This window comes from Helianthus annuus, chromosome 5 (genome assembly GCF_002127325.2).
Source record: "Helianthus annuus cultivar XRQ/B chromosome 5, HanXRQr2.0-SUNRISE, whole genome shotgun sequence".
NCBI classification, from domain to species: domain Eukaryota; kingdom Viridiplantae; phylum Streptophyta; class Magnoliopsida; order Asterales; family Asteraceae; genus Helianthus; species Helianthus annuus.
In genome coordinates, this window is record NC_035437.2 from 159,108,270 (window position 1) to 159,180,358 (window position 72,089).

General features: G+C 36.6%; 1 protein-coding gene and 2 long non-coding RNA genes across 18 annotated transcripts; 2 read left to right on the forward strand and 1 right to left on the reverse strand.

Annotated features, from left to right (window-relative positions):
* The first annotated feature begins 10,508 nt into the window (after positions 1 to 10,508).
* LOC110941682 lies at positions 10,509 to 11,536 on the forward strand. Its single transcript, XR_002594319.2, has 3 exons — positions 10,509 to 10,625; positions 10,700 to 10,946; positions 11,034 to 11,536. It is a non-coding gene; the product is annotated as an uncharacterized LOC110941682 (long non-coding RNA).
* Positions 11,537 to 12,403: 867 nt separating this feature from the next.
* On the forward strand, positions 12,404 to 15,068 carry LOC110943854 (extensin-like). The gene is made up of 4 exons (XM_035990036.1): positions 12,404 to 12,409; positions 13,323 to 13,952; positions 14,103 to 14,484; positions 14,971 to 15,068. The coding sequence occupies exons 1-4, from the start codon at positions 12,404 to 12,406 to the stop codon at positions 15,066 to 15,068; spliced, it is 1,116 nt and encodes a 371-aa protein (XP_035845929.1).
* Positions 15,069 to 30,027: 14,959 nt separating this feature from the next.
* Positions 30,028 to 36,167, reverse strand: LOC110941684. 16 transcript variants are annotated; one of them, XR_002594322.2, is made up of 13 exons: positions 35,864 to 36,163; positions 35,547 to 35,674; positions 35,338 to 35,473; positions 35,018 to 35,147; positions 34,850 to 34,958; positions 34,579 to 34,620; positions 33,671 to 33,816; positions 33,363 to 33,473; positions 32,597 to 32,764; positions 32,261 to 32,413; positions 32,004 to 32,087; positions 30,532 to 30,684; positions 30,028 to 30,457 (listed from the first exon to the last, which is right to left on the reverse strand). It is a non-coding gene; the product is annotated as an uncharacterized LOC110941684 (long non-coding RNA). The 16 variants fall into 16 exon arrangements; XR_004893442.1 differs by adding an exon at positions 33,874 to 34,084 and having other exon boundaries at positions 33,706 to 33,802; positions 35,338 to 36,167; XR_004893433.1 differs by having other exon boundaries at positions 35,338 to 35,674; positions 35,864 to 36,164.
* Positions 36,168 to 72,089: the final 35,922 nt, after the last annotated feature.

Genomic DNA, 72,089 nt, shown 5'->3' on the forward strand with positions numbered 1-72,089 from the left:
TAGGTTCTTTGAATTATACCAGAGGTAGAAGACGAGGTGATCTTGAATCAAAGTTTCCAGGGGCACAGGTAATGAATTCGACGACTTGGGGAGTGTAACACCTCGAAAATTCCTGTCCATTAGAATAAAGACACGTGTCATGTACGACAGACGTGTCAGAGAAACTGGATTAAATAAACAGATATGTGGTAGGATTTCTAATAAAAAGGGCGTCATGTTATTTAAAATACCTCTGAACGACCCAAGGGCGACACGTTATTAAATCACCTCTGAGCGACCCGAACTTTTATAAATCCCAAGATCCTTAAATCAATTAATGATCATCTCATATGATAACCGGTTGCTCTCAGATAAATAAAGTTACATCTTTATCAAGGACTTCGGAAATATAGGTTGTTACTACTCCTAATCTAAATAAAATTCTTGTAAATAAGAATTGTTATAGCTTGGCCAAGTAATTGAGAGTCCAAGACTCATTTTTGGAATCTCCGTCGATCTTATAAGTCCCATTATGATTTAAGTTTGAATGAGGAACATGTAAGAGGAAGTAGGGCATGCAATGGCTGGTCAAGGTGGCCCACATCTGGAAAAGAAAGTCTGATTCGGAATAATTGGATTGCATGGTCAAGACTTAAAAGTTTTCAAACTTTTGTCTTCTGGCCATCGCTTACGGCCGCAAGGCCCCTGGCTTACGGTCCGTAAGCAGGGCACCTGGTCATGTTCCGCAAGGATTGGTTACGGACCGCAAAGCCTTAGGCTTACGGTCCGTAAGGAAGGCACCTGAACCATGTTTCAATAAGGTCGGTTACGGACCGCAACCCCTGTAGCTTACGGTCCGCAAGAGGTCCTTACGGACCGTAAGGCCTCAAGCTTACGGTCCGTAAGACCGTCGCTGGCAGTGAGTTTTGGACAGCTGCCTGTCCAATGCATTTAATCGACTTAAAACGTAACATTTCGATTCTATGGGCTTGCTAGGCAGTAAATAGCTCCTTAGGGACACTTGGGATCATCCCTTTACTACCCTAGACTTGCTTGTCAAGATCTTGGAGCTCCTAGTTCACTATATAAAGGGTTCAAGTGTGATCATTTGACACTTGCTCATTTGGAACTTTGGCTAAAGACTTTCTGGAGCTCCTCTGGTCACCAACACATTTTCTTAGGCTCTCTAATCCATCTTAGGACTCTTGTAAGTGTCCTTAACCTTCTTTAATCCTTTCTAGCTTAGTTAATTAAGTAAAAGTCAAACCGTCGTAATTAAGGTTTGACTTCGTGATTAAGCATAATGTGCTCTGTCAAATCACGAATTAAAGATACCTTTAGGAAGGTAATTAAGTGGGTAACAAACCCTTAAAAGGGTGTTTCCAGATTTCCACTCTAAGCATGTCAATTGTCGAGTCAAAGCTAATCATAAAAAGTCAACAGAATGCTTAATTTCAAATTAACGCATAATTAGCAATGTAGGTTGTATGTAACCTGTTTGAACATTAATATAACTTGGTAATAAGTATAAGAACATGTTCCAACATGTTCAACTCGACAATTTTCTGTTTAGACCCGGTTCGGAACCGAAAGTCGCATAGTTTGACTTTCACTTTGACTTTCAGTTCTGACCCGTTTTAGTTAAGATTAAGATTGCCTTAGAGCTTCTTTTGGACCTAATAACATGTTAGTATATCCTCCTGTGATTATACAACGTGGTTCATTAGATATCTTGTTCGTATGCATATTTCCGTTAAATGCCCATATGTTGACCGTTATGCCCAAATGTCCAAAAATCATGATTTTTGAAAATGTAAAAGGGTAGACAACTTAGTTACTGAAATATAAACTTGTCCCCAAAATTTGACATCAGTTCGAGGTCTAGATTAAGAGTTATGCTCATTAGCGTAATTAGAAGTTTTCTTAGTAAAATAATTAGCGTAATTAACGCATAACCTATTTAAACCCGAATTTTATATCAAAACTTTATACCCACTATTATATAATAATATTTTGGGAATTTTAAAGATTTTTATTTATTTTTAGGATGAGCATAACTAGAGGTTTTAAGCTTAATTCGGCTTATGCCGATTTTGCCCTTTCGGCCATAAAATGAGTTTTACAAAACCTTTTGACCTCAAACCTTTTTCTACTGATTTATTATGTTAAATATGATATGTTGAGCCTTCTGGAAATATAAAAATATCAGCTTTTCTTTTAAAACCCGGAAATGGCTCCAAATCGCCTTTTTTAGGCATTTTTACGACATGGTATATGTCGAAACTAGTTTTTACATAAAAGATCTAATACCTACTGATATATTTAATAAAAATATATATTATAACAGTAGACTAAAGTTAAAAACTCAGTTTTCCCATTTTTACCCTTTTAGCCTATGTAAAATTACCAAAATGCCCTTATGAGGCGTAATTGGCGTTTAAAAACGTTTGGGGCATAATTGGACATACCTTACTGATATTGCAACATATTTGGTGCATATAATCTCAGGAAACTTGCATATGATTTATATGGTTACTCGTTACGCACTTTCGCGTTCGGATCGGCTTGTGTGACTAGTTCACGCATATTAGCCGAAACGGGTCAAACCGTATCATCTTAGTCTCTAAATTCAGAATGTGTTTAGTTTACCCATATTATACAAGTATCCAAGCTTGTAGGGTCTAAATCACATTCCTCCCCGGTTTTCGCATTCCTCGCGATTAAACCATATTTATTATTCGAAACTAACCGGTCTAGGCCTAGGCTATATTAAAGACCCGTTAGGATTCTAATAGGTTGTATTAAACCTTCGTTCCAGAATAGGAGCCCAGTAAAAGACACTTGCATTTTTGAATTTGTGGTTATACTTGCTCAGGTAAATACTTTTAACTTATTTTCCCTATACGGGCTTGGGGGTACGGTATATAAAATACCGCTTGGTCGGGCAATTGACCCCAACTCATTAGTAGTTGGGTATTATCAATGTGACCCGTTTGAAAACTTGGTGTTGTTTGTTTTTATGCCTTTGGGAGCTTAATGACCATGTCCCGGATATCCTTGGCATCATTTTTGGCCACGACCTTGACACCCGGGTGTAGGCGTACACCCGGTATTATGTCCATTACACTACGTGAAAAATGGCCTACGGCCACACTTTTTCCAAAACCGACATGCCACACATTTGAATAAATGTGTGGCTAAAAGTCATTTACAATATTTTAAAACACTTTTAGTCACACATTATATTATTAATGTGGCTATCGTATAGCAGGTCAAAACTTTTAGCCACATTTTTTGAAAAAAAATGTGACATTTACTAGCTAGTCTAGCCACAACTCGGAAAGTGTGGCCAAATGCGACCTAACGCCACGGTATTTTTATATATTTTTTAATTTATGTGACGAAAACACATCTTTGTTAGACTTTTAGTCACACTTTCTATAAAAAATGTGACAATCACTGGTCATAGTAGAAAGGTGTGGCCAAATGTTAATAACTGTCACAATTGATTTTTAATGATGTGGCTAAAAGATATTACATATCGCTACTTACGAATTTGTGTGACGAAATACTAGTGCTTTTTAGCCACCTATAAACTGTGACGTGTAGCTAAAAGTTATGAATGACTGTAAACGTGACTATAAGTACTCTGTGATCACACTTTCATTACTTTGTGTGACAAGTCTTCAGTTACCCGCAAAACTCAACAAAAAAATTTCAATTCCCTACTAATCTCTCCATCAAGCTCCATCCTTTTCACTGAGCTTACTCATCCCTCCGCTCCAGTGCCTATGTTTGCAACCAATAACTATCCCCTACATAATAGTCCTAATTTTGAAATAAAAAACCCTAGGTTTACAGAGGAAGACGATGTGGAAGTTTTGTATTTCTTTGAGACTAGTGATTCAGGATAATTTCACTTGCTAAGAATCTGAATACGGACACGATCCATTATGTAGATCTTACAATGATAAATCCTATAAAGAGAACGACATTGCATTACCAGCTGCTCTTTTGAGGTACACAGTTATTGTATAGGTACGTAATTAGGCATTTGTGTTTACGTCAATTTGTTTAAATTTTGTAGAATTGTCAGTAATTCATGTTGTATTCTTTTGTATAATTTGTTGCTGGGGTGCGGTCTATATAGCAGGTCTATTGATACATCTTGCCTCATATCATATTTTTGAGGATTCTGTCATGTATTAACAAATATATGGGTGAGGTAGTTAGAATATGGTAGATTGCGTTTAATTTTTGTTATAGTGTCGTACACCGATTTGATTTGATTTGGTAGATTCCAGTTCGGTTTCTGTTCAATTTAATTTTCGCATCTAGATCATACTGAATCAGAATCTGAATCTGTTATAGGATTCGCAATGGTTTCTCGATGACGGCTGGTGCTGAAATTGTTTGCAGTGAGGTGGTTCGTAAGGTGGAGACTATGGACAAGTGTGGTTCTGGTGTGAATGCAGTGGTGGTGTTGCTACTGTTGATTATAATGTCGGTGGCAATGGTAATTGTAATGGCAATGGCGATTCCGACTATGTGTATGTGAACAGGAGTGTCGTGGTGAGTTTGTGATGCAGGTGGTGTTAATGTTGATGGTGAAGTTGAGCAGTTTAAGAAAGAAGGGGCGACTGTTGATCCGTTGGTGTTGGAGACTAATGGTGTTGTTCACAGGGCTATGAGTATAACAATAAGTGTTACAGAGGTAAGTGCGGTTAAAGACGATGTAAATGTTGAGAATGGATTCGTTGTTGATCCTCATGCGGCCCTGGTGAGTAATGGTATTGCTAAGAAACAAGTTGGTTAAGTATTTTTTTTTAAATCGTTTATCCATCTTACCTTCTTTGATTATTTCTTCGTAACTATGAATTTCTTCTGGGATCCTTACACAATCCATTGCAGATCCGACTATAATCTTTGAATACCGTATTCTTTTGTGATGTTTTGATCTTCTGATTTTGCCTTCTTTGTTTAGAATTTAATTTTCTGATAGCGTAGTTGTATAATACCCCAATTTTTGCTGCAACTTAGAGTGCTAGCTGGAGCATCGTTGGACTAAAGGTAAGTTTTGGTTACCCCAGTTCTTTTAGCAAACTGAAGATTTTCGTGTTAATTTTCTTACAGTTATATTTTATTCGGACGTGAATGGTACAATTACTTTGAAGTTTGAAAATTAGGGCTCGATTTGGACCATTGTTGATATGATTTTATTTGTTTAAGTCTGCTGCAAATTTTGTAGTCTATATATATACACATATCATGTTGTTCATTGATGATGTTTCTTGATCAGTTGACTGGCACTTAGAACTATATGTTTGTGATTACTGATTAACTAAAAGTGACTAGTTATAGAAATCTTAAACTGGATGTATAGGTTGCGGTTCGGTTGAGGTTTGGAACTGAATTGCCATGTGCACACCACTAGTCTGTATGATTGTTCAACTGCCATGTTTAAGTCCCTTTTTGTGAACATATCAAATTTTATAACTCTGTTTGGCGTGTTATACAAACATTGGTTGTGGCTGCATCTGTTTATTTTGTTTGGCAGGAACAGAATAACAGAATTTTTAAAGGTAAACAAAAGTATGCTCAGGTCCTTTGCCAACAGATTCAGGATATTGTTCGGTATAGATTGTTGGGTCTCTCTTTTAAATGGTCGCGCCATGTTACTTTCGTTACTCATGTTTGGAATTTCAAGGTTTGTGATGTGAAGTGATTCTTGTGTATTTGGTCATTTGATGGAAGTGCAAATTATAACTTTTATTTCAGAGGTCCGGAGTTTGGGTATGTCTGATAGAGCTGCAAATTATAACTTTTATTTCATTTCAGGTGGAAGCCTTTATTCCAAAAGCCTTAGTGGCATAGTAGGTCAAGATGGTCGAGGCATAAAGTTTAAACTATCTTGGAGACAAAAAGGAAGCTATAAGGTGGAAATAAGGTTTTTAATGAAGAGATTAAGAGGATATCAGGTATTCAGAAGGATATATGGTTATATAGTGTGGTTGTGGCTAAAGGAAGATAGAAGATTTACAAGAGAACCCAAGTTATAAGACTATGGGGTATGGGGCGTGGGTTGGGTACAAACGCCCAAGTCACCACCCCGGGTGGGCTTGGGTTTCGGCGTGGCCCCTTCGGCAGGGTTTCAGCCCGGGCGTTGGGCGGGCTTAGCGGTCTTCCGTGGCCGGCTCTCATTGGCTGGGTTGGCTAGGCTATAGATGTAGGATTTAAATTTTAAAAAACAACCGTTTGGACTTGTTTGAAGCCCCCTCCCCCCCCCCCCCCCCCGCCCTGTTTGAAATCTACCTAACGCTTTAATTAGGGGTTTTTTTTATATGTCCAATTATGTTTTTTTTTAGATTTGTAATCCTTTTTTTGTAGGATTTTGTAACTTTTAGAAAAGTTTAATAATAATTTTAGGCTTTTTTTTTAATTTTGTGTGTATTTTTATAATAATTTAAGGCTTTTTTTCAATTTTTTTTATAATAATTGACACGTGGCCAACCCACGCGGGCCAGCCACGCCCCGCCATACCGACCCAACCCACACGTGACCAGCGGTGCCCCTCGAAGTCTATGTGTCAACCCATGCCCCAAACCCCCGTCCCACCATACCCCACGGTCTATGATGTGTATGTACACCTAAAGCTCATCGAGATGCACTTAAAGCAAGCAGCAACAACTTAGCATTCCTAACTGTCTAGCAACAGTTTAGCATTCCTAATTGTCTAATATGTGTTTCCAGTTTAGCATTCTTTTTCTTTATCAATCTTTATTAAGTTGTTTAAAGATATAAATGATTACTAATTACTAACTAGTATACAATTGACGAATATTTATCTTATTTTTTTTTTTTTTTTGAACGGCAAATGACGAGATTTCAAATACACAATTGACGAAATTTTATCTTATTAAAAAGATGAGATGTCAAATACACAATTGACAAATATTTGTTATTTCGTCAATGTTTTTATCAATTATTGGTGGGTAAAAATGTCTACATGGATCTACTTTCACAGCAGGTTTATTTGTCTTTTTGTGTTTTTTAGAAATTTGAGAAATATGATTAGAACACACTAAAGTAACAGAACTTTTACATTTGATATTATGAAACTAGTATTGAGCACCCTCACGTTGCGGCGGGGGCAAACACCAATGTCACACTTCTGCCAGCGACCAACAACCCTGAAGTTGCGGCGTGTTAATGCGAATAAATTAAACAGAAACGTAAAGCATATAAAAAATAACTACATCGATCTAGGACCTGCGCGTTACGATGAACCTGTCAAACGGGAAAGCAAATAATTTGTACTTACATGAATCTATGTTATTGCAATTTTTTAATTAGTTATACAAATTACAAACCAAATTTAATTTCTAAACGAATTTACTTGTGTAATTTTTTTTAAACCAGGCATTAATTCCCAGACCCATACCCAGTTCTAACACTCAGTTATGCCGGAACCCGATCATACCCTACACGGGAACATATAGTATGGGCCATGATGGAGCACAATGGATATTAGTAGATCATACATGTCTTAATGGATTATCTTGGGCCTTAACGGATTACGGTGGACAGTTGTAGATCATACATGTCTTAATGGACTATCATGGGCCTTAATGGGTTACAATGGACAATAGTAGATCATACATGTCTTAATGGACTATGTTGGGCCTTAATGGATTACCTTAGTGGATCACAATGAACAATATTAGGTCATACATGTCCTAATGGACCATGTTGGGCCTAATGGATCACAATGGACAATAGTAAATTATACATGTCTTAATGAACCATGTTGGGCCTTAATGGATCACGATGGACAATAGTAGATCACACATGTCTTAATGGATCATCTTGGGCCTTGACGAATTACAATAGACAACGGTAGATCATATATGTCTTAATGGGATAATTTGTGTCTTAATAGATCACAATGAACAATAATAGAGCATATATGTCTTAATGGACCATATTGGGCCTTAATGAATCTGAATTCATCTAAATCTGAATTGGGTTTAATAGATGTGGTTGCTAGATGGTGGTAACAACTGATGCAGGTGATCAGTGGTGGTCCACAGTGGAGGTTGGTTGGGGGTTAAGGGCGGAAGGGGATGGTGGCAGGGTGGTGACGATGGTAGTGGGGTTAAAGGGTTTTTTTTATTGAATAGTTTAGTGGGTTTCTTAAAGATGGGCATTGTGGGGGTGTGGGTGGCGGAGGTGGGTGTCGGTGGTGGATGTGGGTGGAGGTAGTGAAGTGGGTGCCGGTGGTGGAGGAAGGTGAAGCTGGGTGGCGGAAGTGGGTGATGGCGGTGTGTGGTTCACGGATTTGGTGGAGGAGGGTGAAGATGGTAGCGGTGGAAGGTGGTGATGGCTGCCATTGTTGGAGGTGGAGGAGTAACCGGTGGTTGTGGTTTTAGAGAGAGATAGAGAGAGAGAGAGAGAGAGAGAGAGTGAGATATAAAAGAGACAGAAAGGGCTGTAAGTGTGTATTTATATATTAAATATATTTTAAAAAGGGTAAAATGTCATCAGGAAATATTTAAATTGAAAATCCCCAAAATACATCTGGTTAAAAAAGAAGTTTTTGGACGGAGTTAGGGTATGTGATCAAAATGGCAACAAAAGGTTAAAGTCAGAGACCCAGAGGCGAAAAAAAAATTATTTAAATTAAAATGAAAAATTTAGACAAACTCAACGACTAAAATGGCAATTTACTTTTAAAATTTTTCCTCCTAAAATTTTCACCCCTAAAAATTTCCCTCTAACCCAATCTGGCTCCCAATTTGAACTCCCCCAAAAATTTTCTAAAAAACAACAGCAAAACATATCAAAACCCTAGCTTCCAGTTTCAGACCAGTGGTTTCCAACTCTTCGACCACCATCGTTCCCCCGCCCCCCGGTTGCCTCTCTCACCTTTGTCAGATTATACAATGAAGTCCCTAAATACGACAAAGGAAGAATAATAGGAGTCCGTGACCGAGTCAATGAGATCTTCTTCGGTAAATCATACAACCCATGAACGTTGCTCATTTGCTGTTGTTTTCAAGAATTACTCCAATTAACCTGATTTTGCAACGATTGCAGTGAGTACAATTAGATCATTAACTTGAATTTCTTTTGTATTGTTGTATTAGAGGGTTTGTAGAAACTACGGTCAGAAGATGGCTGTTGAATATTTAGAGCTCTTAATGCTGCAAAATTAGATAAGGTCATAATTTATATGATATTTAATTAATTTGTGTTTAAATCTTGTGTTATAGTTTGAACGTTAACAAACTTTTTTTTGTATATTGATGTTTGTGGTTGAAAGCTAGATTTGCATGATGAACACCACCTTGATAACCTTGTGGTCTAGAACAGGTAACCTTATGAGTCTAGAGTAGGTGATGGCTTCAATAATGTAATGGGGAAATTGAAACTTGTATTGAATTTTCTGCAGCTAACCTTGTGCAGGTATGGTATTTGTTTAACTTTAGTTAATGATATGAAGTTCTCAAGTTTAATGTTAATTTTTGCTGCATCTAGATTATTAGAATATTCAAGGTTATGCTTTTTTGTGATGAATTAACTCAAACATGCTATTTTACTATGTAAAGGTTCTATTAATTGCCGTATGTTGGGTGTTAATACTATTTACTTCATGTATAAGTATAATATACTACTAAAGCAAGTTTATTTAATATAGGGGTGTAAACGAGCCGAGCCGAGCCCAGCCCGGGCTCAACTAGGCTCGAGCTTGAGCTCGCGCACGGCTTGTAGGTAATTTTTCAAGCTCAGTCTTGGCTCGGGCTTGCCTCGTTTATTATTTTATTAACTACTTTATATTATATATAACTATTGATATTTATTATTTAAGTATGTATTTAATATATTAATAAAACATTATATGATCGTTTAGGCTCGGTTCAGCTAGAGCTCGATAAGTGAAGCTCAAGCTGGTTTACTAAACGGGCTTGTTTCTAGGCTTGTGCTCGGGCTTGTTTAAGCTCGGCTCATTTGCACCTTTAATCTAATCTTATAAAAATAAATATTAAAATCACCATTTTGTTTACATGGTGATCTGGATGTTGATAAACGGATACCAAACTGCCACAAGTCTAAGTAGCTTCTAGAATCAACTATGCAAGTTTCTGTGTAGACTTTTCCATGTGCTTGCATATATCATTGAGATAGCGTGTGATCAATTTGATTCTGTGATGTATCACATGCTTTGATAACTGCCAATGAATCCAATTGATAGTTATATTTTTTTTTTTACATTTTAAGTGTGTTTTTTTAAATACCATTACATGATGAGTGTTGGAGATAATTTTTGAGCCCACGCCTAATTGCATTTGTAGTTTTAAGTAACAATTTTCATTACTTGTTTCAGTGACTTCCCTTGACCAATTGTACAGTTCTAGTATGAAGTTTCTCCAGGCAAGTTTTCCTTTCCTCTACTTGACTAAATGTATAGTTCTGGAAAGTATGTTACAACATGAGGAGGATATCTTAACATTCTATGTTATTTTAATATTCAGGAGCTGGCCCAAATGCACACCAGGACTCTTCTACTAGTTGTACAGTTCTGGGATGAGCTTTGTAAAAAGAAGCACCCAAATGTGGCATAGTCTTAGAGGGCTAATATGATCCGCGTAAGTTGTTTTGTTAATAAAATGTGTGACCCGCGTAATCTGATTAACTGCTTGGTTGTATTATTGTTAATCAGATGCACCTGCAAAATATATATGTGCCACAACAAGCCTCGACTCCCAGCTAATGGGACATGAGAAAGCACACGGCTTCGCCCATCAATGTTGTGGAGTGGTGTTAGGCCTTCTAGATCTGGTTTACACAATTCCAAAGCTGTCACCACATGTACACTAATTCTTGGCATGCTTACAAGTGTTGTATTAGGTTTATATTTTGCTCTACGTTCTGGTTCTTCAACATCCCTCCATCTTATTCGAGAACAGGTTAAACTTGTACATTGATCATATAAATTACATATTTTTCCAAATTGGATTCATGAAACTAAAATCTTAGTTCACCTTTCACAACAGGTGAACGATTACCATTTCTAGAATCGGAGGAACTAGAATCGGGCAAAGGCAAGAAAGAAGTGGAAGCAAAACATGTGAGTTATTCGTACACGTTTTTCCATATGATATTTGCAATAGCAAGCATGTATTCGGACATGCTTTTATTGGGATGGAGCAGTTCAGAATGCTTGGATCTCATTGATACCGGGTGGTTGGTCATTGATTGAATTGTTCACAATTTGCATCTGGTGGCTACTCGTTGATTTTGCAACCAAATCATGGAGCATTCCACAAAGGCAAAACAACTGGATATATATTTGCAGCACTTTTAAGTCTACAAGCAGTGAGTATATGGATTTGAAGACAATGACCAAGAATTAGTTCTTAGTTTATGTGTAGAGGCATTCCCTTTGCAACTTTTATAGTTAGGTTTTGAGAAGTTTGTCTTTCATATGTATTTAAATTGAAAACTTATGTATGGATTTTGGTTTATTATTGTTAATATAATTTGGTTTTTAGGTTTTCTCATGGTTACTTTTGTTTTAGTTTTATAAAATTTTGAAAATAAAATGGCTAATTATATGAAAATGGCCACATAAAACCATAATAAATATGTGTGACCAAATGTTAGACAATAGCCACACTTAAATTATAAATTTTCATCTGGCAATACATAATTGTTAGCCACACTTTCGAATTAGTTTGTTTTTTATGTGGCAGAAGCATAACAATTGTCATGGAAAAACAAATCATGTGTGACCAAATGTTAGATAATAAACACACTTAAAATTATAAAATTTCATGTGGCTATACATAACCATTAGCCACACTTTCGTGACATTGTTCTTTTTTGTGTGATGACATTATAGCAAAAGTCACAGGGTGAACAAATATATGTGACCAAAGGTTAGACAATAGCCACACCATAGCCACCTTGTTTCTTATTTGTGTGATAGAATGATAGAAATTGCCATAAGAAAAAGAAATATGTGTTACTAAAGGTTAGACAATAGCCACACTTAAAAATACAATATTTCGTGTGGCTATAAATAATCATTAGCCACACCATAGTCACTTTGTTTTTGGTTTGTGTGTTTGTATAACAGAAACAACCACACTTATAGTAAGTTCACGTGTCTATATAACAGAAACAACCACACTTACAATAATTCATGTGGCCGTTGCTACCCTTTAGCCACACTTAATGGGAAAAATGCTTAATTACAACAACACTTTTTGCCACACTTTTTTTTAATTAATGTGGCTAAAACAAATATTTTGGTAATTTATGTGACTATATAGCAGTAACGGTCACACTTAAAGTAAATACATGTGGCCGTTGCTATCCTTTAGCCACACTTAATAGAGGAAATGCTAGATTTTAACAAATAATGTTGGTACCTTTTAGCCACACTTTTAAGCTCTACGGCCACTAAAAAGTATGTGTAGCCGTATGATACCTACGATGACTCGAGCTTTGGTCACACTTGACCTGAAAAAAATATGTGAGGCGAAAGGCATATAGTCACACTTTTTTTATGTGACTGTATCCCTATTTTGGCGTAGTGTTATTAAAGTATAAACGTTGGCTTCCCGCCGCGGACTTATACTAAGTGGTGTGTCAATTAACCTTAAACCCGACACGACTCGGGCGACTGAACGCACAACAAACATGTAAATCTTTTACAAGTTTAACTTTGATTAATTATTCCCAAGTTATAAAATGTTTTGTGCCTTGTGCATTTAAAACCAAATTTTTCAAATGTTTTCAAAATGAGTCAGTTAAATTGTATTTACCAGTGCAAACTGACGTATTTTCCCCCAAAAAGATTAAGTGCAGGTGCTATACGCAATAGGCTGGTTTCTCCTTAGCATCGTAGAGTCTCGCAAGCTTTGGGATGCATATATCTGTTGAACAATTTCTTTTTCTTTATTTTCGATCCGCCTGTGGATCTATTTCGACTGGTTGTGATACTTGATATTACACTTAATAGTTGAAATAAATCTATTTTCATTTGCTTCCGCTGTGCATTATAATTTGTGTTGTTTGACAAATGATGATATCAACTACGTCACGATACTCCCCCACCGGGCCCACCGGTGACACGTGGAAATTTGGGGTGTGACAGGTTGGTATCAGAGCCAACACTGAGTGAATTAAACACCAGCCTTTTTGTGTTTAATCTCAGTGCACAAATTGCACATTCTTCGAGTTCGAGTCTAGACATTGAACATAGGACAAACTCTGTTTTGTTTTATTTTGAGTCTCTTATAATTATATTGTTGTTGTTATCGAAATATTGTATGCAGGTCATCATGCCACCAAGATTCCTTCGTGGTAGAGGCAAAGGACCCGTGACAGGTCATGATCACGAAGCCGGGCCTTCGCACCGGCGTACTCCATCTATCACTATGAGCACAAGCCCGCAAGAGCCATGGAGGCTCTATGTCGAACCTGGAAGGCGATCTGTATCCCTTAGCTCTTCACCTTCTTACCAACACTCTTTTGGGCCCCAATCAGAGAATGAGCCCAACGACCAACCACCAGTCTTTATACCTTTACAGAGATCCAACTCTCATCATTCTTTTGGCGACCCAACACCCGTTTTCCAAAGCCGATTTAACCCGGCTAACCTTCTGCCAGAACCCATGGGTTTTAACCCACTTGGACCGGAAGACCACTTTTCAGGGGAAAACGACATGGATGAGGATACTGACCCCGTGGAGCCTGCATCAGGAACGCCGAATCATCCCATTGAGATCTCAGATGGGTCATCATTCCATGGATCGCCATACCGCGGACCGGACAGTTTTATGGAAAAGTTCAACCAGTATGATTGGTACTTCACCCCGTCTGAGCACTCGTCGTCCCACCAGCACCAGCAGCAGCAGCAGTATCAACAGCAACAGGACCCTTCGGAGGGTCAACGATTTGTGGCAGTCACACCGCCGCCACCACCGCCAGAAGAGCAGCAACCGCCTCCGGAGCCGCCGAGGCGGAGAAGGTCAAATGCACGGATGTCCGTGCGAGGTGGAGTTCGAATCAGTACTCCCCAACCATCAAGTGGCAGCCACTACCCGCCACTTCAGGAAGAAGAGGACCCGCAGATGGGTGGTCCAACAAGCCCTATACCAGATGTCAACTCAGTACCTGTGGTACCACCTTTGGGTTTCGATAACCCGATTCCTGCGTATGCTAGGTCAGCGGCATACAACCCCTTCGAGCAGCCAGCGCACACCCATTACAACTACAACTACAACTACGGTTATGCGGAGGTAGATCCGTATCAAGTAGCTCGGGATTACAATGCCCTTCACCCTGAAGGACCATACGGAGGGCCATGGACTACTGGTTACCCGACTTATGGGTACCAGCATCAGCCACCTCCTCCACCGGTGTATCAGCCGCCACAGCCACAGATTCAGCAGGAAGTCCTTGAGAGGCTGAGCCAAGTTGATGATGTGGGCCCAAGTGTGGAGGAACGGACTATTTTGTACTTGGAGGCCCAAGACCGCGTAACAAAAGGGCCTTCACTAAAATGGCTCTAACTTGGGCTACGGGGGTCCGTTTGGGACGTGTGACCAGGCGATTCGAACGTGAGAACGAGCTCCATCTTGCTGCAAACGCCTACGACGGTTTGGGTCATCGTCCGGGCCAAAAAACGCTTATTTCTATTACTTATTTGCATTTTTATGTTTTTTGAACTATTTTGGGCTTTTTGTTTTAGGCCGTGTGTTTGGCCCGTTATCTTTTTTAGGCCCGTTTCGAATTTCAGTCTTTATTTATATGTTGCTAAAGCTAATGAGAAGATCAGAATTGAATTTTGAGAAAACTGTTTTTTTCACTTCAAATTCCGTGGCCTTTGGGGTTACAATTTGGGGGTTGGGGAAGAACTACACGGGTATTCGTAGAATCAACGTGTAATCTTCATTTTTTTCGTTTCACGCGCTGCATCAGTTGAACAGGAGGTTCGTGAAGACCGCAGAGAGCGGCAAGGTTTCTTCAAAGGGCTGTCAGACTTGCTTAAAGGGAAGTCAAAGAGGAGGGGTCATTGAAAACCCTTGTTATTTATTTGTGTTGTAATTCAGTCCCTGCGTGGACTTGTTATTCCAGTATTCAGCTCCTGCGTGAGCTTGTGGTTTGTATTCTGCTCCTGCGTGAGCAAGTTTGGTTAGTTAACCCCTGCGTGGGTTTGTCCTTGTTTCCCGCCCCTGTGTGGGCATTTTCATTTATTTTTAGTAGAAGTCCCGTTTGGGCAATTATTGTACTGATTTAAAACAATTTGCGGGATGTTTTAATTAAGTTTTCATTTTATTACATGCATAAATTATGAAGATAAATGAAATATTTAAAAGGATCTGCCATTGTAATTATTGGTAAAAATCTAAAGTGAACCAAGACCTAGCTTTATAATTTATAAAACAAGGCCAAGATGGTAGTTCCATAATTAGGTTAAGATCCATAATTAACATCTCAATTTAGGATTATTCTGCGTTAATTATTAAAGAATCTTGGAGGTAAAACCTAGCCTTTGTGTTATTTCAAACCTGGCCAAGATGGTATAACCCACATAATAGATTCCAATTATTAACATCTGTTAGTATGTTAATGCTCTTGGCAAACTGTGAATCAGTAAAGTCACACAGGCCATCTCTCATAAAGGGTTAATTTTAAATTCCCTTAATTATTTAACCACTTCTATGAAGTGAAGTGCCTGTGGGCAATAATTTAATGTCCTCCGTGACTAAGGACAGTGGTAGCTTATGACTCCCTGTTAATAGATGGTAACGAACTATGATTCAACCTAAAACACCTAGATACTGTAAAATCTTGGTTATTAAATATCTTAACTGTCCTTGTGACTAGGCCTTATGTGCTAATAATAAGAGTATTATAGGATAATAACAACATCCTAATGTTTTAATAAATTAACCTAAAATGGCAATTTAAAACCTTGGTTAATAAAATATAAAATACTATAAAGAGCCTTTAAGTGAAAACCTTGCCTATCTATTATATGTAGCGTTTGAAGCTACATGGCCAGATCAGAAGAAGCCAATAGCCATCCGGTTGAGAAGCGTGATGATGCAAAGTTCCTAGTGACTAGTGCCGAGTTAAAAGCAATTGTGAATGATGCGGTTGCGAAAGCCTTAGCGCGACAGTACAGCGAGTACAGTGAAACCCACAGTAGAACTCTATCTACACCGCATGCTAAACCAAAGAATCATTCTGAGATTCGCAACAAACCGCCACCTACTCCTCCCAAACCTAAGAAGGATGATGATCGTCATTCCTCAAATGAAGACAGTGTTCACCCCAAGAAGCTTGTGGTTGATGAAGCCCCACGTGCTAAGGGTTGCACGTATAAATATTTTGTGTCATGTAAACCTCGGGAGTTTACTGGGGAGAAAGGGGCAGTTGACTGTATGACATGGCTTGATGAGATTGAGACAGTGGTAGATATCAGTGGTTGTGCTGAAAGGGATATGGTTAAGTTTGCATCCCAGTCTTTCAAAGGTGAGGCTCTAGCCTGGTGGGGAGCATTGATCCAGGCTTCTGGAAAGGCTGCCCTGTATAGCATGTCTTGGGAGCAGTTTGTTGCTCTTATCAAGGAAAACTACTGCCCTCAGCATGAGGTTGAGCGTATAGAGTCCGAATTCCTATCTTTGGTTATGAAGAACCTAGATTGCCAGGCATACCTCACCAGTTTCAACACCTTATCCAGATTAGTTCCTTACCTAGTGACCCCTGAACCTAAAAGGATCGCGCGCTTTATTGGGGGTTTGGCCCCAGAAATCAAGGCCAGTGTGAAGGCCTCGCGACCTGTTACATTCCGATCTGTCACCGACTTATCTCTGTCTCTCACTCAGGATGCAGCGAGACAGAGAGCGTTAAGAAGTGCGGAATCTGACAAGAGGAAACGTGAAGATGATAATTCACGTCGATCGAGTAAGAAACAGAGGGGAAACCGTGATGGTAAGAAAGGGTCTGAGGCCAGGAGAAGCGAGCAACAGTCGGGCGATAGGCCCAAGTGCAAGATTTGTAGGAAGCACCATTTTGGAAGGTGCAGGTTCGAGCAGAAATCCCAGCCCAAGATGTGTGGGATATGTAAGTCTTCCGAGCACAGAACTCTTGAGTGCAAGAGGTTGAAGGATGCAACTTGCTACAGTTGCAACGAAAAGGGGCACATAAAGACCAACTGCCCAAAGAATGCCAAGAAGACGGAGGATGGAAAGAAGACCAACACCAGGGTCTTTCAAATGAATGTTCAAGAGGCCATCCAGAACGATAACGTCATAACTGGTACGTTTCTCATTAATGACGTTTTCGCAAGAGTATTATTTGATTCTGGGGCAGATAAATCTTTTGTGGATAGTAAATTCTGTGAGCTGTTAGGATTGCCTGTTAAATCCCTTAGTGCAAAGTATGAGGTAGAGTTAGCAGATGGTACCTTAGAAACCGTCTCGACTGTGTTAGATGGATGTACTATATCCATTAGGAACCACTCTTTTCCTCTATCCCTGCTACCTTTTAAGTTAGCCGGTTTTGATGTAGTATTGGGCATGGATTGGTTATCGCATAACCAAGCCCAGATTGTATGCAATAGAAGTCAAGTAATAATCAAGACTCCATCTGGTGAACCTCTCACCATTCAGGGAGATACGCGTCATGGATTGCCTAAAATGATGTCTATGCTCAAAGCGTCCCAATGTTTGAAGAATGGTTGTGTCATTTATATGGCATAGGTAACCATTGATGAGCAAAAGCCCAAAATTGAAGACATTCCCGTTATATCAGAATACCCTGAAGTCTTTCCAGAAGAACTGCCTGGTTTGCCACCAGACAGGCAAGTGGAATTCAAAATCGATATCGTTCCTGGAACTGCACCTATTGCTAGAGCGCCTTATAGGCTAGCGCCAACGGAGATGAAGGAATTGAGAACGCAGCTAGACGATTTGCTAGCCAAAGGTTTCATTAGGCCTAGTTCGTCTCCTTGGGGAGCACCGATTCTATTTGTCAAGAAGAAAGATGGTTCGATGCGCTTATGTGTCGATTACCGAGAGCTTAACAAGGTTACCATTAAGAATAGGTATCCTCTACCCAGGATCGACGATCTATTCGATCAACTTCAAGGGGCAAGCTATTTCTCCAAGATAGATCTGAGATCGGGATATCATCAGTTGAAGGTTAAGGATGAAGACGTGCACAAGACTGCGTTTAGGACTCGTTATGGTCACTACGAGTTCCTAGTGATGCCTTTCGGGCTCACAAACGCACCTGCCGCATTCATGGATCTCATGAATCACGTCTGCAAACCTTATTTGGACAAGTTTGTCATCGTCTTTATCGATGACATTCTCATTTATTCCAAGAATCAAGCTGATCACGAGAAGCACCTCCGTTGTATTCTGAAACTGCTTCAACAAGAAAAGCTATATGCAAAGTTTTCCAAATGTGAGTTTTGGTTAAGAGAAGTCCAATTTCTTGGACATGTGGTCAGTGAGCGTGGTATTCAAGTGGATCCCGCTAAAGTTGAAGCTGTCATGAATTGGCAGGAGCCGAAGACACCTACGAAAATCCGCAGTTTCCTAGGTTTAGCTGGATACTACAGGAGATTCATCGAGAATTTCTCAAGAATTGCAGCACCCCTAACTTTGCTGACTCGCAAGAATAGCAAGTTCAATTGGGGACCTAAGCAGCAAGAGTCATTCGACACTTTGAAGCAGAAATTGAGTAACGCTCCCGTGTTGACCTTAGCTGATGGGATTGATGAATTTGTAGTCTACTGTGATGCATCACACACGGGGATGGGTTGTGTGTTAATGTAGAAAGGCAAGGTCGTTGCCCACACTTCACGACAATTAAAGGTGCATGAGAAGAATTACACCACTCATGATTTGGAATTGGGTGCCGTTGTATTTGCACTAAAGTTGTGGAGGCACTATTTGTATGGCACTAAATGTGTGATCTATTCTGATCATAAAAGCCTTCAGCACCTGTTCAACCAGAAAGAATTGAACATGAGGCAGCAACGATGGATGGAAACTCTAAATGACTATGATTGTGAAATAAGATACCATCCAGGCAAGGCCAATGTAGTCGCAGATGCCCTGAGCAGGAAGGAAAGGGTAAAACCAATCAGGATCAATGCCAAAAGCATTGAAGTCAGGAACAGTCTAAATGAAAGGTTGTTAGCCGCGCAGAATGAGGCAATATTAGAAGCTAACTACCCTAATGAGAAGCTAGGAGTGACTGAAGAACAGTTATCCTATGGCAAGGACGGAATCCTGAGGCTAAATGGAAGAATATGGGTTCCTGTTTTTGGAGGTCTTCGTGACGTCATCCTTAAGGAAGCCCACAGTTCCAAATATTCCGTCCATCCTGGAGCGGATAAGATGTACCAGGATGTAAAGGCAAATTACTGGTGGATAGGCTTGAAAAAGTCTATAGCCACCCATGTGGCTAAATGTCTGACATGCGCTCAAGTTAAAGCTGAACATCAGAAACCGTCAGGTTTGCTACAACAGCCTGAGATTCCCACCTGGAAGTGGGAAATGGTAACGATGGATTTTATCACCAAGTTGCCTAAGACGCCGAAAGGAAATGACACTATTTGGGTAATAGTTGATCGACTGACTAAGTCAGCACATTTCCTACCCATTAAAGAGACTTACAGCTCTGACATGCTAGCTCAACTGTACGTGGATAAGATAGTATCCCTGCATGGCGTACCAGTATCCATTATCTCCGATCGGGATACCAGATACACATCTCATTTCTGGGAGAGTTTCCAAAAGTCCCTGGGTACGCAATTGAATTTTAGTACAGCTTATCATCCTCAGACGGATGGGCAAAGTGAGCGTACTATTCAAACCTTGGAGGACATGCTTCGGGCATGCGTGATTGACCTAGGAGGAAGTTGGGATAGGCACCTACCTCTGATCGAATTTTCCTACAATAATAGCTACCACACCAGCATTAAGGCTGCGCCTTTTGAGGCATTATATGGTAGAAAGTGCAGAACACCCATTTGTTGGGCAGAGGTAGGAGACGTCCAGCTATCAGGACCAGAATTAGTCCTGGAAACAACGGACAAGATTACCCAGATTACTGAACACCTAAAAGTTGCCCGTGATAGGCAAAAGAGCTATGCTGATGGTAAGCGAAAATCCCTCAAGTTTGAGGTTGGCGATAAAGTTTTGCTCAAAGTATCACCATGGAAAGGGGTAATGAGATTTGGCAAGAAAGGTAAGTTAAGCCCGAGGTATATCGGACCATTCGAGATCATCGAATGTGTAGGATCGGTGGCTTACAAGTTGAACATACCAGAGGAGCTTAGTGGTATTCATAACGTGTTCCACATCTGCAATCTGAAGAAATGTCTAGCTGATGAATCGCTAGTCATACCGCATACGGATGTGCATATAGACGAAAGCTTAAAGTTTATAGAAAAACCTGTGTCGATTGAGGACCGACAGGTAAAGAAGCTTCGAAGGAAGTATGTACCCATTGTCAAGGTCAGATGGGAGGGCCGCAGAGGTCCTGATTATACGTGGGAGTTAGAGTCCACGATGCAAGAAAAATACCCTCAATTGTTTCAGTAAATCTTGAGGTCGAGATTTCTTTTAAGGGGGTGAGGATGTAACACCTCGAAAATTCCTGTCCATTAGAATAAAGACACGTGTCATGTACGACAGACGTGTCAGAGAAACTGGATTAAATAAACAGATATGTGGTAGGATTTCTAATAAAAAGGGCGTCATGTTATTTAAAATACCTCTGAACGACCCAAGGGCGACACGTTATTAAATCACCTCTGAGCGACCCGAACTTTTATAAATCCCAAGATCCTTAAATCAATTAATGATCATCTCATATGATAACCGGTTGCTCTCAGATAAATAAAGTTACATCTTTATCAAGGACTTCGGAAATATAGGTTGTTACTACTCCTAATCTAAATAAAATTCTTGTAAATAAGAATTGTTATAGCTTGGCCAAGTAATTGAGAGTCCAAGACTCATTTTTGGAATCTCCTTCGATCTTATAAGTCCCATTATGATTTAAGTTTGAATGAGGAACATGTAAGAGGAAGTAGGGCATGCAATGGCTGGTCAAGGTGGCCCACATCTGCAAAAGAAAGTCTGATTCGGAATAATTGGATTGCATGGTCAAGACTTAAAAGTTTTCAAACTTTTGTCTTCTGGCCATCGCTTACGGCCGCAAGGCCCCTGGCTTACGGTCCGTAAGCAGGGCACCTGGTCATGTTCCGCAAGGATTGGTTACGGACCGCAAAGCCTTAGGCTTACGGTCCGTAAGGAAGGCACCTGAACCATGTTTCAGTAAGGTCGGTTACGGACCGCAACCCCTGTAGCTTACGGTCCGCAAGAGGTCCTTACGGACCGTAAGGCCTCAAGCTTACGGTCCGTAAGACCGTCGCTGGCAGTGAGTTTTGGACAGCTGCCTGTCCAATGCATTTAACCGACTTAAAACGTAACATTTCGATTCTATGGGCTTGCTAGGCAGTAAATAGCTCCTTAGGGACACTTGGGATCATCCCTTTACTACCCTAGATTTGCTTGTCAAGATCTTGGAGCTCCTAGTTCACTATATAAAGGGTTCAAGTGTGATCATTTGACACTTGCTCATTTGGAACTTTGGCTAAAGACTTTCTGGAGCTCCTCTGGTCACCAACACATTTTCTTAGGCTCTCTAATCCATCTTAGGACTCTTGTAAGTGTCCTTAACCTTCTTTAATCCTTTCTAGCTTAGTTAATTAAGTAAAAGTCAAACCGTCGTAATTAAGGTTTGACTTCGTGATTAAGCATAATGTGCTCTGTCAAATCACGAATTAAAGATACCTTTAGGAAGGTAATTAAGTGGGTAACAAACCCTTAAAAGGGTGTTTCCAGATTTCCACTCTAAGCATGTCAATTGTCGAGTCAAAGCTAATCATAAAAAGTCAACAGAATGCTTAATTTCAAATTAACGCATAATTAGCAATGTAGGTTGTATGTAACCTGTTTGAACATTAATATAACTTGGTAATAAGTATAAGAACATGTTCCAACATGTTCAACTCGACAATTTTCTGTTTAGACCCGGTTCGGAACCGAAAGTCGCATAGTTTGACTTTCACTTTGACTTTCAGTTCTGACCCGTTTTAGTTAAGATTAAGATTGCCTTAGAGCTTCTTTTGGACCTAATAACATGTTAGTATATCCTCCTGTGATTATACAACGTGGTTCATTAGATATCTTGTTCGTATGCATATTTCCGTTAAATGCCCATATGTTGACCGTTATGCCCAAATGTCCAAAAATCATGATTTTTGAAAATGTAAAAGGGTAGACAACTTAGTTACTGAAATATAAACTTGTCCCCAAAATTTGACATCAGTTCGAGGTCTAGATTAAGAGTTATGCTCATTAGCGTAATTAGAAGTTTTCTTAGTAAATAATTAGCGTAATTAACGCATAACCTATTTAAACCCGAATTTTATATCAAAACTTTATACCCACTATTATATAATAATATTTTGGGAATTTTAAAGATTTTTATTTATTTTTAGGATGAGCATAACTAGAGGTTTTAAGCTTAATTCGGCTTATGCCGATTTTGCCCTTTCGGCCATAAAATGAGTTTTACAAAACCTTTTGACCTCAAACCTTTTTCTACTGATTTATTATGTTAAATATGATATGTTGAGCCTTCTGGAAATATAAAAATATCAGCTTTTCTTTTAAAACCCGGAAATGGCTCCAAATCGCCTTTTTTAGGCATTTTTACGACATGGTATATGTCGAAACTAGTTTTTACATAAAAGATCTAATACCTACTGATATATTTAATAAAAATATATATTATAACAGTAGACTAAAGTTAAAAACTCAGTTTTCCCATTTTTACCCTTTTAGCCTATGTAAAATTACCAAAATGCCCTTATGAGGCGTAATTGGCGTTTAAAAACGTTTGGGGCATAATTGGACATACCTTACTGATATTGCAACATATTTGGTGCATATAATCTCAGGAAACTTGCATATGATTTATATGGTTACTCGTTACGCACTTTCGCGTTCGGATCGGCTTATGTGACTAGTTCACGCATATTAGCCGAAACGGGTCAAACCGTATCATCTTAGTCTCTAAATTCAGAATGTGTTTAGTTTACCCATATTATACAAGTATCCAAGCTTGTAGGGTCTAAATCACATTCCTCCCCGGTTTTCGCATTCCTCGCGATTAAACCATATTTATTATTCGAAACTAACCGGTCTAGGCCTAGGCTATATTAAAGACCCGTTAGGATTCTAATAGGTTGTATTAAACCTTCGTTCCAGAATAGGAGCCCAGTAAAAGACACTTGCATTTTTGAATTTGTGGTTATACTTGCTCAGGTAAATACTTTTAACTTATTTTCCCTATACGGGCTTGGGGGTACGGTATATAAAATACCGCTTGGTCGGGCAATTGACCCCAACTCATTAGTAGTTGGGTATTATCAATGTGACCCGTTTGAAAACTTGGTGTTGTTTGTTTTTATGCCTTTGGGAGCTTAATGACCATGTCCCGGATATCCTTGGCATCATTTAGCCACGACCTTGACACCCGGGTGTAGGCGTACACCCGGTATTATGTCCATTATTAAAGTATAAACGTTGGCTTCCCGCCGCGGACTTATACTAAGTGGTGTGTCAATTAACCTTAAACCCGACACGAGTCGGGCGACTGAACGCACAACAAACATGTAAATCTTTTACAAGTTTAACTTTGATTAATTATTCCCAAGTTATAAAATGTTTTGTGCCTTGTGCATTTAAAACCAAATTTTTCAAATGTTTTCAAAATGAGTCAGTTAAATTGTATTTACCAGTGCAAACTGACGTATTTTCCCCCAAAAAGATTAAGTGCAGGTGCTATACGCAATAGGCTGGTTTCTCCTTAGCATCGTAGAGTCTCGCAAGCTTTGGGATGCATATATCTGTTGAACAATTTCTTTTTCTTTATTTTCGATCCGCCTGTGGATCTATTTCGACTGGTTGTGATACTTGATATTACACTTAATAGTTGGAATAAATCTATTTTCATTTGCTTCCGCTGTGCATTATAATTTGTGTTGTTTGACAAATGATGATATCAACTACGTCACGATACTCCCCCACCGGGCCCACCGGTGACACGTGGAAATTTGGGGTGTGACAGGGAGGAATTAGGGCAAGAACGGCTTGGGGGATTAGGAGTTCCGATTGATTTTGCTTTGCAATTAGGAGATTATGTGTTTGTGTTGAACTCGCAAGTGATTTAGGGTTTTTATTCAGTTTACAGGGATGATAAGGGTGAGTCCACGTAGGCAGTCCAACTCACAAGTCCCTTGACACGAAAGATTAAAAAACAAACTGAGTTAGTGATTATTTAACGAAGGGGTGACACTGCCACCAAAATGTTAAGTAGAGGGTGATATGAGCCAAAATGAAAGTTGGGAGTGGCATTGGCCAATTTTAATTAGTTTGGGGTGATAAAATCTATTTCCCCAATTAACAACAACATTCCTGTTTGTCATTCCACTTTCGGTTTACCTTTTTGTTCCCTTTTCAATTGACTGTTGGGTTGGTCCTTGAGTTGATTGTTGAGTTAACTGGTGGGTTGGTCATTGTGAAGCTTGTTTAGTTGATTGTTTTGTTTTTTGCCCCCCCCCTTCTGTTTAGGAGCAGGTTCACCTGCATTCATTAGTAATTCACAAAGTGTATAGATAGTTAGCCTAATATCACCAATAACACAAGTTAAACACAAACCTAAGACTAAGAAATGTTCACGTGCAATCATTTCCCTATTTCACTACCCTTTCTCTTGTTTTGACCTCTTGCCCACAAATACCAAAAGGCATTATCACCCCATGCTTTGTAAGTTTTCCTAGGTTTTTTTTATCATCATGAATTTTTGGCCAATACCTTTCACTAGGCAATGGAAGGATTGTGAACTCATCAATATATTATTATGCATTCTCATGTAAAAATCCAGCCAGAACACATACATGTTTACATGGATATCCCCTTAAATCCTATGTCCTACATGTGTAGGTTCTTTTATCCAAATCCACAGAGACATCATCAAAATCTCTAACTTGGAAAACATGATATGATAAGGGATATACCACACATATATAAGCCCTACTTTTTGAAAATTCAAGCTTATCATGGATTTTAGGGCATATGATGACATCTTTGGTAGCCATTTCTGTTCTTTTTGTAACTAGCCTACTCATGACTTGAATCCTGATATCGTCTAACATGTGTATAATATGTTTTGACCTTGCATTGATGATATAACCATTAAAAGTTTCTGCCATGTTGTTTATTATTCCATACATTTTGTGTGAGGGTTCAAATAGCACATTTAAAAACATTTGGGATCCTGCTTTAGTAAGGCCAATACTGCATAGTTCTGATTGCTCTCATCTCATCAATGGCTTGCATGTAGTCAGCTTCAAAATATGCCCTAGCTGCTTTCCAAAACAACTCCTTCAACTCTTCATCTTTGAATGTTTTATGCCAGTTTGCATAGATGTGACTTGCACAGTTTCTATGCTCTGCTTTAGGCCACACCAACGCAACATCATTCAATAGACCCTTCTACAATCAAACATTAGTTTAATAATGAATAAATAAATTTCTAATTTAGTATAACTCCTTTTTGCTGGTCAGATATGAATGTCAATGATTCCCCCCACCATCAATTATTCCCAAAAGCTCATCCATGAACCATTCCTAACTATCATTATTTTCCCCTTCAACGACTGCCCATGCCAATGGATACATATGCTCATTAGCATCCCTTCCCTAGATTTATAACACTTCATTTCCATTGCATAATCTACTAGCTCAAAGACGAAATGTGGTCAATATTTATGAGCAACAACTTCCAATCACCTCCAATATACTTAGATGGATCAAAACCCACTTCAATAGTCCCACCATACCAAAGCATAACTTCGATTCCTTCCATCAGATTTAATCACCGTATAATATTAAAATGCTATAAACCCTAAGCTAAAACGTACCTCTGTTTTGTAAAGATTATGGCTTGGATCGGATCCATGTCTTGGATTGAGAGAGGTTAGGGCTTGATCGGATGTAAGTGAACGATTGTGTGGTTTGTTTGAAACAATGAGGGGTCTTATTAAGTGTAAGGTTATAATTGCTCCGATCCACGTCATCTTGCCACGTTGGATACAATCGACGCGTATGATAGAAAAACTAATGAAGTTATTGGTTGGTTAACTCTAGTGAGTGACAAAACACACAAAGTGTTAAGTTGGGAGTGGTGGGGGTTAACTTGATAATTGGGAGTGGCAGCGGCCAATACCCAGTAGTTGGGTGTGGTAAATCCAATAACCCAAAATAAAAATAGGAAGAACATTGCGTGTCTGGGCATAGCATAAAAGGCAGTCTTGTGTAGAGAGATCACTGTAGCATTGGTTGAGTGCATAGATTTCATTGGGCCTGCTATCGACAATCGTCGTTAAGTGAAGTTTGCAATACATTGCTAATTATTTTCATTGTGCGAACAAAGTTTGGGATGAATACCTCAAGGTTTGGAAGTCTCCTTTAGGCTTTATAATCCCCTTTGATTTAGATGCTAATAGTGGAAGTATTATCAAAGTGATGAAAAACAAAGTTGTATGTTTTGATTTCCTCATCTTCTTGTTGTTAGTTGAAACAAAACTGTTAGATAAAGTTGTTAGTTGTATACAAGTGTTAGATAAAAGTACTTGTTCATGAAAAGTGTGTATTAATCTACAAAGTATTTTAATAATCTGGTCTTAAAATTTTAAGTGTGTAAAATGACATATAATGGTTTATATCTTTACTATTTATTTTTGTTACTAGAGTGTATTACTTGACGAACTCATTCTAATGTAATCATATACAGAACCAAAAAAAAGCAACATAAAACAAAACAAAACACCATAAAAAGGAAAAAAAAATAAAGTAAACATACAACATTAGACTATCCACATCAAGGATGTTTGTAGGTGATTCTTGGCCTATGTGGAGGGCATTTGTGAGACGGATGGATTAGTGGGTGTTGTAGAGGATGACATGAAGGGTGTTCATTCTTAAGGATTCTTAGGGAAGAATGGTGAAGAATGGGGGAATGATGGGTCCTTTCTTTTTTTTATTTAGTTTAAATTTAATAAAATAATTATAATAAGGTTGTCTGTGGGAAGGATATATATGTTATTGTTGTAGGTAAAAAGTGTTTGTGGGAAGAACAAGTGAAAAGCTGATGTAGCATGCTGATTAGGTTGTTTGTAGAAAGGATAGCCTTTCACTGATGCGGATAGTCTTAGATCTGAACTTTATGGATAGATTTACAACAACAAAAAGCGATTAAATAAACAAATTACACGGTATTTGATCTATTTACGCCAAGTATTTTAAGAAAATACATAAAAAAAAATTTTAAAAAAAAATACTTTAATAAAATATTTAAATTAATTTTTTCAATTATTTTTTTAAAATTAAAAAAATATTTTAAATTTATATACATAAAGATATCTTTAAAATACATAAAAAATACTATACGTATATAAATTTAAAATACTTTACGTATAGAAATTTAAAAAATATTTTTTTAAATTAAAAAAATATTTTTAGTATTTTTTAAAAATATTTTGAAGTATTTTCCTAAAATATTTGGAAGAGTCTGCCTGAGGCATTGGAAGAGTCTGCTGAGGCATTGGATGAAGGCATTGGATGAGTCTGCCTGAGGCATTGGATGAGTCTGCCTGAGGCATTGGAGGAGTCTACCTAATCATTGAGACACATGTCACTTCCATATTTAAAGACGCATGAGGGGTCTTGAAAGAGGCATCCCGTTCATTTGAATCCGTGATGCCCCTCTCCAAAGACTAATGAGGTGGCTATTTTGGTAAATCAAACTTTTTCTTGGCTATTTTGGTAATTTTCTCCAAAAGAAACACATATATGCTTATTAATTCAGAGGACACGTAGTATTGTAATGGGAACAAACGCCGTTAACTTTGCAGTTAAGTTACTATTCCTAACATTCAAATATTAATAGACTATGTTATAACCCCGTGTATTACACGGGGTTAAACAAATAAATTTTTTATACTAAATAATAAAACAATATATCTTTAAAAACCTCATTTATTGTACGGGTTGAATAAATATAATTTCATATATTAAATAATAAAAAGTTATATATAAGAACCATATTGTACGGATTGAATAAATGTAATTTTATATACCAAATAAAAAAGTTATATCTTTAAAACCACGTGTATTACACAGGTTGAATAAATGTAATATTGTTTACCAAATAATAAGATAATATATCTTTAAAAACCTCATCTTTAAAATCACGTGTATTACACGGGTTGAATAAATTTAATATTGTTTACCAAATAATAAAATAATACATCTTTAAAAACCTCATTTATTACACGGTTTGAATAAATGTAATCTTATATACCAAATAATAATAAAAAATACATCTTTAAAAATATGCGCATTACACGGTTTGAATAAATGTAATTTTCTATATTAAATAACAAAAAATATATATACCCTTAAAAAACCCCGTGTATTGTACGAATTAAATAAATCTAATTTTATATATCAAATAATAAAAAAGTTATATCTTAAAAAACCTCATGTATTACATGGGTTGAGTAAATGTAATTTTGTATGGTGAAAATAAAAATATTTAATATATTAATACAAAGTTTGGTTTTCATGACAAAAATAAATTATTCTGTTGTTGTAAAATTTGTTAACGAAGTCCCAATAAATTTAACCCTTTATTTAAAACTCCGTAAATGTATAAATGATAAATAATATTAGTTAATCTTATTTTAAGTTTCGTAAAATATATTTGATACCAAACTAAACAAAACGTTCAAATATAACTAATTCAAATAAATAATAGAGTTAATTACATAGTTAGTCCCTGTGGTTTGCACAAAATAACATACTTAGGTACTAATAGTTTAAAATCACTTTCTAGGGTATTAACTTTCATTTTGTAACGTTCGGAGGTATTAACTTCTAGGGTATTAACATAGTTAGTCTATGTGGTTTGCACAAAATAACATATTTAGGTACTAATAGAATGTGATTTTAAACCTACAAATAACGCTAATAACTCCAAACGTTACAAAATGAAAAGTTAATACCCTAGAATGTGATTTTAAACTATTAGTACCTAAGTATGTTACTTTGTGCAAACCACAAAGACTATGTAATTAAGTCTAAATAATATTATAAATGAGAAGAAGATTAAACTAAAATAATAATTATCAATAAGATATCAAACTAATAATATTTAGTAAGAGGGTTATCTATAATATAAGATATTAAACTAAATAATATTTAGTAGGAGGATTATCTATAATTAATTAGAAGAGATTAAACTAAAATAATAATTATCTATAACAGATCGCCTAATATGATGAAAAGTGTCCCTAAAGTGGTTTCTTTTATTATATAGTAAGTATAGATATAGATTTTTTAATATTTTTATAATTATAATATATAATTTATAATTATAATTATAATCATAATAAGTAAAAAATTAAAATAATAATATAAAAATAAAGCTAAAAACCTAAAGGAAAAAGAGTGCGGGAGTCGAAAACTAAGCATGGGACTCGAGCCTGTGTCACCTACGTTGAAGAAAGGAAGCACAACTGGAGAGTGGAAGTGCATTTGTGTTTAACTTTCAACCTTTTATTTTTAAACTAGTGCTAATACCCGCGAATTTCGCGGTGTTGAGAAATGATATTTTTTTATTTTTAGAAAAAAAATTACGATTATACTGATCATAAAGAAACTGTATGCATGAACTTATTATGGAAATCTGAAGTTCAAGATTAAAATACAACGAAGCATCGTACTTTAAATCTAACAAAACCGAAAAATAAGTAAATGAAGGAATGGTTAAAAATATGCAGTTTAAAGCCACTATAAATGCAACAACTTCATATGACATGTTAATAAATATTTAATTTCTGCAAAAGAATAAAATACTCCATTTTCTACAATATGATAAAGAGAAACTTACAAAGACCAATTTGATGTACTATATACAACCTTTAATCATTTTATACCCAATTGATGTAGGATATACAACCTTAGAACCATTATAACTTCAAACCCACTGAATGTCGTACATACAACTCTAGAACATATTGCTATGAGGCGCATGAGTCACAAACACAAAACTGTGAGGCACATTCTTAGTAGATATAGAGTTTATGATACTCACTATATACAGATTTAGAATCATGAAATGTATAAAGCCAGGGTCTCTCCTAAGGCCAATGTATAATCCTCCAATCCCTTCGCTTCGTATAGCCTGTTATAAGAATCCAACCATGAAAGTATAATCATCCAATCCCTTCGCTTCGTATAACCTTCATCAAATCATCTCAACATTAAATCTTATATAATAAAGAAAAGATAAATTGATCATTTGCTTTTTACAAACCTTCAAAAGTTGCTAGTGGCAGCCTTGTCCTACTCATAAGTAGACGCCTTTCATTCTCGTGGTCAAGTCCACAGCTGAGACATCGATGGTTGTCACACGAAAGGCCATTTGGCTCAATTTGCCATTAAGGGGTAACAAAACTTTGTCGATAACCTACCAAGAACATGAATAAAATATGTTTTAGAAAATTGGTTTTTCTAAATTGACAGATACTAAAATTGATTATCTTACAACATAAACTTTTTTAGATCAGTTTAAACTTCAAAGAACTGAAAAGAAGATAGTATCAAGTGGCAAGTGGCAACTGAAGTTTCAAATGCCTAGAATCCCAAAAATAGATCCATATAGAATATTGTTGCCATGGGATCCCATTGCATAGATTAAAGGCTTTGGATGATTCCAAAAAAAATAGTCCTACGAACAATAAATATAAAAGGATCATATTTGTGGTTCAAAAAGTAAACTTTGTGAAAATGTAGATATCATACCACTGTAACTTCAATTAAAGTGGCTTTTTTCGGTTGTACATCAATAACTTATATATTGGTTTATTTATAGCTATTTTTGGGTAGTGGAGAGACATATAAAAAATTATATGAGCATCTTGCAACTCAGTGCTCTTTTCGCTTTCTAAAACCAAGTTTGTGGCACTCTTAGATTTAAATAGACCGAATTTAAACTATTTAACCCATTTAACCCGCTACATGTATAAGTAACCATACTCTTACCAATATTGTGTATATTACTTTTAACAGTGCTTGATGCACTCATATCTATAAGTAACTATTGGTTTTCATGGGGAATTTCTCTTTTTCTTTGCAATATTAATAATACAGGAATATGACACTAATAAAATTGCAACTTGCTAAAATTTCTTCGAGTTTACGAAATTCTAGACTACCCGTCTTTGGCAAAACTAATCCTCTAAATTACAAAAAAAAAAAAAAAAAAAAAAACCTTTGTTTTCTTAAAGAAGTAAAATAATTTCTTTATAGTTTTGACTAAACTTATCAACATTTTATTTTTACTTTAGTAGAAAGTCAAACTGCTTTGAATATGTTAACTGGTTTGTTTTTATTCAAATTTAACATATAAATGTTAATTATAATTTCTAAATATTTAAAGAATTCACATTTAATCTAACCAGTTAACATCATCACCCAAATTTGACCAACTCAAAATTGAGTACTCATAAAAAAGTTATAACATTAAAGATAGTGGGACATTACTCATTAGGTATTATATTCTAAACACTTTTCTACCATTCTCAAGGATAAACTTTAATTTTAAGCCTGTCATGCATATTTGTTTCTAAAATGGATAGGCTCCTTTATTAAATTACATTTAGTAGCTTCAATTCATACACACAGATACATATGATTACTTTTATTATTATGGAGTATATAATATTCTATATATATATATATATATATATATTAAAAAGCTATGTGGATATAGTATTAGAAACTTACATGAGCCTTCGTCTATCCAATCGTCCAAGCAAATGAATATTCTCCGGATATGCTCTCTTTGTGCGTTGGGACAGTTCACATTAACTCCATGATCATTAAAATCATTGAAATGAAAAAAGAGTTTCGTTACTTACATAAAGATTAAATTACCATGAACCGAATAAATGAATACGAAAAAATCTCAACTCGTTAAAGAATCATGATTATGATAAAGATTCATGAAACTGAAAAGGGTATGCAATTATGCTATTGAGTACCTTTTGCACGTGATCAAACACAATCACATCTTCATATAATCTGAGATAGTAGATTTCTATGCTCTACACATCTTGTGGTGCATCTTTATACATTACTTTTTTCTTCTCTACATAGAGAACCGTGTAATATGATAAGTAACCAATCCACTCCACCTGTTTATGATTGAAAACTTTAAATTAACAAACATACCCATATTATAGTTAAAATAAGATTTTTAAGATACATTGAACCCCCCACCTGTCTATCCAATCCGACCCGTACCCAATTTTTTTTGCAACATTAAGTTAAGTCTAGAAAAGTAGACACATTTAGGATAATAAACGTATAAAAGTCACCTGTAACATGGTTTCTTGCAACCAATGCACAATTGTATTGGCACCCTCATCCTATATTTAGCCATCTTCTGAAACATCGTTAGTTTCCCGCCAACTCTCACATCAACTTCATATTGTTTCTTCAAAAATTCTTATTTTCCATTGTTCTTGTTCCAAAGTGCCAACAAACTGTAAAACATATGTCATCTAAAATAGAACTGGTGAAATGAAACGGGTCAACGGGTAAATAATCAACAGTCAATTTGTTTGTAGTGTATTTGAATGCCAACAAAAACTTAGCTATTGCATTTAAATAAAATTATTTTACCATTCTAACTACACCATCTTTGATAAAAGACCCAACACAATGTTTTTTTAGAAGCAACTCACTTGTTACAGTCTATCTATAAAGAAAAGCTTCATAAATTAAAAAATGTCCATGTGTAACAGACATGACCTTCGCATCCACCATACTAAAACGCGTACAAATCTAAGCCTTTTTAGTTTTCAAACCCAACAATGAACCAAGACATACAAAATATCAATTATAGCCTAAAAATTGTTGTGGATGCTAAAGTCACTTTTCAAAGCCATAGCAACGTAGGCCTGATATGTAGACATATAAAGAAAGACAAATTGTACACTATGGCTGCACACTAACATGATGTCTTGTGAATGTGAATGCATAGTTATTCACAAAAACACCTCTTTTTTTTTTTGCCAATAGGCACAAAAACTCGTCTTTCTTTGAACATAAACACGTGGAAAGATGAATAATAAGTGATACCATATAAAAACTGCCAGAAAGAGGGAAACCATCCATAATGGCAATGAAAGAGAGAAATGGCGCGTCAACAACATGTACGGACAGCTACAGTCTAACGCCACTCATCACAGCCTGCAAATAGGGACAATTATTCTGGATTCTAAAGTTACTTTTCAAAGCTTAGTATCATCGGCACAAATATCTAAACATATAAGCTGATGTAAAAGCAGCTCAAAACTCTGTTGGATAACAAAAAACAAATTAGCTTTCAACTATTTTCAAACAATGTTTACAAAACCGTGCAAAACCAACATATGTTAACATTATACCTAACAAAAAAGGTGTGGCGGGGCGTGTGGTATACCAGGTCCAAACAGGCACGACCCAAACTGGTTATGTTCTTAAAAGAGACCGACAACCATACCCCATGGACCTCGGGTCTGGCTAGCAATGCGTCCACCCTAATTCAAAAGACCTAATCAAAAATCAAAATAGCTTAATTACTCAATAATTCTCGAAAAAAAAAACCTACCCGATTCAGGATCAAATTTACACCAAAGTTTATCTCTAAAATTCACAATTAACTACCCAAATCCGAACCCAAACTCGCTCTTCTTTCCCTGTTTCACCATCTTTAGCATTTAAATGTTATTTAGCAATCCCGGGCACTATGAGCACTGAATCAAGATTCGGATCAAGGTACAGTTTAAGCTCCTTGAGGATCCGTAACCATACCACTTCAGCTAGAACCATATCATCCAACAACACCGTCATCATATATTCAAAGTTTTTAATAATCTAATCGGCCAAAATCAGAAATTTAAATCGCCAAAGTGTTAGGTTTTGTGTAAGTGAGGGGGATGAATATTAGTTGGGTTATAACCCGTTTTGACCTATATAAAAAAGACCAGTTTCAACTTTCAAATATTCATCAAAAATAACCTACTTGTTAACTTTTTGGCTTAAAATGACACAGGTCAAATCGCTTTATTTAGCCATCCCATGTTCCCTGAACCGTGGACGGACTCGGATTCAGTAATTCCCAACACTATAAGTATATATGATATTTAATTGCTTTTAAACTATTTTCACGTATATAAAATAAAATTTTCAAGTAGCTCTGTATGTCAAGGCGTCCAATTATTTCGCCATTAGTAGAAAATTGTTTTATGTCCAGATTTAAATAATAGAAATAGTATCACCTAAACAATAAATAAAACTGCAGTTGACTTCTCACCTGAAGGAAGAGCTTTCTATCATGACAGTAACTTCAAACACCCTACAAAAAGATTAGAGCACATGAGTCGAAAAAAACCTGCATGTACACATTTTTATTCTACATATTTAAAATAAAAAAAAAGTATGATCAAATTCAAGAACAATACATGAACCTTTTAAGTTACTAATTTGTTGAACCTTCAAATTTAAAACAGACATTTTATCAAACACTTGGCGTGCACCTATAAATTCGACTATAAAACACCAATTAACAAACTTACAAAACCCACCTTCACACAACATTATAATCCCCATGAGATACTTTCGCATTCCACTTGTATATTTGTCCAACTTGATTATTTATTGAATCACCAGCTTCCATTCTTTAAAGTCAGTGTCCTGAAACAATATCATTGCAATTTACAAAGAGTACTAAAACTTATGAAAATATTAAGTACCTTAAATGTCCTCTTGCATTCGGCATCTAACATCTTAGGATGATTCACCCACTGATAAACAAACTAACAATGTTCAATGACAGTAAACAAAACTGAATCACCAAAAACGAAGGATTTCATCGGATGCGACCTGGAATCACATAAACAATAAAATCAATTACGTTCTCACATATTGTATTTAAAATAAAGCAAAGCCCTAGATATGCATATCAGCTATGTAAACACATTAAACTGACGAAAGAAAAGCAATTATGCAATCAGGGTGAGAAGCAATCTATTAAAGTTCTCAAAAATAAAAATTTAAATAATCTGCAACCAACCTTCACTTTTCTTTCCCCTCTTGTAGCATGATCCACCATACCTTTTCCGGCTTGTATAGCAATCATCTTTGCCAGAGCCAATTTCCATTTTCACCAATGTAGTTTATAAAGGCCCTAGACCGAATACATAGACATACTATATGTATAGAAATTAGAAATTAGTGTAAATATGATGGGGAAAGAGCTAACATGAATTAGATAACTGCTACCTTTAAATAAAAATCGTAACCCTAGAACGATTTTTGTTTCTAAAATCCATAATCGTAGATCTGATAACCTAAATCGTGGATCTGAAACCTTAGTCTCGCCGAAACTCACAAGAAAAACCAAAATTAACCTAATCAATAAAACATTAACAATGTCAAAACGCAGTGGCGTTCATAACAACATGCTTCCAGATTGAATTGGCTCTAAAATCGCAATAATTAACAAAATTAAACTTAATTTTAGAGAGAAGTTGACCTTAATTTTATCCAAAGAATTCCTTACCCAACGTTATTTCGATCGAAACCGTAGAATTTCTTACCGAGATGAGATCGAAGAACCCTGAATTCCAATCCATTGCCGTCGTTCTGAGTTCTGACCATCTCCTTTAACAAACCCTAAAATTTCTTCCCCCAATTGTGAGCTTGAATGAGCAAAAGACAGATGAAAAAAAAAACAAAAACTTGATTCATTTGCATCTAGAACTGAATTATATAAAAAGAAGATGAATAACTTGATTTAGTTTTTTTTCGTGGTGTTCCTTCGTAGGGAGGCGGCTAGGGTTTCTTCATGGAGGCAGAATATGAGGGAGGTGGAAGCGTGGTTAATAAGCTGAAAGATATGAGAAGTGAAGGGAAATATGGACCGAAGATTGAGGACCCGAATTCGTTGCTGGATCCCGTGTCGGGTTATTCAAGGGAATGAGGAGAATGAACATTTTGGCGGGAAAAATGAGATTTAGAGACCCTAGGAGGGTGACATGTGTCCCCTAATTAAGGCTTTTATTAGGTTGTATAGATTGGGTTTATTGGATTTTATCATTTCTAATTATTGGATATTAGCCAATGTCACTCCAGTTATTATTTTGACTCTCACCACTCTCAACTTAATTTTATGTGTTGTGTCACTTCAGTCGAGTGGTTTTTCGCTCCCCTTTTGTTTTTTAGGAACAGATTCACCCGTAGTTATTAGTAATTCATAAAGTGTTAGCCTAATATCACTAATAACACACGTCAAACACCAAGAAATGTTCACCTACGGAGTAACACAAACACACAAAGTATTAAGTTTGGAGTGATAGAGTCAAAAGTGATAGTTGAGAGTGGCAGCAGCCAAAACCCAATAATTGAGAGTGATAGAATCCAATAACCCTTTAAATTGTAACAACACATGCCAAAAAACTATAGACATGGTTACTATTCATGGAAACCAAATTCAAATAAAAATAATGGATTTTAAGAATCCCAACTATTAGTTGTTGGACGGCAACGGTTCCAACTTTAAAAATAACCAGTGGTAGTCCCATATTTTCACATATTGTAAACCAATGGACCTTTGCTAATAGAAAGAAAATTAAGGTTTTGTTAGTAAAAGTCCATTGTATATAATATGTGAAAAGGTAGGATCATCACTGGTTATTTTTAAAGTTGAGACCGTTGTCGCCAATGGCTAATAGTTGAGATTATTAAAATCAATTATTTCATTGAAATATACATAATATTAGTTTAGAAACTCGTTTATTATACGGGTTGAATAAAAGAAATATTAAATAGTTAATAAAATTTATAAATAATAAAACGATATTTTGACAAAAGATAAGATTGAAATTATTATTTTTCAATTAAGAAACGGAACACGAATGAGTGAATAAAAAAGGAAAAAGAAAAAAAAAGTAGTTTTGGACCATTGAATTGTAACAAATGATACAACATGTTATTATTAGTTATGTATATTAGGTTAGAATATGGTTTATTCCAAATGTTGAATAAATATGATTTTGTATATTTAGTAATAAAAAAATACATGTTTGTAAAAATCCGTGTGATCCACTAGTTGAATAAACTCATGTATTACATAGGTTGAATAAAATTTAATGTAATCTATTAACACATACAGTCGTCAAGATATGTTTTAAAAAATAAATTTTAACGTGATAGTTATAAATTCTGTTAAGTAAATTTGGTATTAATTTTTTTGGAATATTGGATTTTAATAATCCCAATTATTCGTTGTTGGCAAACAACAGTCCCAACTTCAAAAATAACCACTTGCAGTTCCAACTATTAACATATTGGCATTCAATAGACCCTGATTAACAGAACCCTAACGTCGTTAGTCTCTGCTCGTCGGAAAAACGTTTTTGGCCGGAAAACTCAACATTTTCGTCCCAAACCTCTTTGTAGCCTTATTACGGACCTTTAAGAACTCTTTTCTAGTAAAAGCCCCAATTATTGAAGTCGTCAGAAAACTCCCTTTTTTCGCCCGAAAACTTATTTTAGCCGGGAAACTTAATTTTTTGGTTGGAAAACTTAACATCTTCATCTCAAACCTCTTTGTAACCTTAGATCGGACCTTTAGAAACCTTTTTCTGGCCAAAACGGTTTTCCGGCTACCGGATATTAACGACGTTAGGGTTTTATTATTCAAGGTCCATTGGTGGCCAATATGTCAATAGTTCGGACTATTAGTGGTTATTTTTTAAGTTGGTACTGTTGGCGGTCAACGACAAATAGTTGGAATTATTAAAATCCAATATTCCTAATCTTTTTATATAACTGATAAAGGTTGATTTAATTAAAGTGTTAATAGACCTCTAAATATCATTTTAACATGGTAAAATTAACTTAAATTACATTAAATATATAAATACATATAAACAATTAAGAACTAAAACTTTAAATTTCTTTTAAAACTGCCTAGTTTTTATTATATAACATATTGCATTTTTTAGTTATTAGATTTTAATAATCCTAAGTTTCACATGTTGGCTGATAATCCCAACTTTAAAAATTCCCTCTAACGATCTCAACTTCTAAGAATTTGGCCCCTATTGATCTTTTTTCTAACATAGTTACACTTAAATCAATTAAAGAGTCTACGGATGCACTTGAATCTATTGAGGAGGTCAAATTCTTATATGTTAAAAAAGGATCAATGGGGGCCAATTTTTTACAAGTTATGATCGTTGGAGATAATTTTTAAAGTTGAGATTTTTATCAGCCCATAGGTTTCACTTATGATTATTAAAATCCAATAACCTCATTTTTTATTATTTGAATAAAATTATCCAGAATATAAATTATTTTTCCAAATTGATAAGTAAAGTTAGAAACTATAAATATCCATACTTAATTTCATATAAATTCAATTGTTTAACGATATAATTACTATACATAATTAAAATATAAGTATTCACAATTCTTCTATATATTAAAAAGGTAATGTTTTGAACAGTAGTAATAATAATAATAATAATAATAATAATAATAATAATAATAATAATAATAATAATAATATAAGTATATTTAAAGGTAATGTTTTGAACAATAAGTAGAAAATGTTATAATAATAAATATAGTGTTTTAATTATTTCTATTATCTTCTTTACTTTTTAAGTTAGATAAATTTATGTCAACTGGTCTTGGTATCGAAAATACCAATACGGTTATCGGTACATGAAGGTAAAAACCGACACCAGCCTGGTACAGAAAACATCTATATATTAAAAAGGTAATGTTTTGAACAGTAGTAGTAATAATAATAATAATAATAATAATAATAATAATAATAATAATAATAATAATAATAATATAAGTATATTTAAAGGTAATGTTTTGAACAATAAGTAGAAAATGTTATAATAATAAATATAGTGTTTTAATTATTTCTATTATCTTCTTTACTTTTTAAGTTAGATAAATTTATGTCAACTGGTCTTGGTATCGAAAATACCAATACGGTTATCGGTACATGAAGGTAAAAACCGACACCAGCCTGGTACAGAAAACACCAAAAGTCGAAATCGAATTGATTTTGAAAATTTTTTAGTTCGGAAAATTCGGTACTGCTACCCGGTACCATTTGCTCATCCCTGATCACGGGTGTCGTACGAACAACAACGGTATCGTGCAATTTTTTTTATTTGTTGATTTTCTTCAACTTTTAATGATTTTTTTTTAGTGTCAGTGGTAGAGATGAGCTCGGTGCTAACCAATATTTAATCGGTACTGGTACCGAAAATACCAGTTACGGTACCGGTATATGAAGGTAAAAAACGGTAGCAAACCGATATCAGGAACGCAAAAAGTCGTACCGAATTGGTACTTAAGGTCTTTCGGTTCAGGAAATTCGGTACCGGTACCCAGTATCATTTGCTCATCTCTGACCACAGGTTTCATATGAACAACATTATTACCATACAACTTTTTTTGTTGATTTTCTTTTGGTTATCTTTTAGTGTTTTTTCCTATATTTTCTTTTTATTCTTGTGAAGGGTTTCCGTGCGCAACGCGCTTGTAGTGATTTCAAAACACATGTAAACACAGACTAGACAACAAAAGACGTTCGCCGCAACACGGCGTTAGTAAAAAACTAGTTAACTTTATATTAAATATCTATAATATATTATTTTAATAGTAATATTATTTAATATCATTTTTAATAGAAGAAAGAGGCAGAAAAAGAAAGAGCCAGAAAAAATATAGTGATAAGATCTAGAATCATAACACATGTCCACAATTATTTTTATTTATTAGGTATAACAATAAATATTAATTAATATATGACACTACATCAAACAAATAATATTTGGATATCAACATGACAACAAAAATATTATTTTAGATGACAAATCATATTATTTTGTGAAAAATATTGTAATGATTAATTTAGTCAAATTTTATAACCCTATTTATAAATCATTTATGTATTTTTTTAGGAATAATGGAATTTAATAATCCCAACTTTCACTAGTTGGCCGGCAACGGACCCAACTTCAAAAATAACCACTGGCAGTCCCACCTTTTGACATTTTGTAAAACATTGGACCTTTGCTAACACTGTTATAACTTTGATGACGTGGCAAAAAAATTTAACTGAGATGATTACATGGCAAGTTGACTGATTATGTGGGCCTGAAATTAATAATGTGGCATTTACAATTAATTAACACTATCTAAATAATATCTATAATCAATACTTAAAACACTTCCCTACTCTCACTATCATTCAGACCACATAAAATTCAAGCCCTAATTTCATCCTCTCTCTCTCTCTCGCTACGAAGAACAAACCCTAATCTCTCTCACTATCGATCAAACAAACGAAGAAGTGATCATCATCAATGGCAGAAATCATCAAGATCAACATATGGACTGGTGAGACACTCGAAGTTGCAACTCCGAATATGAGGTATGTTGGTGGTAAATCCATACTTTTAAGCTTAGATATCGACAAGTTGTCGTTTTTTGAGCTAGTAGACTATGCAATGGAGTATGGTTCATACGATTCCAAGGATTTTCATCTTTATGCAATGGAGTATGGTAGATTGAGCAAGTTAGCTAGTGACAAAGATGTCATGGACATGGCATTGTTTGTAACGGATGATGAAATAGTTGATGTTTATGTTCAAATGGGGCCAATAACAAGTCATCAGGCACAGTCCAGTAGCCAGCCCACTAATTCTGAGGCCCAGCCCAATAACCAGCCCATTATAAAGCCTAGTTCTTCTAGGTTAAGCATGAGGCCTAGTAAACCTATAAGTGCTTATAGGAAGTCTACTGCAAGCAGACTTGGATCTCCAGTTGCATCTCCAATTGCATCACCAAGCAAGAGTGTTAGGTTTGCTGAACCTCCTGTAACACTTGAACCAATTGAAACAGAACCACCTGCTTCAACACATGGTGTAACAGCTGAGGAAAGTTTGGATGAAGAGGGAAGGTCAGAAGATTCTGATTCTGATGATGTGAACTATGAACCTGATTTGGTTGATGATGGGACTGACAAAGATGATGAAGAGTGGTTAGGGTCAATTGCTGCAATAAAAAAGGCGAATAAAGAAAAAGTTGTGTCCAAACAGAAGCTGGTTGCTGAATGTTTAAAACAAAATGATGATGTAGCAGGTAAGTTGAATGATGCAGAGTGTTCTCATGTAGAAACATACATTAGTTATGAAGATTCCAATGCTGATGTTCCAACACCAGGAGAAAGTGAAGAAGATGACATAAGAGGTAAGAAGCATAGAAAAAATGTTCCTGTTGTTAATGAGCCGACAAATTGGAGTACTTTTAAATGGGTAGTTGGGATAAGGTTCCCTACTACGGATGCCTTCAAAGATGCTGTGAGAAGGTATGTTGTGTCAAATGGTAGAAACTTGGTCATTTCTATTAGTAACAAGAAGAGAGGTGGTAGATTAGGTGTCAGTTGTGTGACTGGGTGCCCATTCAAACTGTTCTGTTCATTTCATGAGGGCAAGGGTTGTTACATGGTTAAAATGGTAAACGATAAGCATAACTACCAAAGGAATATGTTAAAAACAGGCAATTGATTGCTCACTTTATAGCAAATGAGTTCCTGCAAGTTTTCAAGTCCAATCCTCAGTGGTCAGCTAAACAGATCCAATTGGCAGTTAAAGAGAAGTACAAGGTGTTGATTGGTAAATGGTTGGCATATAAGGCTAAAACTTCTGCACATAATAAGCTTCATGGTTCAATGAGGGAACATTACAGCAAGCTTAGGTCATATTTAAGGGTAGCAAACCCTACTTCAACCTTTGAAATGTTAACTGCCCCACCAGGATTTCTTAACCAGGATCCAGACTCAGAATTAGAGACTTTTTTAGGATATTTGTGTGTTTTGATGCATTGAAAAAGGGGTTCTTGGCAGGTTGTATGAAGTTTTTATGCCTGGACGGTTGTTTCCTTAAAACTTTTCTAGGGGGTATGTCGTTGGCTGCTATAGGAAGAGATGCAAATGACCAAATGTATCCTCTAGCCTGGGCTGCAATTGAGGGTGAAAACAACGATAGCTGGAAATAGTTTATGGAGGAACTGAGGAGATGTCTAGAAGTGCATGATGGTGGAAAGGGTTGGGCCTTTGTTTCTGACCAACAGAAAGTATGTATAGCAGTTATACTTTACTACAATTATTAGAATCCATTATTACTATACTTGCATAATTGGTTGGTCTTGTTTGTCATAACAGGGAATACTGAATGCAGTTGCTTTGGTGTGGGGTAATGCTGAGCACAGAAACTGTGCAAGACATATTTATGCTAACTGGCACAAGAAATTCAAAGGTGATGAGTTCAAGGAGATTTTTTGGCAAGCATGTAGATCTTATAATGAGGCTGACTTTCTTGAAGCTATAAAGGAAATGAACAACCTGGATCCTGAAGCAGTTGATGCATTTATGAAGCAAAATCCTAAAGGCTTTGTGAGGTGCTATCTTCAAAATGATACCAAGTGTTGTGTGATAGTCAACAACATGGCTTAGACCTTTAATGGTACCATAGTTCAGTCTAGGGCAAAGCACATTATCCATATGTTAGAGGATATAAGGGTTTCAATAATGACAATGATAACTACAAACCATTCTGAGATGGCTGCCTTTGATGGGGTTGTCTGTCCTAGGATACAAGAGAAACTTGATAAAGAGAAGGTTAGATCAAGTCAAGCATCACAGAATCCCACACAATCAAGCCAACCGTCTCAGCAATCAACTGGTTCAAAAAGGGTATGCAGGGGAAGGCTGCAGGGAAAGGATGCTTAGTTGCTGAAGATATGCTATTTTGCACAGTTTGATCAGTGAATCTTATATGTTTATGATGTTCATGCTTTTGTATGTATTAACTTTGTAACTATCTTGATGTGTCCCTTTTGAACAACTTCTACTAGATGCATCATGTATCTTGTGAACATCTAACTTATGGGATCATTCAGTGGCTTTAATGTTAATAGCTGTTATGTTGCAGCATTACCATCTGCCTTTGGTCCAGTTTTGGTCATTTTTTTGTGTGTCAACATGTATGGTCAGTGATGAGTTTGGTCAAATTTTGTTAGTTTTGGTCATTTGCAGGTGTTGCTTGTAGTGTGTATATGCAGTGGGATGTTTTGGTCATTCTTTAGTGTTGGTTTAAATATGGTCAACATGTAGTGTATTTGCACATTTGTAATGTTGGTTTGAATGTGTTCCGAACAACCACAAAATACATAGGCGACTAACACTTTGCATACAATGGCAACAACCAATATAAGTAGCATTACAAAATCATTAGGCAACAGCCACATAATACAAACACTGCATACATTTCTAGGGATTCCCATTTCCTATCACAAAATACTAACAATTGCCAAATGTTTATCTAAGAATTATCCAACTTCCTATCACAACAATGGCCAAACAGTGCAGATTCTTCCAAGTTGACTTTTTATTTGCAAGTTGTTGTTTCAACATCTTGTTCTCTTCCTGCAATTTGAGATTCTCAATCTCCAATTCTTGTTCATTTCTTCCATGTTCATACGGAATGCCTTGATGTCAGATTTCCACATGAAAAATTTGCAGTCTTGTTTCTATCAGAAGATAAATAACCAAGTTAAACGTGAAATTAGAACCAAAAAACCCTAAGTTAACATGCTAACTTACCGGCCATAAAGCGCAACCATAAAATGCTTCCCCACTTCGAGCACTTCTTCGTCCAGCAACCCTAGATATGGCTAGGATATCGTGATTGCAGTACACATTTCCTTCTATATCGACTTTGAACTTTTTAGGGTTTTTCTTGGTACCAGAGGTTGAAGACGATGAGCAGCTGAGTTCCATCTTATGTTTGTTTTAGGTTTTAGGGTTTAATTGGATTATATATGATGGCAGGAAAGATATAAAATAAATAAATGTTATTATAAATGCCACATATTCAAGTTCAGGCCCACATTCAGCCATGTAATCATCCCAATTAAAAATTTATGCCACGTCATCAACGTTATAACGATGTTAGCAAAGGTCCAATGTTTTACAAAATGTCAAAAGGTGGGACTATCAGTGGTTATTTTTTAAGTTGGATCCGTTGCCGGCCAATTAGTGAAAGTTGGGATTATTAAATTCCATTATTCCTTTTGTTTATTTAACAACATGGTGTATTTATAGGAAATCATTCATAAAACCTTTTTCATAAAAATAATCTTTTTAAACTAAAACATATGTAATTTTGTTCACTACCTACCTTTACAAGTAAGTAGTGGCACCAACAAAGCAAAGAACAGCTCAGGATTGACTTACTAAATTAGAATCGACTAAAACTCAAAATCAAATTGCTTTTAATTTAATTGAGCTTCGTCAAACTAGGGAATTTACATAAAAATAATATAATATATAAGGGTGGAGATACAATAGAAAGTTTATTTGGCTAGGAAGTGATTTTGACCATTCATTAAGTTAATCAAGGGCTGAGATTAAATCAGGGAAATTGAAAGGAAGAAAAGAAGCGCGTGAGTTTGTTCAAGGGCATTCTAGTCAATCCAAGTCAATAGTTTCTCTCTCCTCCAATTCCCCCCCATTTTTTAAACGTTAATAACTCTTTCATACGACATTATTTTTTTATAAAAATTGCACCAAAAAACAAGCGTTTTTTTATCTTTAAAACGAGTATAGTATTGCTATATTTTAAAAAAAAATTTAAAACCCAGTTGCGTAAAACGTAATAGAAAAATCACCAGTTACGTAAAACGCAATGAAAAAAAACCTAAAAAATGACATTTTTCTAAAACGCAATGCACCAAAAACACAAAGAAATGACTTATTTGTAAAACGCAATGGCCAGAAAACACAAAGAAATGTCTTATTTGTAAAACGCAATGGTCAGAAAACACATAAAAATGTGTTTTACCTAAAACGCAATGCACCAAAAACACAAAGAAATGTCTTATTTGTAAAACGCAATGGCCAGAAAACACTTAAAAATGACTCATTCTAAAACGCAATGGACTGAAAACACCTAAAAAATGTGTTTTACCTAAAACGGAATGACTAAAAACACTTAAAAATGTGTTTTTTTCTAAAACGCAATAGCCAGAAACCACATAAAACTCTCTTATTTCTAAAACGCAATGGACACATAAAACTGTCTGTCACTGTGAACTGTCTGAATTGTAAAACGCAATGACTAAATCAAAAACCCAGATCGTGAAAATAAAATTAAAGAATTTCTTACATGGATCGAAGCCGATTTCTTCATCAATTGACGAAATTTGAATGATAGAAACACTTATCAACGCTCGAATCGAACGAATCGACTGATTATCTCCAAAATCACCGGAAAAAACGAGATTTTTTTATGAAATTAAACTGGGTTTTGTTCAAAAAAAGCTGAAGAACACGTTGATCGGGTTTTGAATCATTGATTGGTGATGAAAATCGCACTATAATGTAGTGATTATTGAGATAGAAAGTGAAGAAATAGTTGAAGATGGTGGGTTTTGAAAATTGTGGGTTTTGAAGTTACTGGGTTTTGAAAAAGGAAGAAGAAGGAGTTGGATTGACTAAAATACCCTTTCTCTTTATTTTAAAATTTGCCACATGTCATAATCCTATGGTTTCCTATCCTTCCTAGCGAAAATTAACTTCCTATTTGATCTTTTCCCTAATATATAATTTCATAAAAAGAAAACACTATTACATTTAACTATAATGATAACAAATAGCATAGGGAGAGGTTTATTTGAGAAAAAAAATTAATTGAAAAGAAAAAATAACAAATGATACGATTGTAAAATGTGAAGCAGTTTTTCTTTAATCTCATTTATTGCTATCTTTACGTAATTAATTACTCATAAAAACTATCATTCTTTATATTAATTTTTTTTGCCTACACACATAAAAAGTTACCCTACACCTTTAGAAATTTATCTTACACAATTCGTAATTTATCCTACACATCTAGTAAGTTGTCCTACACTCTAAATTATTTTTTTATTTTTTGAAAAAATTTTATTTTGAAAATAAGTTAAAAATTTAATGTAGTTAGTTATTAAAGAGGAAGACTAGAAATTAATAATCTATGTAAGTTTACATATATACTATTATATTAAAATTAAATGTAAATATTAAATGAAGTAAAATGAAACATTTTTATGGTTGAAAGAAGTTCTTTTTTTCTTCTTATAAAAAAATTCTTTTCATTTGAATCCTCACTATTAGCATAATAACTAAAAGATACAAAATATTTAAATGATAATTAAATCAATGAAGTTGAGTCGAGCTCAAACTTATTATAAAGTTACTGACAATACATGCTTGGTATTTAGAAAATAGGAATCGTGCCAACTTGTTTACACCCTAACCGTTTAATATTTTGATCCTAACCAATGGAAAATATTGGAAAATTCATTTATTTTTTTATAATCTACGGGGAATCTTAGTAAGATAATATCAAGTAGTCGATAAATGTTAAACGTTAAAGTTAGGTATATAAGTTTTTCTTGCTGTATTTTCTATTCTACGTTAACTCGTGGATCCAAATTTCCTTCCTATTGTGCGAACGAGGCTTTGTAATTTTATCTTTCTTTGTTGTCCACTAGTTTACAACCCCGTGTATTACACGGGTTGAATGACGAAAAAATGTAAATTATAAATTTGTATATAATCCTTATTAATAAAATGACTTATTTAGATAAAATAGTAAAACAAAAGAATAGTTATATTTTCGTTATTCAACATAATTTTCTAAATTTTTACTTGTCTTTTGAGATACTACAATCCATTTTATTATATGTCTTAAAAAGAAGTTACACTAAAAAATAAATAAAATAATGATCATAAAATTGTAAGTATTTTTAAAAATAATTCTAAGTTATGAGGTTATTGTAAATGAATTGTAATTAAATTCTACTATGTATATTAATGATATAATAAATATTTTGATATAAATACTATTTTTAGATATATGGATCATGAGACAAGATACGAATAGCATCATTGTATAGAAAATATTACATATTAAAAAAATCATACTAAAAATAAAGTATACGTTTAAAAAATAGGACTAAAGTTTTTTAAACTATAAATTTGAGCGTCTACAACAACTTTTTTAATTAGTAGCCGACATTTAAATATTCAAATTAAAATTTTTATAATATTATATAATGTCTTTATTTAGCATGATGACAAGTTGCGTAATATGATTGAAATTAAGTTTAATATCTAAAACTCAATGTTATTAGGAAGTTGGACCATTTTTTAAAATGAAAACATATTGATATTAACATAAATTTAAAATTGAAAGAAAATATTGAACACGTGTATTACACGGCTTAAGTAAATATAATGTTATATACTTAATAGCAAAAAAAAAATATGTCTTTTAAAAACTATTTAGTGTTCGCATTAAAGATGATTTGGTACATTACTTAGATAATCCGCTTGTAATTTTAGTCTTCTAAGTTATATACTATAAGTACTTGTACATGTGATTTGATACTTTATTAGTTTGTTTATATCCAAATAATATATTTTATCTTAACAAATATATATGGTTAGGGTAAAATAAAAACTTCTACAAGTTGTGAGAACTTAGAGAAATCGGCCTTACAAAAGGTTTTTTGAATTTTTTACAGGGGGTGTGTATGAGCGGTTAGAGACTCAGGGCGTTAAACTTTTTGATGTTGAATTCAAGTGGTTAAAACCACTAAAACATAGGGACTCAAAAAGTAATTTACTATTAATTAAATTTGAAATTATACTTTTAATCTCTAACTATATTAAATAATATTATACTTATTATATTATTTGATACATTTATATTTGTTATAGATAATTATTAATTAAATTTGAATTTATACGTTTATCTCTAACTAAATTAATTAATATTATATTCTATTTTGTGTATAAAAATTAATATGTAATACTATTATTAAAAGAGAGGAGACACCAGAAAGTGACACGTGTACAAAAAGATTTTCATTTATTAGTATAGGAAGATGAGAAATAATCAACACATTATATTTGGTCTAGGAACAAGATAATAACCAAATAATAAACTTAATCAAAATTGATAATTTCTAGAATTAATTACAAATAAAAGTTTGACAAACTAATTTTTGTGAGTTGAATGATGAATTTTACTTAAGTAGGTTAGAAACCACTCTATTACAACGGTTGAATCAATAAAATATTAAATAATTAAATAGTAATAAATGAAAACAGTTAAGGAAATAGTAGATTAAAGAAATAAAAGAGGTATGAAAATATTATGATTTAATATTATTATTTATTAGAAGAGAGAATCAAAATAAATTATAATTTTATAGGAGACCGGAAAATAAGGGTGAGAATGCACCAGAAGTTGCTGACACGTATTCCTAAAGATTTTCATTTATTAGATAGTATAAATATAGAAATATAGATATAAATAAATACAAAAGTAGATACATGGATAGATATAAATGTTGGGGTGAATCATATTCTTGTAGAAAGCCTATATTAGACACGTTTTAATTAGTCAAAGTAGAGTAGATTATAGATTATTCAAACATGGGAAATTAGATTATAACTAGAAAAGTAACCCGCCGCGATGCGGCGGGACTCACTTAATAACTCTGGTCCTATGTTACCGCCCGCGTCACATTTGATGCAAGTCCCGAAGGGTTGGTGGTAGGGCCTTATTATACTTCTGGATCTCGACCAATCAGCCAGTTGCCAACTTGTGTTATTGCTTCTCCAACATAAGGTAATCCGGAAGCAATGGTTCCCCATGTCCTAGGGATTCGTACTTCTTTGTTATGCTTGTATATCTAAATGCTGCAACAAAAAAAAATTGTATGTCAACATTCGAATTAGACTTTTCATATTTATAATATTTTGGACACAATCCAAGTGCAATATCAAGTCCATGATTCATCAAATCATTTTACATTTTTGCTTATAATCAGAATTCTAACAGTACAGTCATGTCCCATTCATAATTTCTTGACATTAGGGCTGTTCATTTTTATCCAAAACCCGAAACCCGACCCGAATTCAAAGCCACCCGAACCCGAATTAGCGAATACCCGAAAAACCCGAACCCGAGAAACCCGAACCCGACCAACCCAAACTTTAAATGGTTCGGTTATCGGGTCACTTTTTCCAGGCCAAAAACCCGAACAACCTAACTCGAAAAACCCGTAACACGAAACCCGAAAAAAAAACCCAACCATTATAAAGAAAACAACAAAACAAACGACACAACTCAAGTATGCCTAGCATGTTGCAAATTAGAAGTATTTGAATGCTAGATCATATATCATTAAGCAACTATACACCATACAAAAATCAAAACTCAGAGCCTCTCCATAGTTGCATTTAGAAATGCCTCGCCAAAAAAGAAGCACCATCACATCCATTAATCTCAGATGGGCAACAACCCAGCTTCATCGATACCCAAAGTAACAATGAACATATAAAAAACGCATACATTAGGCGCAAAGCTTACAGTCGGCTGCAATTAACATTACCACGCCAAGTCAGAAGCCCCATCACAACCATCACTCTTAGATGAGGAATCTTCATCGAGACCCCAAGTGTACACAATCAGTAACACATTTCACAATCTCAATAAACATAAAAATCAACACAACGCATGGCATAACTCAAAACATCAACAAAAATGGCATGTAAAACTCTGACGAAGACAGCATAAACATCTCCATCAATCTGTAATACATCAGTGGCAAAAAGCTCAAAGGCACCACAAAGGGTAACCATAAAATACCACCATCTAAACAATGTTACAACCTACAGAAGGAACTGTATCCATATAAAAAGAAAACCCAACTCAAAATCACAGTGTAACTGGTAAATCCCAATGGTGAAAGAAGAAGCAGGTTGATGTACTGAAAAGTACATATGTTCATAGTGTATATTTTGGTCAGTTTTCAGTCGTTTTGAGTCTGTTTTAGGTTAGAACTATGATACTGCTGACGTTAAGCTTTGATTTCAGGTCCCGTAGCTTAAAGTGTTGAAAAACGAGTAAAAACGAGCAGTTCGGAAGAAAAACGGGATTCGTACGCGCGTCGGAGAAGCTGGAATTCGGAAAAGAATTAAAAAATCAAGAAATTGAGTTTAGAGGCGCCGCGTGACGCCTAGCCACCCTCGCGCCACGCGAGGGTCCCTATCTGAATGATTTTGACTTCTGGGTTTAGGGTTTGACTAATTAATTACCAAGAAACTTAACTGAAAACCCTAATTTGCGAATCAAGAAACCCTAGGACGAATTTCAGAGGAGATTTTGAGCTTTTCGGAGTATTTTGGCTAACGGGAATCATCCGGTTGAAGCTTGGATCGTGAGAGTGAAGATCTTTCGGGTTTTATCTCCCGGTGTTCCTTATTTTCGTGTTTTCAATACTTTATGATGAATTCTTGTTTTGAACTTGTTTTGTTTGATTTGAACAACATGTTTCTTGGCTAAACTTAGATACTACCTAGATTTGATGAAGGTTTAATTTATGTTTGGATCTTTTAACGGTTATTATTGTTCGCTTATGGATTGATTTCTGAAAGTAAATTGTTCTAGATTTTCTGATTTGGTGCTTATGCATACTTGACAATTGTTTTATAACTGCTTGTTACTTCATATGATCCTTGGTGACGGTCTTTATCACGTAATAGGGTTATATTAGGGTTCTTGATTTAGGTGAGTGTCTATATCACGTTATAGATCATTAATCCTTTAGGGTGAAAACGCGTAAGTAACCTTAGAAGTAATATTTGGTAATTTAATAAAATCAAGTGTTCTGCTTAACTTGTCGCTGAGAGGCTCAAGTTAGTTATTAGGTCGCAGTGTAATATATATCTAAGATAGGTTTTGAGAGAAGTCGATCTTATTTCCCTAATTGCATTTGTGTCTAGTAAACCAAGTCAGAACCTAGAATTGCCTTAGATTATCGCGCTGAGAGGTAGATAGTCATATTAGGGCACTTTTAGAGTCGTTAGAGGACTGAGAGGAAATCTAACAGTCGGTAATCATAACAGCCTTGTAGGGTTTCCTAGGTTTCTTCCTGAGAAGGGTCGGGAAGTCTTAGCATTGAAATACCTTAAGGTTTAGTATTTAACGATCCCGGCTCCATACAACAATAAAACCGTTAGAAGTCCATTCGTAGTTAAACTGGATTCAAGTCTAGGTAGCCCTTAATCTCATCTGAAACAAAACCTTAGTTTTCGTTCGTGTTTTAGTTAATTTCAATTTAATCATAGTTTTAGGATTTTAGTAAACCCCCCCCCCCAAACACAATATTCGTTTAGTCGAGTCAGTGTCTAGTCTAAATTGAGTCGTTAACGTAATTCATAGAGTCCTTGTGGGTTCGACATCCGGACTTACTTTTCTGTGCTAGAGTCGACCGGTACGCTTGCCGGTGAGTAGTTTAGTCAGGTTAAAGAGTCTAGATTTTTATTACTTGAGTCTTAATTTAGGGTAATTTAGTTTATTTAGTTGAACTACTTTTTCCACATCAAGTTTTTGGCGCCGTTGCCGGGGACTCTTGGCAATTGCGTTAACTGCTTTGTTTGGATTTCAACTGATTTCGTTACGTGCTTTTTGTGTGTTGGTGAGTCGTAGGAGTCCAAGTACTTTTAGTGTCTTTTTCGTATTTCTTTGAGTCTTTTATTGGAGTCGTTTTACTTGTTTGTTCTTGGTTTTGCAGTTCAAGCCCCACACGCGTTCGCAGGGACCAGTGAAGCCACCAATTGACAAGTCTTCCGTCTCCACACCAATCCCTCAGGTTCGAAAACCCCCAACTTCATCTTCAGCCCTTTCTGACTCTACACTTCCATCTAAACCACCGAACTTCGACTTTACCCCTAAGTCATCACCCCACAATTCCCCACCACCCTCCCGTCACCCTAGTCCACCACCAATTCACCAAATGGCCGAAAACCAAACTGTCCACCAGCGTTCCACCGCGGGTTTTACCGCAAACTCACCCATCACCCTCCCTGAAATCACCAATGATAAGTCTTGGCAAATTCCTTCATACATCATGACTGCCATTAACAACTCTTGTCAGTTTCACGGTCGTGATGATGAAGACGCGCCAGCACATATCAACCGTCTCACCCGTCTGTGTAGCACCTTCGGTATTGAAGGTGTGAATCTTGATGCCCGCCATCTCCAAGTCTTCCCCTTTTCGCTTGCTGGCCGCGCAGCCACCAGGCTTGATTCGCAGCCGGCATGTACTTACACCACTTGGGCTGGACTTAGAGATGCCTTCCTTGCTAAGTATTTTCCACCTGTGAAGGCATCCCGCCTTCGAGATCAGATCCATTCCTTCAGAATGGAGCCTGACGAACCTTATCACTTAGCATGGGAGAGGTTTCAAACATTGCTCTCGCGTTGTTCCCAACATGGACTGTCGGATTGGGCCTTAGTAGAAAAATTTTATAATGGTCTTACCCCTGAGTGCAAGGCCCGATTCGACACATCCGCAGGAGGCCACCTAATGGGAAAGAAAACTGTGGCTGACTACAACGACCTCTTTGAGAGCTTCGCTCATGCTGATATAGATCATAGTGCTACCGGCAGGAATTCCAATCCTGTGATTACCTCCTCATCCTCTCGAGGAGTGAATCAAGTCGTTTCAGACTCAAAGGTAATATCTCAGCTTGACTATATCACCAAAGAGTTGCTAGAAATTAAGAAGAAGGTAGATAGATGCGAGGTTTGTAGAGGGGGACATGACACCATAGATTGCCCAACCATCACCCTAGAGCAGGTCGAGTATTTAGCAGGTCAAAATAGGGGTCCAACTAACCCGTTCAACAATAGTAACTCTAATTGGCGTGCTAATAATTATCGCTCCTCAGGTAACCCCCCTGGTCTTCCGTCAGGTCAATATCAAAGTAGGGGGCCAGGTTTTTATTCTAGTGGGGGGTCGGGTCAAACAGGTCAATTTGCTAGTTCAGGTTCAGGGGGGCAGTTTAGAGGTGAGGGGTCAAACCAAGAGGTTCAACCTAGGAATGAGGGGTCAAATGGTAGTTTGTCTAGGATAGAGGACCTTCTTTCCCAATTATTGGTTAGAGATCAGGCTACCCAACGTACCTTAGAGGACCATGCTACGCTCTTAAAGAATAATCATTCGAATTTCTTAGACCTTCAAAGGCAAGTTGGGGATATTGCACGCCAGTTGGGAGTGATACCGAGTGTAGGGCCCTAGCCGACCTAGGAGCGAGTATAAACCTAATGCCATATTCCTTGTATGAGAGGTTAGGTTTAGGAGAGTTGTCCCCTACACGCATGTCTTTGTCGCTAGCCGATAGGTCCGTTAAGTATCCACGAGGCATTATTGAAAACCTTCTAGTCAAAGTGGATAAATTTGTCTTCCCCGTAGACTTTGTCGTTCTTGATATGGAAGCCGACGAAAAGGTTCCCATTATTCTAGGACGCCCATTCTTGTGTACCGCCAAGGCTATCATCGATGTCTTCGAAGGAAAAATCACACTCCAAGTCGGTGAGGAGAGAGTTAGTTTCGAGATAGCACGCTCCATGGAACATCCTAGTGGTTCTGATAATCTTTGTAGTCCTTGTCATTCGGTCTATTTCATAGAGTCTTCCTTATCTTGTGTTGACCATTGCTTTGACTATATTAGTGGAGCCGATTTAGTTAAGAGTAAGTTAGATGAGGCAGTTGATAAGGTAAAGGAGGTTGCAAATGAGAGTGAGGAAGTAGAAGAGAACGAGTGGGTCCCCGAAGTGCTAGAGTTGAGTGAAGTGAAAAGTGAGGTTGAGAGTGCACCATTAGAGAAACCCGCCCCATTAGAACTCAAGGTTCTTCCATCCCACTTAGAGTACGCTTTCATAGGTGAGGGTTCTGATTTTCCCGTCATTATTTCGTCTAAGTTAGAGGAGGGAGAGAAGGGTAGGTTGTTGGAGGAATATGAGAGAAGTGAGAAAGAGGTGGTAAGCGGTCCTAGTTTGGAGGAAGCGATAGGACCCAAGTGTGGGGATCCACCCGATAGGAGAGTATATGATCTTGAAAAAAGGGTAAAGTGCTTAGAATCTAAGATAGAAGCACTGAGCAAGGCTCAGTGTGGGGACAAATTTAGGTTTGGAATATATAAGTTTAAACCGCCCGATGATGGTTTGAGAGATTGTGATAGGCATGCGGGTGTTCAGATAGATTCGGATAATAGTAGGTATGATGGTGCTACAGCCCGTGAGGTTTGGTATGGATGTGAGCTGCGTCTATATGATCCTCCGTGAGTGTTAGAAAAGTTGATAGCACACTTGTAGAGTTTGTAGATTTTGATGTCTTTTTCGTAGTTTTTCGGTGTTTGTTTTGTGTTGTTGAGAATTTTGCAGGTTTCATCGCCGATACGGAACGGAGAAAGCATGGAAAAAGAGGTCCCAGGTAAGTGTTTTAGACACTTAGAAACATTTTTGAGGGTTTTGGATGGGTTGGGAAATTTGTGAAAATTTTTCTAAGGCATGAAACTTGAAATCATACGAAACATTCTGCCAAAAATGGACCCTCGCGCGACGCCTAGGCCCTTCGCGTCACGCGAGGGCTAAAGGTTCAAAATTAATTAAAAACGACCCCGCCGCGCAACGCGAGGCCCTCCCCTGGACACTACGCGTCACGCGACGCCATGCTGAACCGTTTTAAATCATTTTAACTTGGACCTTTCCACATCTCCAACCCTTAAGTCCTGAATTCGTGCTCTATTCTCGCGTTTTTGGACAAATTCGTGCACCGAAAGTTCAAGGCTTCCTTTTTCTTGCCAAATCCGTATCCAAGGTATGATTTCTGTAATTTCTCGCTTGTGAGTAACTTTATTGCTTAGAAGTAGTAGTTTTTGAGTCAGTTTGTTTTTAGAATTGGTATTGCTTTGGGTTTTGTTTTGCTGTGTTTGTGCAGGTTTGGATTGCACCACCCGTACTCAATCTCCATTCGGGTGAATTCGAAACTGCTGTATTGATAAACCCAAGCAGACTAGGCAACGATCGCGAAGGAAATGCTATACGATCGTTAGTTGGATTCAAGACTCATTCAGCTGGCACTGACTTTTGTCCTAACCAGCTAAGTTTTTTTTCCAACTCTATCTCTGTATTTTTATTTTTTTCTTTCGTTTTTAGTAGTTTTAGGTAGTGTCGAGTCGTGTTTTCGTTCTTGCATTAGGGACAATGCAAATCTCTAAGTGTGGGGATGGGATACATGTAAATATTGAGTCTTTATTATTAAAAAAAAAAAATTGAAAAATTAGAAAATGTCTTTTGAAACAAGAAGTTTGCAAAATAAAGCGGAAAATGATAGAAAAAATGAATTTTTGCTCGGGTTCAAATAATTATAATATGAGATCTAAATAAACCAAGTTTGCGTCTAGTTGGGATATGTGGATAGGCCCGGGTTTTGGTTCTAAGTCCCTTTGAGTTAATATACCTTAATTGTCGGTCTGCTAGTGGGTTCTCGCCTGGGAAATATGGGAAACTAAAACTGGCAAAAATAGTATAAGGGATGCCGTTATAAGCTAAGATAGTTAGAGTTTTTTATCATATCTCGCTGAAAAAAGAAAAAAAAAATAAATAAAAGTGAGCTAGAAACTAAATGAAAGTAACACAGGCCTATGTAATCTGTGGTTGGGGATAGCGACTCTACAGCCGGAATGCCTCTGGGATGTGTGAAATCGACTTGCCGAATAAAAGTACCGAAACCTATGTAATCTGTGATTGGGGATAGCGACTCTACAGTCGGAATACCGCTGGGTTAGGGAAAGCATCGTTTAGTCTCACGAAAATGAACTTGAAAAAAAAAAAGCAAGCTAAAAAAAATGAAAATATATATATAGATTTGATTTCAAACTCTCTTTATCTTGGTATAAAACGGTTAGGAATTGGTCAAATGATCGTTCTTTTAGTCCTATAAGCTTGAGTTGGGAGTAGGTGGACTGTTGATTCTAGTGTGAGACCCTAGGTGGATTGACCGCACTTAAATTAAATTCACATGATAAGGGTTTGGGATTGGATTCGGGTTTAGAGTGGATAAAGTATATTCGCAATCGCAGCTAACGCAAGCTTTGGTTTTAATTAATTGTACCTATACTTTTGACCCGAGTAATTGTTCGTTTCTGATTCCGTTGCATAATTCATTTTCGAGGACGAAAAAAGAGCAAGTGTGGGGATGTTTGATGTACTGAAAAGTACATATGTTCAACTAAATAAACTAAATTACCCTAAATTAAGACTCAAGTAATAAAAATCTAGACTCTTTAACCTGACTAAACTACTCACCGGCAAGCGTACCGGTCGACTCTAGCACAGAAAAGTAAGTCCGGATGTCGAACCCACAAGGACTCTATGAATTACGTTAACGACTCAATTTAGACTAGACACTGACTCGACTAAACGAATATTGTGTTTGGGGGGGGGGGTTTACTAAAATCCTAAAACTATGATTAAATTGAAATTAACTAAAACACGAACGAAAACTAAGGTTTGGTTTCAGATGAGATTAAGGGCTACCTAGACTTGAATCCAGTTTAACTACGAATGGACTTCTAACGGTTTTATTGTTGTATGGAGCCGGGATCGTTAAATACTAAACCTTAAGGTATTTCAATGCTAAGACTTCCCGACCCTTCTCAGGAAGAAACCTAGGAAACCCTACAAGGCTGTTATGATTACCGACTGTTAGATTTCCTCTCAGTCCTCTAACGACTCTAAAAGTGCCCTAATATGACTATCTACCTCTCAGCGCGATAATCTAAGGCAATTCTAGGTTCTGACTTGGTTTACTAGACACAAATGCAATTAGGGAAATAAGATCGACTTCTCTCAAAACCTATCTTAGATATATATTACACTGCGACCTAATAACTAACTTGAGCCTCTCAGCGACAAGTTAAGCAGAACACTTGATTTTATTAAATTACCAAATATTACTTCTAAGGTTACTTACGCGTTTTCACCCTAAAGGATTAATAATCTATAACGTGATATAGACACTCACCTAAATCAAGAACCCTAATATAACCCTATTACGTGATAAAGACCGTCACCAAGGATCATATGAAGTAACAAGCAGTTATAAAACAATTGTCAAGTATGCATAAGCACCAAATCAGAAAATCTAGAACAATTTACTTTCAGAAATCAATCCATAAGCGAACAATAATAACCGTTAAAAGATCCAAACATAAATTAAACCTTCATCAAATCTAGGTAGTATCTAAGTTTAGCCAAGAAACATGTTGTTCAAATCAAACAAAACAAGTTCAAAACAAGAATTCATCATAAAGTATTGAAACACGAAAATAAGGAACACCGGGAGATAAAACCCGAAAGATCTTCACTCTCACGATCCAAGCTTCAACCGGATGATTCCCGTTAGCCAAAATACTCCGAAAAGCTCAAAATCTCCTCTGAAATTCGTCCTAGGGTTTCTTGATTCGCAAATTAGGGTTTTCAGTTAAGTTTCTTGGTAATTAATCAGTCAAACCCTAAACCCAGAAGTCAAAATCATTCAGATAGGGACCCTCGCGTGGCGCGAGGGTGGCTAGGCGTCACGCGGCGCCTCTAAACTCAATTTCTTGATTTTTTAATTCTTTTCCGAATTCCAGCTTCTCCGACGCGCGTACGAATCCCGTTTTTCTTCCGAACTGCTCGTTTTTACTCGTTTTTCAACACTTTAAGCTACGGGACCTGAAATCAAAGCTTAACGTCAGCAGTATCATAGTTCTAACCTAAAACAGACTCAAAACGACTGAAAACTGACCAAAATATACACTATGAACATATGTACTTTTCAGTACATCACAGGTCAACAAAACCAAAGGCGTGAAGCCATAACTCAAGAATCTGTTAGAAAGAATACCCAAGGGACTAATTGGTTAACACAGTACATCTCAAAAAACGACATGCAATCACAAATAATGAGTTTCACACTCAAGAACACAACAAACAAACAATCACAAAGACGATAACCAAACAAATCACCCTAAAACGTTTAAAACCCTAGAATTTAAGGGTTTAAAATCCACATGAGCTAAACATTTACCTAAATCGGTACGAAATTAAGAGAATCGATATAGGAAACCGATGGACAGAGGAACACCGGCGAAGGGAGGAGCGGAGGGTAGGTGAGTATGGCAGAGCAAAAAGAACAGCTTCAAAACGAAGTCGATATAGATCGACATATGAAAGTCTCTGATGAACGCAAAACCAACATATCAGGTCGAGTTTCGTTCGCCGGAGCTTGGTCGAAACTTGACCGGATTCATGTCGGAATTAATATTACCGAAAATAGTTTGAAACGACACATCAAGAGCCGATCTAACTAAAACTATAACATGCGGCAAAATAGAAGGCTTACCGGATCTGCGCCGGAGACTCGTCATACTTCATCGGAATACAGTCGTCGTCGAAGATTGTTTGTGTGTCGGTCATGTAGCCTAGCAAGTGAAAAGCGCCGCCTGGTAAACCTGGGTAAACATTGGTCCTTCCACCGTTTCTTTCTCTCAAACGAATCTTCATCTCCATCTCATGTCTCTCTCTGCTCTATCTTCTGTTTATATGAATATACAAAGCTTCCAAAAGAAGCTTTAGTAAGGAAATGTACATCTCATCTATGCACATACAACAAATAAAGCCAGAGTTACAAGTACCCATTGCATAAAGTTGTTGCAAATTAGAGTATATATAAATGTGTTGAGTTATAATATAAAGTATTTAAAAATAAGAAGGGTAAGAAGCTACCAGAGAGTGACAAGTGTCCTAGAAGTAATTAAATGAAAAGGGTAATTTTGTCTATAAGAGGAAAGAGAATATGCACATGCAAGTCACATGTTATTCCCCACCCCCCCCCCCAATTTTTAAACGTCCATAACTTTTTTATAGATCATTTGTTTTTTTTTTAAAAATATACCATAAATCGAACGTTTTTTATCTTTAATATGAGTACCATATTGTTATATTTTTCAAAAGAAAATTCAAAAACCCAGTTGCATATTACACAATGGACATGATGTAAAACACAATGTAAAGTAGATCAAAAACACAATCAATGAGAACAGATAAAGACACAATGGACAACATACTAAAACACAATGACCATAACGTATAACACAATGGCGATAATATATAACACAATAAGTATCAGACTAAATAAAAACACAATTGATGACAACAGATAAAAGACACAATTAATGACAGCAGATAAAAGACACAATGGAAAGCAGATGAAGACACAATGGAAAACAAACTAAAAACACAATACACAATAAACAAAGATAATAAAAAATTGAACAAATTATTAAAACACAATGGACAACATATTGAAACACAATGAATAACATATTAAACACAATGACCTGAACTAATAACACAATTTATAGAAAACCCAGATATAACACCATCTTCATTGTGTCATATATTGTTTTATAGGTTCTTATAAAAACGCAATGGATAGAACCCAAATTAACATTGTGTTATAGATTTTGATAATAACACAATGGACATGATGTAAAACACAATGTAAAGTAGATCAAAAACACAATCAATGACAACAGATAAAGACACAATGGACAACATACTAAAACACAATGACCATAACGTATAACACAATGGCGATAACATATAACACAATAAGTATCAGACTAAATAAAAAGACAATTAATGACAACAGATAAAAGACACAATTAATGACAACAGATAAAAGACACAATGGAGAGCAGATGAAGACACAATAGAAAACAAACTAAAAACACAATACACAACAAACTAAAACACAATGAACAAAGATAATATATATAAAAAAAATTGAACAAATTATTAAAACGCAATGGACAACATATTAAAACACAATAAATAACATATTAAACACAATGACATGAACTAATAACACAATTTATAGAAAACCCAGATATAACACCATCTTCATTGTGTCATTTATTGTGTTATAGGTTCTTATAAAAACGCAATGGATAAAACCCAAATTGACATTGTGCTATAGGTTTTGATAATAACACAATGTATAGAAACTCTACTGACCAAAACCCAGTTAAAAGACACAATGACCTGAACCTTTAACACAATGCAAAAAAAAAACGCTCGTTATTATGGTGAATTTTTTTTTAAAAAAATGTCGTATGAAAAAGTTATGGACGTTTTAAATCGATAGAGGAATTGGTATGTGCCTTGCATGTGGAGAGAGAAAATCCATAAATATAGGATTCCCTTTATGCCCTTCTATTATCTTTTTTTCCCTATAACTAATCTCAGCCCTCCAAATCTAAGATCAACGGACTAGAATCCTTCTTACCCTTCTTATTTATTTTATCCTTTGTATTTGATCCTAACCCAGATTCTAATAATCTAAACTTTAACCTATTGGCCGACAATTATACAAATTTAAGAAATTCCCAATGAAAGTCCCAACTTTTAAACTATTTTCTTACATCGAGCTTTTTTCTAACTGGGGTCTCTTAGTTAGTTCTTGGTGACGTGGACGCATAAAAAATATGAGGGTTGCTGAAGCACATAACGCTCTTGGTCATCAAAGGTCACAATCCCTCTAATCTGATTCTGATCAGAGCATATAGTTGCTCTTCTTCCCACTTGTTTCGCGGATCGACAACATTGCCTACATCGATCTACAGTTTCAGTAGCATCGCCTACATCGATTTTCGGATTACCTTGTTCTTCAGATTACACAACATCGCCCAATTGCTACCATAGATTAGAGTTACATTGTTGAACTTTTCGTATAGTCTACTTTTCGCTTAGCTTAAACTTTTCGTATACCATAGTTTTCGCATACCCTACTTTTCGGATTGCTTAAACTTTTTGCATAGTCCAAATTTTCGCAAAGCCCAAAAGTTTTTTCATAGCCTTGTCACAACACTATGAAAAGCCTAACTGCTTTTACATCAATTGAAAGGGCATCTCACAACTTTCACAAGTTTGCCTTCATGCTTTCCCCCAACAAACTATGGCTACTAGAAAATAATGATTGAGCCATTTCTCATTACAATTTTTTTGTTACATTGATGGCCAATTGTCTTAATCAATACCTAGGAACTGGATCTAATGTTTTTATTGCCATTACTATCAATCCTAATTCTCATATGGATAACCAATCATGCCCATGTATGCATAATTATGATCTCTACAGTTTCAGAAGCCTTATTTTCTCATCTTTAGGGAACCACATCTCATGAACTTTGGCTATCTCTTGAATAGACATATGCTCCGCGCAATACTTCTTGAGAATACACGCTTAAGACACAACTTCTTAAGCTTCAAATGAAAAGATATGAAACACATCTTCCCTATTTAAGTCATGTACAAGGATATGATATTGACCTAACCAACAATGGCAAGCCAGTTCAGGTTAAGGACATTGTGCTTTATGTCATCTTAGCTCTTCGTGAGGAATATAATGGCCTCAAATCCACCATACTTGCCCGTTTATCTCCTCTGACATTCAATGAGCTTTATGGTTTTCTAAGTGACCATGACTACATGATGAGAAAGCCTCGATAACAAACTGCATCTAATGCCTTTGTTGTTACTATGGCTCCTTCTTATCACAACAACAACTTCTGGCCCTTCAACAAATGACACCCCAGCTTGGTTATCAGCCCATGCCAAGCATTACAACTCTCCCAACCTCCTTAGATTTTTTATAGTGCTCGTCTCAGGGTAGCGATACTAGAGGATGACATGGGTCCTATCATGGTGGTTATAACAACTACTACTACACTAAAACCACCAGAGGACGTGGTCGATGAGATAACTATAGTCAATTCTCTAATGCATCAACTCAAAATATAGTGTATAGTACCTACAATCGTGGTGGAATTGGTCACTGTCACACCCCCAAAATTCCACACGCGGAGTACCACCGCTTGGAGGCGTGACATGACCAGGATCAAGCCACCAATCATATTGAACATGTAAATAAGTAGTAATCGTTATTCAACAATACGAAAGGTGTTTTCAAAACCAACATAATCAAGTGTAGCGGAAGCATAAATGTAAAAACCCAAACATAAGTATCAAGTGTGTAATGTCATAATCATTCACGATCCATTGCCCACAACGACCTGCTCCTCCTTGTGCAAGCTCCATAAGTACCTAAGGTCCTGCAAGGCATGCAGCAGAGAGTCAACAACTAGTTGAGCGAGTTCACAGTAAACAGTTCAGTAATAGTAATAGGAAAGTAAGCCTTGTGTTCGTTCATTAAGTCATGTATTCGTATTAGTTCGTATCGCGGCCCTCTAGGCATGTATGCGAAGATTAGGGAAAGTTCCCAAGTATTCTAGACTAGGTATATTTGTATCGCGGCCACCCTGGCATGTATGCGAAGTTTAGAGTATAGTTCGCGGCCTTCCTAGGCATGTGTGCGAAGATTAGTCATAATATCGCGGCCAACCCTGGCGTGTGTGCGAAGATCAGTTCAATTTAGTACCATTAGTCTAGTTGTATCTTATCAATAACTCTTCCTCACCCGAGGACCATATAACTAAGTTCCATGTGCTAGGTAATCACAAATAAATAATCCAACCCATTCCCACCCTGGGAACCCATGCCTTGGCTGTGTGAACTCACCTTGGTTTGCTCGGTAAGGCTAGTTATTTGTTCAACAGTTGGTCGAGTACATCCTAGCATAGTTACCGATAGTAATCAGTTTCATACATGAGCAGATCACACATTATCACACATACGCTAACAATTATGTAGGCCGTGGTCGTGCTTCATATTCCACTATCCACCTATTGTTCACATACAATTTACATTCATCAACACATAATTGAGTCCTCAATACACCAACATGTAACAATTTAATCCGTGTTCACTTAGGTATGCGATTAAGGTCAAAGTATACGGTCTGTTTTGTGTTCGTGGGTTAGTAATCCATGTGTGACCCAATACCACCGGCCCACTAACATGAAGCCCATGGACTGTGCGGCCGGTTCAAAGTGTGCGATTGGGCCCACCAATGGATCAGCCCAATATAGTTAACATACAACTCAAGTGTTACCAAATCACACTACGCACCTAATGTACACATAGCAACCACATAATAGTTCAAGTCATAATAGTCAATCAAACAATCCAATATCATCCAGTGGTCACCCAACATGTATTCAGTTCATAAGTGAATTCACCCCATGACTTCATGTTCGCAAAGCATATGACACTTAATTCCTTCACACAAGAATACGTAAATAATTGTTTCGACCCAGATTCAATTCACAGCCCAATGTAGCACGAAATCTAGAGAAAATAAGTGGTCCGTCGGAGCCCAGCCAATCCGAAGGTGCGGCCGTCCCCGAAGCTGTGTGCAGCCCGGCCCAAGTTTATATGAGATTTATTTATTAACGCAGCCCAGTTAGCATGCAAAAATCCCAAATTACCCGTGCTATAAATCTGAATACCCTATTAAATGCTTCTCGAACTAATCACCCATTTCATTGAGTTTATCAATATAATTCCTTATATATATATATGAGCATATATCATCACTTTCATCAAGTAAATGACAGTTACTATTGGGATCATATATCATCATTTTCATCACTTATTTCACATAATATTACTCATAATAATCATGTGCACATAATATTGGTACCTGTGACTAATCTGACAACCCTACTAAAAACTATTATGTAATTGAACCTTCAAAAGCCATTGACAATCGTTTATCATCGGTTCTATACATCTCACATGGGTTTACCTTTTGATAAAAGTTCATTGCAAGCATTTAATGTGAACTGACACTACTATGCAACCTTGACTGTTTCTTCATGTTACTTCCCATTATTACCCCCACTATCAAAAGTGTGCATGGATGTTCCTAGATCAACTCATATTTATCAATGTAAATCCTAACATGACGAGTGGGTAACAGGTAATAATTATCGATTACATTAACTTCTGCACTAGGATATTTATTACCCATACAATGCAATCACGCAACCTCATTGATTTCTACGCATTTATAACAACGACTTCATCACCCATTCGCATCGTGCACACTTTGACAACAAATATATCACAATATTCAGTTTCATGTTATCTATTCATGCAATCCATTCATTCTATAATCAATACATCTAACATGTAACACTGATCAAAAATAAAATACGATCCTTAACACTTAACATTTAACACAATTATAGGTTTACTAACCGGTAAGTTGATGAAGAAGGATGATGTCTCGAGAAGGGGGGGGTGTGAGTCCGCTGCCGTCGCAAGTAGGGGAGAGGTGAAGGGATTAGGGTTTGCAAAATATCCAATTACTCTTATACAGCTCTACGTAAATAATAACCAAGGAAAATGGGCTCGGTTTAGTTTGGGCTCGTGAGACAGGGCTTAGAGGTAATGAAGATTTAAAGTGAGTTTACTATATTACATGATCCTAGTCTTATACACATTCAAAGTTCATGAGGAGTGGGCTGCCCAACTCTAAGGTAACCGGCCCAACCCTAAGGTCCAGTTGGGCTCTAGGTCCAAACATAAGTCTGATGTTTCATGTGTAAGCACGCAGCCCAACACATACAAACGTCTAAGTTTAACGAAGTTAAGATCACAATATAAAACGTCACTAACCTTGAAAGTTCGGGTTGTCACATCATCCCCAACTTGAAAGAAATTTCGTCCCGAAATTTAGCAAACAGTCACTGAGGAAGCTAGTTTTGTTGAGCGTTTTCACGGGGTGTCACATCATCCCCTACTTGAAAGAATTTTCGTCCCGAAAATTGTTCTAAAACAATGGCTTGAAGTGAGTTCCGACGAACTTGATCTATAGATACCTTACAACGCTTGGGGGGGGGGGGGCTAATCTTGTGATCGGTGCAAATCATGGTATGGTTGTTAGCGTTTCGTTATATCAGTTACCAATCAAAGAAACAGGGAATTAATGAGGTTCGTACGAAGAATCGAGCGAAAACAGGGGTCCATTAATAACCGAAGGATTCGACCAGCTAATCTATTGTCTAGAAGTAATTTCCAGTAGTGGTGCATGGCGGCATGGCACAACAGGGAAGTTCGTTACATCGCGGTCGCGCGAGTGTATCATTTGTCCAAAACAGAGTTTGGTGGGTAAGGTTGCGAGTTGCAAAACGACGAACGCGTGTAACTATGGCTGCTTCGTTTCTGGTGACGATGACAGGCGAAGGTGATAGGGTTCGTCAACCGGGATGCATAGGTGTAGTTCTCCTAAACCCAAGTTCGTTTGAGCCAGGTCTGGTCTTCATGAATGTTGACGTGCAAACCGAATGTACGGAGGGTCAGATGGCGACGTCATGTCGAGAGAGTCGTATGGATAAATAGAACGCATAAAACAGTTGTCGTAATGGGGTGAGGAGAAAACAGGAAAAGAATTTGATCACAACTTGTCAAGTTTAAAGTAAACAGTTGAGTATCAAAGCAAGTATACTAGGGCTAACAAGGGCAATCATGCTACTACGTTAACTAAGCATACCATAAACAATGCACCATGCAAATGTAACTAACAAGTAGGTAACATAAACATAGACCATACCATCTAAAGTGTTGAGTCTTGCACGTGGAGCGAAGCGTCGTTGTGGATCGTTGAGCACTGAACAGGTTATAGTCTGGTTTTAACAAAAACTTTTTCCCTTTATTAAAACCTAGTTCACTATAACCAATGGCTCTGATACCAATCTGTCACACCCCCAAAATTCCACACGCGGAGTACCACCGCTTGGAGGCGTGACATGACCAGGATCAAGCCACCAATCATATTGAACATGTAAATAAGTAGTAATCGTTATTCAACAATACGAAAGGTGTTTTCAAAACCAACATAATCAAGTGTAGCGGAAGCATAAATGTAAAAACCCAAACATAAGTATCAAGTGTGTAATGTCATAATCATTCACGATCCATTGCCCACAACGACCTGCTCCTCCTTGTGCAAGCTCCATAAGTACCTAAGGTCCTGCAAGGCATGCAGCAGAGAGTCAACAACTAGTTGAGCGAGTTCACAGTAAACAGTTCAGTAATAGTAATAGGAAAGTAAGCCTTGTGTTCGTTCATTAAGTCATGTATTCGTATTAGTTCGTATCGCGGCCCTCTAGGCATGTATGCGAAGATTAGGGAAAGTTCCCAAGTATTCTAGACTAGGTATATTTGTATCGCGGCCACCCTGGCATGTATGCGAAGTTTAGAGTATAGTTCGCGGCCTTCCTAGGCATGTGTGCGAAGATTAGTCATAATATCGCGGCCAACCCTGGCGTGTGTGCGAAGATCAGTTCAATTTAGTACCATTAGTCTAGTTGTATCTTATCAATAACTCTTCCTCACCCGAGGACCATATAACTAAGTTCCATGTGCTAGGTAATCACAAATAAATAATCCAACCCATTCCCACCCTGGGAACCCATGCCTTGGCTGTGTGAACTCACCTTGGTTTGCTCGGTAAGGCTAGTTATTTGTTCAACAGTTGGTCGAGTACATCCTAGCATAGTTACCGATAGTAATCAGTTTCATACATGAGCAGATCACACATTATCACACATACGCTAACAATTATGTAGGCCGTGGTCGTGCTTCATATTCCACTATCCACCTATTGTTCACATACAATTTACATTCATCAACACATAATTGAGTCCTCAATACACCAACATGTAACAATTTAATCCGTGTTCACTTAGGTATGCGATTAAGGTCAAAGTATACGGTCTGTTTTGTGTTCGTGGGTTAGTAATCCATGTGCGACCCAATACCACCGACCCACTAACATGAAGCCCATGGACTGTGCGGCCGGTTCAAAGTGTGCGATTGGGCCCACCAATGGATCAGCCCAATATAGTTAACATACAACTCAAGTGTTACCAAATCACACTACGCACCTAATGTACACATAGCAACCACATAATAGTTCAAGTCATAATAGTCAATCAAACAATCCAATATCATCCAGTGGTCACCCAACATGTATTCAGTTCATAAGTGAATTCACCCCATGACTTCATGTTCGCAAAGCATATGACACTTAATTCCTTCACACAAGAATACGTAAATAATTGTTTCGACCCAGATTCAATTCACAGCCCAATGTAGCACGAAATCTAGAGAAAATAAGTGGTCCGTCGGAGCCCAGCCAATCCGAAGGTGCGGCCGTCCCCGAAGCTGTGTGCAGCCCGACCCAAGTTTATATGAGATTTATTTATTAACGCAGCCCAGTTAGCATGCAAAAATCCCAAATTACCCGTGCTATAAATCTGAATACCCTATTAAATGCTTCTCGAACTAATCACCCATTTCATTGAGTTTATCAATATAATTCCTTATATATATATATATGAGCATATATCATCACTTTCATCAAGTAAATGACAGTTACTATTGGGATCATATATCATCATTTTCATCACTTATTTCACATAATATTACTCATAATAATCATGTGCACATAATATTGGTACCTGTGACTAATCTGACAACCCTACTAAAAACTATTATGTAATTGAACCTTCAAAAGCCATTGACAATCGTTTATCATCGGTTCTATACATCTCACATGGGTTTACCTTTTGATAAAAGTTCATTGCAAGCATTTAATGTGAACTGACACTACTATGCAACCTTGACTGTTTCTTCATGTTACTTCCCATTATTACCCCCACTATCAAAAGTGTGCATGGATGTTCCTAGATCAACTCATATTTATCAATGTAAATCCTAACATGACGAGTGGGTAACAGGTAATAATTATCGATTACATTAACTTCTGCACTAGGATATTTATTACCCATACAATGCAATCACGCAACCTCATTGATTTCTACGCATTTATAACAACGACTTCATCACCCATTCGCATCGTGCACACTTTGACAACAAATATATCACAATATTCAGTTTCATGTTATCTATTCATGCAATCCATTCATTCTATAATCAATACATCTAACATGTAACACTGATCAAAAATAAAATACGATCCTTAACACTTAACATTTAACACAATTATAGGTTTACTAACCGGTAAGTTGATGAAGAAGGATGATGTCTCGAGAAGGGGGGGGTGTGAGTCCGCTGCCGTCGCAAGTAGGGGAGAGGTGAAGGGATTAGGGTTTGCAAAATATCCAATTACTCTTATACAGCTCTACGTAAATAATAACCAAGGAAAATGGGCTCGGTTTAGTTTGGGCTCGTGAGACAGGGCTTAGAGGTAATGAAGATTTAAAGTGAGTTTACTATATTACATGATCCTAGTCTTATACACATTCAAAGTTCATGAGGAGTGGGCTGCCCAACTCTAAGGTAACCGGCCCAACCCTAAGGTCCAGTTGGGCTCTAGGTCCAAACATAAGTCTGATGTTTCATGTGTAAGCACGCAGCCCAACACATACAAACGTCTAAGTTTAACGAAGTTAAGATCACAATATAAAACGTCACTAACCTTGAAAGTTCGGGTTGTCACATCATCCCCAACTTGAAAGAAATTTCGTCCCGAAATTTAGCAAACAGTCACTGAGGAAGCTAGTTTTGTTGAGCGTTTTCACGGGGTGTCACATCATCCCCTACTTGAAAGAATTTTCGTCCCGAAAATTGTTCTAAAACAATGGCTTGAAGTGAGTTCCGACGAACTTGATCTATAGATACCTTACAACGCTTGGGGGGGGGGGGGGGGGCTAATCTTGTGATCGGTGCAAATCATGGTATGGTTGTTAGCGTTTCGTTATATCAGTTACCAATCAAAGAAACAGGGAATTAATGAGGTTCGTACGAAGAATCGAGCGAAAACAGGGGTCCATTAATAACCGAAGGATTCGACCAGCTAATCTATTGTCTAGAAGTAATTTCCAGTAGTGGTGCATGGCGGCATGGCACAACAGGGAAGTTCGTTACATCGCGGTCGCGCGAGTGTATCATTTGTCCAAAACAGAGTTTGGTGGGTAAGGTTGCGAGTTGCAAAACGACGAACGCGTGTAACTATGGCTGCTTCGTTTCTGGTGACGATGACAGGCGAAGGTGATAGGGTTCGTCAACCGGGATGCATAGGTGTAGTTCTCCTAAACCCAAGTTCGTTTGAGCCAGGTCTGGTCTTCATGAATGTTGACGTGCAAACCGAATGTACGGAGGGTCAGATGGCGACGTCATGTCGAGAGAGTCGTATGGATAAATAGAACGCATAAAACAGTTGTCGTAATGGGGTGAGGAGAAAACAGGAAAAGAATTTGATCACAACTTGTCAAGTTTAAAGTAAACAGTTGAGTATCAAAGCAAGTATACTAGGGCTAACAAGGGCAATCATGCTACTACGTTAACTAAGCATACCATAAACAATGCACCATGCAAATGTAACTAACAAGTAGGTAACATAAACATAGACCATACCATCTAAAGTGTTGAGTCTTGCACGTGGAGCGAAGCGTCGTTGTGGATCGTTGAGCACTGAACAGGTTATAGTCTGGTTTTAACAAAAACTTTTTCCCTTTATTAAAACCTAGTTCACTATAACCAATGGCTCTGATACCAATCTGTCACACCCCCAAAATTCCACACGCGGAGTACCACCGCTTGGAGGCGTGACATGACCAGGATCAAGCCACCAATCATATTGAACATGTAAATAAGTAGTAATCGTTATTCAACAATACGAAAGGTGTTTTCAAAACCAACATAATCAAGTGTAGCGGAAGCATAAATGTAAAAACCCAAACATAAGTATCAAGTGTGTAATGTCATAATCATTCACGATCCATTGCCCACAACGACCTGCTCCTCCTTGTGCAAGCTCCATAAGTACCTAAGGTCCTGCAAGGCATGCAGCAGAGAGTCAACAACTAGTTGAGCGAGTTCACAGTAAACAGTTCAGTAATAGTAATAGGAAAGTAAGCCTTGTGTTCGTTCATTAAGTCATGTATTCGTATTAGTTCGTATCGCGGCCCTCTAGGCATGTATGCGAAGATTAGGGAAAGTTCCCAAGTATTCTAGACTAGGTATATTTGTATCGCGGCCACCCTGGCATGTATGCGAAGTTTAGAGTATAGTTCGCGGCCTTCCTAGGCATGTGTGCGAAGATTAGTCATAATATCGCGGCCAACCCTGGCGTGTGTGCGAAGATCAGTTCAATTTAGTACCATTAGTCTAGTTGTATCTTATCAATAACTCTTCCTCACCCGAGGACCATATAACTAAGTTCCATGTGCTAGGTAATCACAAATAAATAATCCAACCCATTCCCACCCTGGGAACCCATGCCTTGGCTGTGTGAACTCACCTTGGTTTGCTCGGTAAGGCTAGTTATTTGTTCAACAGTTGGTCGAGTACATCCTAGCATAGTTACCGATAGTAATCAGTTTCATACATGAGCAGATCACACATTATCACACATACGCTAACAATTATGTAGGCCGTGGTCGTGCTTCATATTCCACTATCCACCTATTGTTCACATACAATTTACATTCATCAACACATAATTGAGTCCTCAATACACCAACATGTAACAATTTAATCCGTGTTCACTTAGGTATGCGATTAAGGTCAAAGTATACGGTCTGTTTTGTGTTCGTGGGTTAGTAATCCATGTGCGACCCAATACCACCGGCCCACTAACATGAAGCCCATGGACTGTGCGGCCGGTTCAAAGTGTGCGATTGGGCCCACCAATGGATCAGCCCAATATAGTTAACATACAACTCAAGTGTTACCAAATCACACTACGCACCTAATGTACACATAGCAACCACATAATAGTTCAAGTCATAATAGTCAATCAAACAATCCAATATCATCCAGTGGTCACCCAACATGTATTCAGTTCATAAGTGAATTCACCCCATGACTTCATGTTCGCAAAGCATATGACACTTAATTCCTTCACACAAGAATACGTAAATAATTGTTTCGACCCAGATTCAATTCACAGCCCAATGTAGCACGAAATCTAGAGAAAATAAGTGGTCCGTCGGAGCCCAGCCAATCCGAAGGTGCGGCCGTCCCCGAAGCTGTGTGCAGCCCGGCCCAAGTTTATATGAGATTTATTTATTAACGCAGCCCAGTTAGCATGCAAAAATCCCAAATTACCCGTGCTATAAATCTGAATACCCTATTAAATGCTTCTCGAACTAATCACCCATTTCATTGAGTTTATCAATATAATTCCTTATATATATATATGAGCATATATCATCACTTTCATCAAGTAAATGACAGTTACTATTGGGATCATATATCATCATTTTCATCACTTATTTCACATAATATTACTCATAATAATCATGTGCACATAATATTGGTACCTGTGACTAATCTGACAACCCTACTAAAAACTATTATGTAATTGAACCTTCAAAAGCCATTGACAATCGTTTATCATCGGTTCTATACATCTCACATGGGTTTACCTTTTGATAAAAGTTCATTGCAAGCATTTAATGTGAACTGACACTACTATGCAACCTTGACTGTTTCTTCATGTTACTTCCCATTATTACCCCCACTATCAAAAGTGTGCATGGATGTTCCTAGATCAACTCATATTTATCAATGTAAATCCTAACATGACGAGTGGGTAACAGGTAATAATTATCGATTACATTAACTTCTGCACTAGGATATTTATTACCCATACAATGCAATCACGCAACCTCATTGATTTCTACGCATTTATAACAACGACTTCATCACCCATTCGCATCGTGCACACTTTGACAACAAATATATCACAATATTCAGTTTCATGTTATCTATTCATGCAATCCATTCATTCTATAATCAATACATCTAACATGTAACACTGATCAAAAATAAAATACGATCCTTA

Excerpts from the sequence above, each read along its gene's own strand:
- LOC110943854 (XM_035990036.1), top strand. Across the intron at positions 13,953-14,102 it reads AGGGTCAACGATTTGTGGCA|GAAGAAGAGGACCCGCAGAT; the intron begins GTCACACCGCCG and ends CCGCCACTTCAG. Across the intron at positions 14,485-14,970 it reads AGTTGATGATGTGGGCCCAA|TTGAACAGGAGGTTCGTGAA; the intron begins GTGTGGAGGAAC and ends GCGCTGCATCAG.